The sequence below is a fragment of the Panicum virgatum genome, chromosome 3N (assembly GCF_016808335.1).
Source record: "Panicum virgatum strain AP13 chromosome 3N, P.virgatum_v5, whole genome shotgun sequence".
Classification (NCBI taxonomy): domain Eukaryota; kingdom Viridiplantae; phylum Streptophyta; class Magnoliopsida; order Poales; family Poaceae; genus Panicum; species Panicum virgatum.
This window is the reverse complement of record NC_053147.1, coordinates 4,205,672-4,274,856: the sequence shown is the minus strand read 5'-3', so window position 1 is coordinate 4,274,856 and position 69,185 is coordinate 4,205,672. Positions and strand designations below refer to the sequence as shown.

At 43.6% G+C, this 69,185-nt stretch overlaps 7 protein-coding genes across 11 annotated transcripts; 2 read left to right on the top strand and 5 right to left on the bottom strand.

Moving 5' to 3' along the window:
* Positions 1-23,384: 23,384 nt before the first annotated feature.
* Positions 23,385-25,665, bottom strand: LOC120666680 (G-type lectin S-receptor-like serine/threonine-protein kinase At2g19130). Its single transcript, XM_039946584.1, has one exon. It carries the CDS (start codon positions 25,553-25,555, stop codon positions 23,936-23,938), a length of 1,620 nt encoding a protein of 539 aa, XP_039802518.1. The 5' UTR covers positions 25,556-25,665; the 3' UTR covers positions 23,385-23,935.
* Positions 25,666-28,387: 2,722 nt separating this feature from the next.
* On the top strand, positions 28,388-31,196 carry LOC120666677 (adenine DNA glycosylase-like). Its single transcript, XM_039946581.1, has 7 exons — positions 28,388-28,775; positions 28,922-28,981; positions 29,399-29,515; positions 29,610-29,707; positions 30,117-30,667; positions 30,748-30,851; positions 30,926-31,196. Exons 1-7 carry the CDS (start codon positions 28,413-28,415, stop codon positions 31,022-31,024), a joined length of 1,392 nt encoding a protein of 463 aa, XP_039802515.1. The 5' UTR covers positions 28,388-28,412; the 3' UTR covers positions 31,025-31,196.
* Positions 31,197-32,891: 1,695 nt separating this feature from the next.
* On the bottom strand, positions 32,892-37,299 carry LOC120666678 (2-dehydro-3-deoxyphosphooctonate aldolase). Of its 2 annotated transcripts, XM_039946582.1 has the most exons (14): positions 37,182-37,299; positions 36,977-37,034; positions 36,529-36,626; positions 36,342-36,438; positions 35,834-35,899; positions 35,578-35,637; positions 35,385-35,459; positions 34,640-34,724; positions 34,385-34,443; positions 33,858-33,902; positions 33,506-33,604; positions 33,329-33,376; positions 33,180-33,227; positions 32,892-33,096 (listed from the first exon to the last, which is right to left on the bottom strand). In XM_039946582.1, the coding sequence occupies exons 2-14, from the start codon at positions 37,013-37,015 to the stop codon at positions 33,040-33,042; spliced, it is 876 nt and encodes a 291-aa protein (XP_039802516.1). In that variant the 5' UTR covers positions 37,016-37,034; positions 37,182-37,299; the 3' UTR covers positions 32,892-33,039. The 2 variants fall into 2 exon arrangements, with proteins under 2 accessions (XP_039802516.1, XP_039802517.1); XM_039946583.1 differs by having other exon boundaries at positions 32,903-33,096; positions 36,977-37,187.
* A 2,710-nt stretch (positions 37,300-40,009) lies between these two features.
* Positions 40,010-41,233, top strand: LOC120666676 (protein AUXIN-REGULATED GENE INVOLVED IN ORGAN SIZE-like). Its single transcript, XM_039946580.1, has 2 exons — positions 40,010-40,483; positions 40,606-41,233. Exon 2 carries the CDS (start codon positions 40,753-40,755, stop codon positions 41,110-41,112), a length of 360 nt encoding a protein of 119 aa, XP_039802514.1. The 5' UTR covers positions 40,010-40,483; positions 40,606-40,752; the 3' UTR covers positions 41,113-41,233.
* Positions 41,234-44,268: 3,035 nt separating this feature from the next.
* LOC120666675 (leucine-rich repeat receptor protein kinase HPCA1-like) lies at positions 44,269-49,534 on the bottom strand. Of its 2 annotated transcripts, none has more exons than XM_039946578.1 (18): positions 49,209-49,534; positions 49,006-49,126; positions 48,817-48,888; positions 48,553-48,627; positions 48,381-48,452; positions 48,094-48,255; positions 47,940-48,014; positions 47,781-47,852; positions 47,630-47,704; positions 47,443-47,511; positions 47,287-47,361; positions 47,132-47,203; positions 46,736-46,873; positions 46,166-46,656; positions 45,891-46,055; positions 45,633-45,790; positions 45,089-45,544; positions 44,269-44,984 (listed from the first exon to the last, which is right to left on the bottom strand). In XM_039946578.1, exons 1-18 carry the CDS (start codon positions 49,291-49,293, stop codon positions 44,523-44,525), a joined length of 2,895 nt encoding a protein of 964 aa, XP_039802512.1. In that variant the 5' UTR covers positions 49,294-49,534; the 3' UTR covers positions 44,269-44,522. The 2 variants fall into 2 exon arrangements, with proteins under 2 accessions (XP_039802512.1, XP_039802513.1); XM_039946579.1 differs by having other exon boundaries at positions 45,651-45,790; positions 49,209-49,531.
* Positions 49,535-53,868: 4,334 nt separating this feature from the next.
* Positions 53,869-57,498, bottom strand: LOC120666674 (glutathione S-transferase). Of its 2 annotated transcripts, XR_005671842.1 has the most exons (10): positions 57,196-57,498; positions 56,688-56,732; positions 56,277-56,362; positions 56,085-56,156; positions 55,309-55,362; positions 55,156-55,231; positions 54,868-54,929; positions 54,529-54,588; positions 54,166-54,417; positions 53,869-54,037 (listed from the first exon to the last, which is right to left on the bottom strand). XR_005671842.1 is itself a non-coding variant. In XM_039946577.1 (9 exons), exons 1-9 carry the CDS (start codon positions 57,275-57,277, stop codon positions 54,316-54,318), a joined length of 639 nt encoding a protein of 212 aa, XP_039802511.1. In that variant the 5' UTR covers positions 57,278-57,498; the 3' UTR covers positions 53,869-54,315. The 2 variants fall into 2 exon arrangements, 1 of the variants encoding a protein (XP_039802511.1); XM_039946577.1 differs by having other exon boundaries at positions 53,869-54,417.
* Positions 57,499-58,078: 580 nt separating this feature from the next.
* Positions 58,079-61,393, bottom strand: LOC120666673 (glutathione S-transferase-like). 2 transcript variants are annotated; one of them, XM_039946575.1, is made up of 10 exons: positions 61,270-61,393; positions 61,086-61,201; positions 60,712-60,753; positions 60,281-60,366; positions 60,132-60,203; positions 59,816-59,869; positions 59,637-59,712; positions 59,381-59,442; positions 58,756-58,815; positions 58,079-58,467 (listed from the first exon to the last, which is right to left on the bottom strand). In XM_039946575.1, exons 2-10 carry the CDS (start codon positions 61,165-61,167, stop codon positions 58,360-58,362), a joined length of 642 nt encoding a protein of 213 aa, XP_039802509.1. In that variant the 5' UTR covers positions 61,168-61,201; positions 61,270-61,393; the 3' UTR covers positions 58,079-58,359. The 2 variants fall into 2 exon arrangements, with proteins under 2 accessions (XP_039802509.1, XP_039802510.1); XM_039946576.1 differs by lacking the exon at positions 59,816-59,869 and having other exon boundaries at positions 61,086-61,348.
* Between the last annotated feature and the right edge of the window lie 7,792 nt (positions 61,394-69,185).

Sequence of the window (69,185 nt, the reverse complement as noted above, 5' to 3'; positions counted from 1 at the left end):
GGAAGATTGGTTGAAAAAGATCTTCTGGAACATCCTTACTCAGAATTTATTATCTAATTGCTTTGCACGATGCTAGTTACAAAACATGCCCATTTATGCCGATGCAATCAAGGAATAATGACAAAATGTTCCAACTCATGGTGCACATGCTCGATAACCACGATAATGATGCGCTCTTAAGATGTATGATTGCAATACTGGTGCAATACAATGATGGAAAGTTCTATGCGAATGAAATGATGCACGTGACATGGTGCATTTGTCATGATGCCGACTCAATAATGCATACACCATGATGCAAAGACGATGATGCTCTTGTTTTATGCATGTATGAGGTGCTTAAAAAAAACTATGATGCATACACACATGAGCTTATGATGCACATGCAAAATGCACCCCATAACCGTTATTTCGGAACTAATCCTCGTTACCCTTACACTCTTGAGTGAGGTCCGAATAGTTAGGACACTAGTAAGATTGCATAAAAAGGGATTGCAGTGAGTTATGTCACATATACCTTGGCACCAGCGCGCTCCTAGTGGCTCAATCATGTGGTTGTAGCACACATGAGGCCCTAGATTCCGTCACGGCATCAGGGTCATGCAACTAAACATCACCACAAGAGAAATCAAGAGTAGCAATCCAACAGGCCAAAAGAGGCAAGATAGGTTAGAGGGAACCCAAGACAACCCATGATGTTACACTCGAACGCATCCCGTTAGTCAGTCTATAGATTCCTGATGACGATGCAACACTATGCACTGACCAATGACAGGAAATGACGTGATGCATGATTGTTGCAATGACTCTACTCAAAGGTTATTATTATCATAAATCTTTTTAATTTCTCCAAAAATTAACTGAGCAAGAACGAAGGTACAAGTCTTCAGAGGTCAGAACCAAAATAGCCAGCAATATAGGGTACAACATCAAGACAGAATAGAATGTTCATTGAACGATGGATTCAAGGGTTTTTCTGACAAACATCAAGGCTTAGCTACCACAGGAAAAAGCACAATGCTTCTGCCAAAACAGATTCAAGGCAAGGATCAAGGGTTTGATTGGAATTACAAGCTAAGATCAACGATAAGGTTCAGACACGATCCAACCCACTCGAGTTACAAAAGATTTTCTCAACCAAGGTTAGGCTAGCAGATTATATTGGCCCCACTACTACAACACAAAACCTAGGCAGACATTTAGGTAAAAACAACACATTTTAGTAAAACCAAGTAACAAGCAAGGTGATCAAACCAACCAAAGATGAGATGATGCATGCATGTTCTATTCGTTCCTCGCCCAAACAATTGCCAATACTAGGCATACGGGAACAACCGGTGGCACAATACGTACTCTCCCTATATATACTAGTCGTTCTTACGTTCAAAGCTTACGTAACGTGGTTAGCGTACCTGCAGACAAACACAAATATAAAAAGAGATATACAAAACCATTTCTGGACCCTTCGTGCCAGCACACACGAACGGCCCCCATGTGTCCTACGCCACACGGGTAACGCATATGCAGTTTCCCACATATTCACACATACATTACCATCCACTATAGAGATGGCACCCAGACGTTCGACGCTGAATGGGCAGCGCTTCATACGTTACCGGGGCAACGTATTCACTTCCCATACAAATCGCCTTACGGAACACCCAAGGGTACACGTGTCCCAAGGTACACGGTTATGACCAACTGCATAACGAGTCTTCATCTCGTAACATTGCCTTACGAGATGGCCGTGATTACAATCACACGGTGGGAAATCCGCACTCCATATCAGGCGGCAGATAGCGACAGGCTCATTTGAATTGAACCTTATCACCTCCTCGTATGCTCATCATACGGGACCCGCGCACGTATGAAACACGTGGGCTATTCTAAGGACTATCAGAACACTCACCTTGCTTACCTCAGCGTAGGTGCGTCGTTACAGAATAACAGTTGTGCACAAAAGTAAGGTTTAACAGAAAGTAAAGAGCTGGAAGTGCTGGAATAAAATAGATACTTAGATGCCACCGTAGCTAATAAAACCTAGATAGGGCATACGAGCTATCTATCGTATTCCTTAGCGCAACTAGCGTCAAACTTTCGAAACCGAACATTTTACAAGCCAAAAAGTTAGTTTTAAAGTTAATTAAGCATAAAAGTAATCATCCCCAGTGTGTTTCGGCTCTGATACCAGCTGTGACCGTATCCAAAATTTCATCTGTTAAATAGACATTTAACATAACCACACTAGCACACATGGTGTCTGAACAAGTGAGGATAAAAGGTGTAGGCTCTGATACCAGCTGTGACAGAACCGCCCAAATTAAACCGGCTTAAGTGCGCTAACTATCATCTTAATAGTTAATCAAGTTACTGTGCACTTAAAACGGTGTAATCCGGACGTCTGTTGGTTTAAGGATCGAAAAACACTGGAAGTCTCGCACGAAGACGAGCACAGATGATTACAAGCAGACAAAAGTTCTCAAGGTTAATTTACAAAGCGGAGTTATACAAATAAGTTTACGTAAAATATCAGAGTTCAAAATGCAGCGAAAACTAAATAGAAGTTGAGTTTAGAAAAACAACGATTACTACGATGACGTGAGGGCGTCACATCGAGCCCACCGATGTGAATCCTGGTTAGTTCCAGCCAGCAGCGGTTACCTGAAAACAGGGTGACAACAAACCCTGAGTATACTAATACTCAGCAAGGCTTACCCGACTATGGGTATACTTAGCCCATTAACTAGACATGAAAGGCTTTTTGGCTCTGGAGTTATTTTGCTGAAAAGCAGCTAATACTGAATCCTTACTTTCAATATTTTAGCGCCAATTGAGTTGCCCGCTATAACTTAGGTTTGCCTAGTACTCTAGAGCATACATGGTTGATCACATTATCTTTTCAGAGCACCACAGCCATAACTCATATTCTCAACTTTTCATTCCCAATTCCATCATTTACTACGATGTGACAGAGAGATCAAGGTTCTCATATCCGCGAGTCACGGCGAATCGATTCGATTTAACCTTGCAAGGTGGACCTAACCAACACGGCACGTATATGCCCCGTCGGGCTATACACACCAACCCTTCACATATGCACACCGAATAGGCGAACTGCCCTGCGACCCGGGACTGCTAGCCCCACCGATACCAACGAAGGGTCAGCCATGAGTTTGTATACTAGCTCCACTGGTGAAGACAGTATCAAGTCCGCCTACCGGTGCACATATGGTACTGAGCTTACCGGTTTCGACTACCTCCTACTCCCGGTATGCGGTTAGTACTGTTCAATCCTCGATCAATAGTGCCAACAACGGTACGGTCCTCAATCGACACAGGCGGAGGCTTACTTTCCAAAACTTCCATATCCATAACCAATCCATCTCCGCCCAGTCTCCATTTCTCTTTCCTCATTGATTCATTCTTAAGCCACGTTGCCATAAGTAACAGAAACCTATAGCTCGCGAGTGACAGCAATCACTCGACTTCTACCGGATCCTAGTTAAGCATGGCAATACTAACGACACATGTATACTAGTAGAGTGACTGAGGAAACCTAGGGATCGTGCATCTAGGGTTCCAATCAACTCCTAGAAACTTAAATGCACAATAAATATATAACAAATATTGAATACTGAAATTAAGGGTTATGCACCGGGGCTTGCCTGGGATTAACACTGAATTAGTTAGTGTTGGTTAGATGATATTCGCTTGGCGGACACTTTCCTTTGGGTAATGCACATCGGGTCCATCCATCCATCTTCTGGGTGCGTCCACCGTTACACCACCTTCTGGCTCGACTGCTGCTTCGGCTTGCGGTTCCCCTGCTTGCGGCTCCGAGATCGTATCAGCAACCAACTCGTAGATAGCTTCGCTCGCAGTGCCTACACGTATGAAAGATGCTATGCTAGAGTCAGAATCACAACAATGCATGTATGCTTATGATGCGACGCATTTCAATACAAAGCAATTGAAAGAACCGACAGAGCTGACATGCATCGACTGAGTAGCCACTACACGAAAGTAACAACTGAACCATTTGAGTGCTTAGGTGCGGTTCCAAAGTTCAACTCGTTTTAGCCTGAAGTGTTTTCCTTCAAAACAAAAGTTACTAAACTCGCTTTGAAGGATTAAACACAACCCTAGAACAACATGGATCAAAATATCTAGGGGCTTGTTTTGTTGCCAAAAACACATGCATGCATGAAAGAATTAAATACAACAAAAAAAACAAAAGAAAAGATTAACTAGGAGCCAAGTAAAAGCAAGGACTTGACTTGCAGATGATCTAGCAGCAAGAATTTACCCAAAATAACATGATTTTGATAAAGCATGCCATACAAATTTTCCCAACATTCATTGCTGCTAACAAAGCATTGAAATAACCCTAGCAAGGTAAATAGAACATAAATAGATATACACAAAAGGGCATAACACCAGCACATGAAATTTTTATAGCGGATTACACATGCAAGGATTAAGCCACTGCGAATTTTTCATAATTTTTAGAGCAACAGAACAATGGTAAAAAAATAAACTATCATAACGCAAACTGAATTTTCATCAGGGGTAAAACTGACATTTCACAAGTACAAGTATTTTTCCTCTGAAGATCTTGATTTTATAAACCTAACAAAGTTGGTTTGGCATTTTTCGCATTTTTCTGTGAATTTCTATGCAATTACGAAATTTTCAGCCAAAACAATCAAAAAGAACAAAACTAGATTTTACGTTTGGGTCCCTGGAACTTTTGCAATCAAGCAATCGGGTCCCTGGCCGGATTGAAACAGGGGAGGGGGTCGGGCGGCGCTGGCCGGCCAACTCCGGCGGCATGGCTCGCCGGCGACGAGGGCTAGGTTAGGGGAAAGATGGAGGAGGTCGACAGCTACCTGTGGGTGGTCTCGGGGCGCTCGGGGAGGGCCGGACGGGGTTTGCCGGTGACGGACAGGGGGCGGCGGCGGCGGTTTGCGCCGGCGGCGGCGCTCTGGTGAGCCGGGGAGGGGGCGGCCGGGCTTGAGAGCATCACCGGCGCGTGGGGAAGCCCGTGAGCGGGTCAGCTGGGCCAGGGAGCGGGCGGAGAGTGGAGCTCCACGGCGAGCAAGGCCGGCGGCGCTAATGGCGCGCGGCGGCGGTGGTCCGGCAAGGGAAGGGCGGCGTGGCTGGGCTCGGAAGCATCATGGGAACGAGGGGGTTCCGTTCCCGGGGTCGGTTGAGGCGGATGTAGGCCGGAGAGTGGCGCTCCGCGTGAGGCAAGGGTGCGGTGGCGGTGCAGCGGCCATGGCGGGGCGGTGACGAGCTCGGCTCGTGGTGGTCAGGCGCGGTCGCGGCGCTGGGACGCGGGGCGAGGGAGAACGCGCGCACGTAGAGGCGAACGAACGAGCGAGCGAGCCAGAGGCCACGCGGATAAGGGCGAGGACGCGCGGCGTGAGCGTGAGCGAGTGGTGCCGTGGACGACTTGAACACGGGAGCGTCTCGGTGCTTCCAGAGTGAACGAGTAGATGACAAGCGGGCCCAGCGGTCAAGGAAGCACAATGAACACGTTTAGATGATTTTGATCCGAATTTGATGATCCGAAACTCGAAAACTTATATTGGAACTTTAAATTTGGCCAAAATAAAAGTTATAGGGGAAGAGAAAATCTACAACTTTTGTTTTGGGCAAAACTTGATTTAAGACTTAGATTAGGGAGAAAAACATGATCAAAGTTCGGTTAGGGTTGAGTTCTAACAACCGCCATTAACAAGCTAATGACAAGTTTAGACTCGCGATTAGCGAGTTAAACATGAACTTAACACCGAGGTGTTACATCTTCAAAGGACCTGCGGCTCGCGGGTGCGGGTTGATCGGTCCTACTGCTGCCACGCGCTGTACCAGAGCAAAGCGCTCCTCCAGGTCATCCTTCCACGAAGCCGTCACCACACGCGGACCTACGGCATCACCGACGATAGGGAGACCCAGTAGGTAGGCCACGTCCTGCAGCGTCGGAGTCATCTCCCCACATGGGAGGTGGAACGTGTGAGCCTACGGCCTCCATCTATCCACTAGCGCCGTCAGGAGGGATCGGTCGAGCTTCACAATCCCACCCTCCACAAGACGGCCCAGAGTCAATAGGCCGCACTCACGTAACCTGAAACAATAGAACAAACGAAGAAAAGTGAGTACAAATATTAAAAATATTATAAAATAAATAATGGAACTAACATATAAAATTTAAATACATACCTTTCGACCCAATCTAGGTGTATAGAGATGACCTCTCCTGGTGGACGCGGTCGTAGCACTCCAAGGGCTCGGCGCTGAACTGCTGCGGCGAAAGACCAGTGGCTCGCGTCTATAACAGGGTCTAGCAACGAGCTCATACCTGCATTAAAACATTCAAATATGGTTGCACGATTAGTACAAAGGTAAACATACGTATAGAAACACATTCAACAATATAACACCTTATATGTTTTGGATGGTGCCACCAAACAACAGCACCGAGTCGACAGAATGAACTTACAATGACTTAAATCACGACACTGAGTGCCTTCCACGAGTCAACAGAATGAACTTACAATGACTTAAATCATGTTATAAAGGGCAGCCTTGCCCTGTCGCCCGGTGGGGGGGCGACAGCCACCCCCCATCGCCCGTTGGGGGGGCGACCGGCCCCCCTGCACCACATCCCCCGCCAGGGACCTATTCAAAGAAAAAAATTACAGAAAGGTCCCTGTCGCCCCACCCCCATGGGCGACAGGGGTCCATTTTTGAAATTTCTTAAAACCGCCATATATTTTTGAAATTTTGTATTTTTTAAATATAGAAAAGAAAAAAAGGCCGTGATTTCTATGGTTGAACTGCTGATATGCCGAAGCCCAAAAATTTTGTTGTTGAAGCCCATAAACATGTATATGCCGAAGCCCAAATATTGATGATGGTAACAATGTGGCACCACCGCTGCCGAAGCCTACGTGCTGCTTCTGATATTAGAACCAAAACCGAAGATCGCCTGAGTAATGTTGTAGGGGTGGACCTCGCCGTCCAATGTGTGGACCGAAATCCAATAATATGATAACCTGGGCTCAATTGCCTGCTGATGAGGTAGATGCTCATGGGCCCAAGAGAATGGCCTGGACCGAAGACCAAAAATAACCCGTGATTTTCAGGAGATATGACCAATAATAAATTTTCTTGTTTGATTGCAATACGAAGACCATCTCTGCTTGGCTTCTTCGATGAATGACATAAACCCATCGGCGCTCATTCCTTGCTTGCGAAGGGGTGCTTCCATGCTTTGCCTGACTCATCGCCGAGGCTGTGCCGCGGGCTGATGCGGGCCGCGCCCGTTGGGCCGAGGGAGATGACGCGCGGAGATGGGCTGGAGGAGCAGTGGCGCGCGTGGCCCAATGATGGCGCTCCTCGCCGTGGACTGACGACGTGACGTGCGTCGCTTCGCGCGACATTCGTGCCACGGCCCGAAGGGGAGACGGTGCCTTCGCCACGGGCCGAAGAGTCGACGTCTGCGTCGCGGGACCAACCGACTGCGCCGCCGGCCGAAGAGACGACGCCAGCGATGTTCGCCGCCAAACCTATATATCTTTCGGAAGATTTTTTCTTCCCCACCTTCCAGTGTTTGAGATTCGTGCAAATAAATAACAACCATTGGATCCACACATCCCAAACCCTATCTTCCTCACACATCCAACCTCCCTCTCTCTATCCCGCGCTGCCGCTCATGCCTGTCGCCGCCTGCGCACCGACCACCGCCCGCCGCCACTCCTCGCCTGCTGCTTCGGCGTGCCCCGCCCCGCCGCCGCTGCGCTTGCCTCTAGCGCGCCGCGACCGCCGCTGCTGCGCGCATCCTCGTCCTGCCTGCTGCGGGAGCACCGCCACCGGCTGGACGCCGGAGCTGCGTCGCGCGCCGGCGACGTGCTCCTGTGCTGGCCCGCCAGAGCTCCGGCGCCGCCGCTCGTTGCCGGCGCCGGAGAAGAAGGTGGGAAAAATTTGAGTTCAACATTTTGTAAACACTGATTCAACATTTTCAAAATACTCGTTCAACATTTTTAAAATGCTAGTTCAACATTTTCAAAATGCTAATTCAACATCAACTAAGTCTTAATGAGCTTTATAAATAATTTGCTTAACCATCTTCCACAAGATATATAGGAGCCATATGTTCGCTGCTTCCGAAACCCGTGGCGCCGAAGCTCCGCGCCGGGTGGGCCGATGCCCGTGCAACCGAAGCCTGCGCTCCCTGAGTGAAGCTTGCCGAAGCCTGGGTGAAGCATGCAGCCCAAGGAACAAGAGTAATAAAATACAAAGTAAAGGTGAAAGCATGCGCTTCGGCATGAAATATTTGGGTCCCGAAGCCAGGCAAAAGCTCGGCTTGATGCTCTGTCTTGGGCCAAAGGCGTGGTAGGTTATGAGACTGATTGCCGAAGCCAATAAACATTGTTCCTCAATCCCCGAGGGCCTTTGTCGGCCATGCCGAAGAGGAGGGTGATGGGTGACTGGCAGAAGATGGCAGCAGCGTGTCTAGCACCGGGGTGGTGACTGACTGATGGTGAGCCGAAGGTGCACACCGCACTGACTGGAATTCGGCCGTGCCGAGGTGCACATGAACACCCGCACCGAAGCCCCCATTATGGGCCAAACAATGGCTCCAAAGTCAACATGAGGGACCGTATTAATTAATTTGCCCTCGGTAAACTTGCTTCGGATGAGCCTGCCAGCCCAGGTCACCGAAGGTCCACCTTTGCCTGTGTGCTTGTCGAAGGAGTAAAGGACCTGCTGGCAAAAATCTGAATCGAAGGGCTAAATTTCTGCATGCAAGCGACCGTGACTATCGAATAGGGAATAAAATCAACGGGCATGCAACAAAGAAGAGCAACAGCTGTGTTGGTTACTGAGCATACCACCGAAGGGGGAGGTCTAGGGATCGAATCCCCTTTCCGCCCGTGGCCTTGTATTTTTGCTAATTTGGCTCCCAGGCTGGAGATGGCCATGGGCCGAGGCCGCGGGTGCGTGGCGCTGCTGGGCTGCCTTCGCAACGCGCCAAAGATGCCGGGGCGCGACACTGGCGCGATGATGGGCCGAAGGTGGACCCTCCTTTGGACTGGGCCGAAGCCGGTGGCGCGCGCTGGGCTGCGCGTGGCCGTCTCTGTGCTCGGGCCGGTGTCTTCGCTGCGGGACCGAAGCTGGGCCCTTTTTTATATTTTTTAAAAATAAAAATTTCAAAAATATATGTCTGTTTTGAAATATTTCAAAAATACCCCCCGGTCGCCCCCCCATAGGGCGACAGGGCTTAAGTGTAATTTTTTTTCTTCAAATTTGCAACGAGGTCCCTGGAAGAAAAAAGGGCCTGTCGCCCCCCCCCCAACGGGCGACAGGGGCTTGTCGCCCACCCTTGGGGCGACAGGGGCCTGTCGCCCGTTGGGGGGGCGACAGGGTCCCCTCCCCCTATATAAGCCCTGGCCGCCATATGCCGCCATTCCCTTTGTCATTTGAGCCAAAAAATTCAGGAAAAAGAGAGGGGTGAGGAGAAGAAAAGCGGTGAAGCTCTGCCGAATTGCGTACTTGTGATCTACCGGTAACTTCCGTATGAATCCATTGATATTGTATAACAATTTAATTTAATTAGCGGATTAGCTGAATTAGATTTGGTGCTTTAGAACACTCATTTAGTATTACAATTTCAGTACTATTACAGACTTGTTTTTAAATTAATTATGAATTAAAATAGAATTATGAAAGTACCTTATTGATATTGCAGCTTAAGGCAATGGCTGCCTTCAATTGTGGAGGATTTTCATGGACCGAAGAAAAATCTAGTATAATATTTGATATCATGACTCATCTTGTTATTAGTAAGAAGTTGGATCCGTTAGCGGATGGTACGATAGAGATGGTGTTGTCCAAAGTAGTAGAGTTTAAAGATTTCACATTATTTCGAGGTATTACGACGCAAGATGTAAAGGGATACCTGCTAGAACGTCGGAAGATATACATGAGAGTATGCGAATTAGCGAATCATCCTAATATCATTGGATTCTTACAAAGTTCTTGTAAGATATGGATGCGGCCAGAGGTGTATGAGATGCACATTAAGGTAACTCTCATTCAGTTGTAATCCCGTCCGTCATTTCGAATCCATATTTATGAAACAATAACATTATTTTTTAATTATATGCTAGGATTAACCCGAGGATACGGAGTTGATTAACAAAACGATACCAAATTTCAGTAAATTGGTATGTATCTTCGGTGGTGGACTTATGCCGCAAACTAGACGAAGGAGGCGGATAAGATCTTCTGGTGATAGTACTTGGCCTGCGCAAGAACAGATGCCCGGAGGTTCGTCAAGTCATACTGCACCACCTGCAGCACAAACTTGTGTTAACTGGGATGACGACATGGATGACTTCATGCCCCCCAAACCATGGCCTCCAACACATGATGTTCCTCCCCCTGTACATGAACCTAGAATCAGAAAGGAGACAAAGGGAAAGGCAAGAGGTTTGTCAAGTCATGTTGCACCACCTGCAGCACAAACTTGTGTTAACTGAGATGACGACATGGATGACTTCATGCCCCCCAAACCATGGCCTCCAACACATGATGTTCCTCCCCCCATTACATGAACGTAGATCCAGAAAAGAGAGAAAGGGAAAGCCAAGAGGTTCATCGAGCCATACTACACCACCTGCAGCACCACCATCTGTCAACTGGGATGACGACCTAGATGATTTCATGCCATGATCTATAACATATGATGTTCATCGGTTTAAGATGTATTCGCATTTAGTATTGTTAATGTTGTATTATGCTTGTATGTATGTCTTGTACCTAACTTGCATTCACTGGACATGTACATAATGTCGAGTTTGAATCGTACTTAGTCGTAATGGAGCATCGAAGTATAAACATGTCACTAGAATACTAAAAAGCAAAAAATAGAAACTACAGTTATGAATTATTTCAATTAATTATAGAAAATAATAGATAGAAAAATCTAAAGCAAAAAATTGTGTTAAAAATACCATATTATATATCCATTGTGTACTTCTACTAATGTGAAGTCCAACAAAATTAGATTTTCCATTTTATGGTTTTTTTATGATTTACAATGATTTTTCGATGATTCATTCGAAATAAATAAAAAAGAAAAAATGACAAAACCACCATCCAAAACCACTTGAGGGGGTTATTTGTCCGGTTTTGAAAAGGTTGGGGTGTAGAATATCTGGTTTTATAGGTTGGGGTATTAATTAGTCAACTGCCGATAGGTGAGGGGGTTATTTAGACTTTTTCCGATAAAAATTTATAATATAACCTTTTAGCATAAGTCATGATGACCACTATCATCGTGCAAAATTGAACTTAAGATTCCATTTGTGCAAGGAAAAATTAAAAAAAAAAGACGAAACTTGTTAAGGGACAAAATGGACCAATTGATATAACTGTCTGAGTAAGTTGAGTCAAAAATTATTTTACCAAGTTATGCGAACTTTGAGCATACTTGTGCAAAATAACGTGGACTTTTTCCCTTGATGTAATAACATGATTGTATTGTGATTTGTCTTAAACTAGTTTATCTTATTTAAACATTGTTGACACCCAAAATTGGCACAGTTAAGGTTTGTTGGATAATCTGGGCACATCGGTCAGACATGTCATCTAAACTGGTCAGACCGGTCAAGTCAACTTTGTCAAATTGATAATTGGACTTTACCATTGCATAGATCTCATCGAGACGATCGAAATAAAAATATATAGAACGTCTAATTTGGACTCCGGATGAGGAAGTTATGCCTCCGGGAAGACCTGCAGCACGGTCAGACCGATCAGACGGGTCCAGGGGCGGACAAACCGGTTCGGAGACCGGACAGACCGGTCCGAAAAGCCCAATCCGAGTTAGAAATTGTATTTTGACACGGGATTTATAAGGGTTTCGACTCCTAATGGGTATAGACCACCCACCCTATAAATATAAAGGGTTACGGCCGATTGATACACATCCAATTGAACAAATCAACTTTTACCTCTATACAAACCCTAATTCTCTTCCAACCTCGACATGTTATTCGTCTACTGATCTCGATGACCAGAGATGGCGTTCTAAGGCTTGATGGTCAACCTAGGGCATGTCTGGCGACGTTCACGCCCTGACGGGGTCCCTCCCGGGCGAGATCTTCGGCGGCCTTTGCTAGTTTGCTTGTAAACTAGTCGTTCTTTGTTACGTAAGCGCATTGGTTATCTCTTTGCTGGTTTGCTTGTAAACCTTGTTGTTCTTCACCACGTAAGTGTGATAGTTATCCCTCGAGACGACCGATTTCGGCGAAATCCTAGAAATCGGTCCGACTGGTATGTTCAACCGGTCTAACCGGTCTGCGCAGCCTCGCTGCCCTTCGGTCCGTTTGTGACTCGCACGCTCGAGTGCTCTCGTGTGTTGGCCGAAACTTGCGTCAACACAATTTTGGCGACTCTGCTGGGGAAGAAAGATCTGATTCCTCAAATCATTCTATCAAACCCTAGCCTTTTACCTAATTGATCTATAATTTTGGTTCGCCATTATTCTTGCATCTGGACATTTAGACCGATCTCATCCACATACTCGTGGTATTGCATCAGGCTGCTCAAGCCGATTGCATTCTATTTTGCTTGCTGTTCCACATCAAAGATCAAAAGAGAAGCAAAGGGTTAGTCATTGATTGCTTGGATTATCAAGGATATCTGGATTTGTTGATCACAAGACCAGAAGCATCAAGACTTACTAAGAAGCATACATGGCAGGTTATTCTTATGCTCCACAGCAATATCACTACACCACGCCTAAGGTACAGCATGCAAGCACATCACATGCTAGTACCACAAATTCTCGTGTTGATGTTGCTAGAAATAATAACAGTGTGCATATTGCATCGGCTAGTAATTATTCAGATGGTTTTAATTATGCTGGTTATAATCTGAAAATTACATGCAACAGCCCATGACAAATAATATGCATACTTTGAATTTTCATACTACTAGCAACATACAATATACACCTTTTCATACATCGGTAGCGGAACAAGTTCATATGCCGATGAGAAATTATCAAGGCCAAACTAATGTGGTGAGTTCGGCCAATTTTTATGAGGCACAATATGCTAATAATTTTAGTACAATTCAGCAAGGTGTTTCATATATTAATTCATCGGCAGCAAATTCACAATATTTGCCTCCATTCAGAGTATGCCGATGAATGAAAAAATTTGCCAAACTGATTTTAGCTATCCGGCCAATTATTCTCAAACTTCATATGCTGCACAACATGTTATTAGAGTGGATGTTGCATCTACAATTTCAGCACCACCTGCAGCAAATATTGTGCCTTCAAATTTGGTCCACACTTGGAACGAATCGGAACAGAGATTTCATGATCACTTTTATAGTGGAGGTAACGAAGCTACCTTGACAGATTAACATCGATTAAGTAAGGTAGAGATGAGTCTATCAATGATTACTTTAGAAGATTTAAAGATGTTAAAAACTGATGTTTTAATTTGTCAATTTCTGAAAAAGACTTGGCAAGTTTGGCTCTAGGCGGTTTATGTTCTCATTTTAAAGAAAAGCTCGAAGGTTATGATGATCCTTACATTAGTCAACTTTATATTAGAGCTTTAATTCAAGAGAACAAATTTAAGAAAGCCAAAAAAATGTTGTAAAGCTCATCAGTCTAGTACACATGTTGATTGTGAATCCAGCACATTAGACGATGAGAAAAAAGGAAATAATTCAGATATCGATAATAATTTAGTTATGTTGGGAACCGAATCAAATAAAGATTGTTCCGAATTTACTGTATCACAAGAAACAAGTCTAGCTATACAAAATCGTGGCAAATTCAGTAAAATAGCTATACTTACTTTTTCTAAAGCCGAATGTGTTGTGCATTTTAATAGTGATTATCGCATTATTGAGCAACATATTCTGGCTGAGAAAAGTTTGAGCAGTGAAGAAACTTGCATTGTAAAGGGGCATAGCAATGGAAGCAACAAGGGGTCATTGGTATGTCAGCAGAAGGGGATTTCCTGCAACTCTTGAAAGAACGGTCTGACCGGATCTATAAACCGGTCTGACCGGTCCATGAAGGATGTGACTGTGGACTGCTATCAAGAGGAGAAGCGTGATATTATCCACATCAAAGTTTCACGCCTCTCCAACATATTTGATAAGGTATGCTGCACAAGTAAATTATTTAATTCCCAATTAGATCATGTGGTTTCATTTGATGCATCTAATAGCAAAATCATTGTGAGTAACCCTAGAAAATCGATTGAGGAGGGTAATTTACTTGCTAGCAGTAGAGTAATTTCAGATAGTATCGGCCAATGCATTATGAAAATTAGAAAGGCCGATAATAGTAATATCTTGGCATTTAAAATCGCTCCATCATCATTGCCAAAATTTTTCTCCAAGTGGTTTACTTGTGATCATTCTGGAATTAAAAGTAAGAAACCAAAACCGAAAAGCATTGTGAAATCCGATGATGATGTTGTGATAAGCTCTAAAGCATCGGATATGAGAGGCATAAAGAAAGGTATAGCCGAATGAATCAATGAGAAATCTAAATCGTTCGTTTGCTCAACCTTAAAACCTTCTCCACAAAAGCATCGGTTAGAGAAAATAAAATACACTTTTGATTTGGCTTTGTGTGATGAGTTATTTGATATCTTGTTTGAACAAAATTTTATTAAACCTTTTGATCACAAAGTATTGCTGTCATCTCTTGATGCAAAGGAACAAGAATATTGCAAGTTGCATAATTCATTTGGTCACGGTACTCAGAATTGCAATATGTTTCGCCAAATTATACAATCGTCCATTAACTCCGGACGATTGAGATTTGCTCATGCACAGGAAAATGACCAATTGAAATCAATTGGTTCAATTGGTCTTGGTGATAAGAAGTTACAAAATTGGCCAACATCAGCCAATTCATGTAACAATGAAAATTTTGGTGACGAAGAGGATTCTAACTCCTTGAACAATGAGAAAGACATCGTCCATGAATTGCAAGTTGAGGATACTCTCGAGGACGATGACCTTAGTGAAGTTTCAGGAGGCACTGGGGGGCAAGTAGGTTCTTCACAATTAGAAAAGGAACCAGTTACTCCTACTGTGCTGGAAACACAGGTCAGACCGGTTTGCTCAACCGATCAAACCGGTACCGAACAGGTTATACCGGTTGCCCAAACCGGTCAGACCGGTTCTGATCATGGACGCCCAAAAAAACTAAAATCAGAGCGTTCTAAGACCAATGGGGGTAAAGACCATTGTAAGCACAAGGGCAAGAAGCCAAAACTTAGTTTGGTGAACTTCTCGGTAAATATCTAAAAGAGAATGAGGCCAATCGTGTTAATCAGTCAAATAATGTTAAATCATCAAGGGTGCCTCCTAAATATAATTCTGGGAGTTGGAATCGGCAAGAGGAAAAGTTTCATTCAGCAACATCATATTCTCCATTGAGACCATCAATGCCAATCCCATATACTCCACATTCCACTAGTTTTCATCGCTATTCATCATGGGGATGGGATGATTCATGGGCATATACTCCTTCATATTTTAGACCATATCATGTAGAGTATGCAGCTCCAAGAGAATCAGTGCATGCAGGACAGCCACATGTTGATATTGACCATTTCAAGCCAAAGGATCGGTCTAGAGTTCAAAACAAGAAAAAGGTTGTCAAGCAGATTTATGTGGTTAAAAGGGATGGCCGCAAAAATGCAAGTTCAGATCTGAATAAAATTGATAAAAAGCTGATTGATGTGTTGAGGACTTCGACTATTGATGGCAAAGGGAAGAAAAAATTGAGCTTTGATCCTCCGAGTGTCAAATCCGAACAAAATAAGTTGAAAGGGCTAAAAATCAAGAAGAAAGTACTGCTGTCCAAAACTAAAGTACAACCGAGATGCTTACTCGGTTCATCAAATTGGCAAAAGAACGAGCTCCAGAAACTTAGTGCTCAAGAGTTGAAAGAAAGGAACATGGCATGGGTTCCTAAGTGGAGCATTCAAACTCAAGACAAGGATGATGGTCAAGCAAAAGGTGCAATGCAATTGAAGAAGAAGAGGAGGTACAACAGACGATCTCCGAATCTAAGGTTTGCATCAAATCATCAAAATTATTGGTCACTACATCATCCATTAGCCATGCAAATGCCACATATACCTATGCCTTGGAATTCATCTTTATATGCTTTTGGTTATCCCTCATATTCTTATTTTGATCCTCGAATGCCATATGGGTCTTCATATCATAGAGGGTTATCACATAATTGTTATGCATATTGATTAATTTCAAAAGCCGAAATATTTAGTTCCTCGAGATGGTTTTAATTCTTGAATTCATATATCTCTCTACACTTTATTTCGGCTGTACATATTTATTATGGATGAATTCACTACGGACGATAATTTATATCGTCTTTGGCAATATATACGGCCGATGAATGTCTTTGATCATCGTCCTAAAGCATTAAGTTTCCCGATCAGAGATTACTTAGATGCTTTGATGGTCGGGGGGCAAGATGTTTATAAGTTGTGTATTTTTCCCTATGGATTTTATACTTTGCTGAATCGGCTTGAAAGAATTCTCAAGGCATTAATTCTGTTTTATTTCATCAAGTGATGCTATATGAGAAGTAGGGCCAATTTAAATACTTTTAACCAATAATTAGGCCGAATACAAAATTTTGTGTTCGAGCTAGAAATCTTGAAATCCATAGGTATGAAATATCCAAAAATATTTGGTAGTTCAATATTAATAGGTGCAGCAAGTACCAAAGTTAAAGTAATCCTTATTTGGATCACTAAATGCTTATTATGAGAATATCTTATTTTGATGAATTCATCATTTATCATACATCTGAACATGTCAATAATGGATCTGATATTTTGACAAATCAAACATCTAGCTATATAATTAGAAAAGGTCAAGTTCATATCAAAAGGCCGATGTTTCTGGACAGACCGGTCCAATCGGCTCAGGATACCGGTTTGACCGGATTCCAAGACCGGTCTGACCGCTCGTAAGACCGGTCTGACCCTTTTTCCTGTAGAAAACAATAAATCGGCTATGGTGGCCTAAAATTATGATGCAGCCGAGTTAAGCCATTAAGTTGCTGAAGCAAGCCGAACAAGTTTCTTTTATTTTGGCTAGAGATTTTTGATTCATGGATGTAAGATTGGTGGATACTATCTTTAGTCCTTATATGATCCCAATCTTAATTCTGGAAAACATTGAAAGGATCAAATTACTATTGATCATAATTTTGTCAATTTGTGCATCCATGGTCATTTGAGGATGTGAGAATGATTTTGAACGATATTTCAAATACTTATAGCCGAGGTGATGTGTACTCAGGCTCGTCGTCTCACTGAAGATACAGGAACATTGGCAGAAAAATGAAACTATTGTTGAGCAATATCAAGATATATGGTTGATAGAATTCCTTCATCATTGACGACAAGATGTGATTGGCGCACCGGTGCTTCTCATTGTTTCAGCGTAGTTTTGGCTTGGAGAAATGTTTCTTGGTATGCAAGTTTTACCAAGAAACAGGCGGCATATGTTGACACCCAAAATTGGCACAGTTAAGGTTTGTTGGATAATCTGGGCAGACCGGTCGGACCTGTCATCTAAACCGGTCAGAACAGTCAAGTCAACTTTATCAAATTGACAATTGGACTTTATCATTGCATAGATCTCGTCGAGACGATCGAAATGCATATATAGAACGTCTAATTTGAACTCCGGATGAGGAAGTTATGCCTCCCGGAAGACCTGCGACCGGTCAGACCGGTCGAGGGGCGGTCAGACCGGTTAGGAGACTGGTCAGACCGGTCCGAAAAGTTCAATCCAAGTTAGAAGTTGTATTTTGACACACGATTTGTAAGGGTTTCGACTCCTAATGGGTATAGACCATCCCACCCTATAAATATAAAGGGTTACGGCCGATTGATACACATCCAATCGAACAAATCAACTTTTAGCTCTGTACAAACCCTAATTCTCTTCCAACCTCGACATGTTGTTCGTCTACTAATCTCCACGACCAAAGATGGCATCCTAAGGCTTGCTGGTCAACCTAGGGCACGTCCAGCGACGTTCACACCCTGACGGGTCCCTCCCGGGCGAGATCTTCGGTGGCCTTTGCTAGTTTGCTTGTAAACTAGTCGTTCTTCGTCACGTAAGCGTGTTGGTTATCTCTTTGCTAGTTTGTTTGTAAACCTTGCCGTTTTTCACCACGTAAGTGTGATAGTTATCCCTCGAGACGACCGATTTCGGCAAAACCCTAGAAACCGGTCCGACAACCGGTCTAACCGGTCTGTGCGGTCTCGCTGCCTTTCAGTCCGTTTGCGACTCGCACGCTCGAGTGCTCTCGTGTGTTGGCTGAAACTTACATCAACAAACATATAGACGTTGTAAAAACTGACATTCTAGTAAGCTTTTTCTTTGTCACATTTTATCCAAATTTCAACTGTCTTTCAAACACTTCTGTCCATGCGCTTGCTCTGTGCTTTGCTGTGTGCTTTCAAAGACAACCCAAATCCCTCACACTTCACAGGCTCCGTTTGGTTTCAGTAGCACTATTCGCGCTAAAAAAATACTAAATGAAGTTTATTTGCAAAATCTTTTCACAGATGTGTATAAGTTTTCGCGACGAATCTAATGATGGTAATTAATTGATGATTGGCTACAGTAATGCTACAGTAACCAATCTCTAATCGATTTGCCTCATTAGATTAGTCTCGCGAAATAGCACAAGAGTTGTAAAATTAGTTTTGTAAACTGTCTTTATTTATTTGGCAACGTATGCTATGGAAACCAGCCTACTGTGAAAACTCGTGCAAACCACGATAAAACAGTCGTCTAAATTCACCGAAAAAATCACACAAGCAGATGATATGATGATACACAATCTTGTAAAATATCTTGTTCAAACTCGACTTTGTTTGCAAGATATAAAAATAACAAATTTCAAGCCAGAAAGCTGTTATATGATTTGTTAGAAATTTGTTATTTTTATATCTCACAAACGAAGTCGAGTTTGGACAAGATATTTTACAAAGTTGTGTATCATCATATCATCTGCATGTGTGATTTTTTTGGTGAATTTAGACGACTGTTTTATCGTGGTTTGCACGAGTTTTCACAGCAGACTGGTTTCTATAGCATACGTTGCCTATTTGGTAATCGAGTTCTTGATTCGTGTCTGTGGTTTGATGCTTGCCGCAGGAGGTGAACGAGATGCGGGCGGGGCTCGGCTACTACCGGAGGGCTCGATTTCTGCTGGAGGTGAGTTGTGCTCGTTATGGATGGATGGGCGAAGGATAGGGGCGTGTCTATCGGAAGGTTGGCGCTTGCTTGGCAACCTTAGCTGCTGTGCGCGTTCCCTGTTCGATGTTTTGCCTCACGGAGTCTGGGAGATTAGTTCAGAGTTCCATTTTCCTTGAAATGAATGAAGGAAATATGTCCGTTCATGATTTGCTTTGCATTTCAACTAATTGTGAGATATCAATATGTCTGTTCATCTGCTGATCTGACATTTTGGGTTTGTTGGAAAAAAAAACTCGTAATATCAGATAATAAGAATGATAAATTACGTATGATTGTGAATTGTATTCCACCAATCCTCTCGGTCAGTTTATATAGAGTGCAAAGACTTGAGGGCAAGACCCCTTTGTAGACACATAAGGCAATCTCCAATGGACATATCTAATCTAAATTATCAAATATACTCAAATATTTGGTCCTGCCACTATGCTCATGTGTACATAGGTTGGAACATGATTTTTTTTGGGGGGCTGGGGGGCGGTTGGAACATGAATTGATATATTTTAAAGAGAAACTGACGTTGCATAACCTTTGAGTAGTATGTGACCATTTTGTGTTTTTTGTTATGGACACTAAAGCTGTTTGGAGCACTGCAGAACTGCATATATGTAATTTTACTATCATATTTTCTGAAATATATAAATTTAGAAATAGGGGTTACAGTATCTTAAAAGTAACACAACAAAAAAATGATTATAATTTTACCAATAACAGATTTCTTGTATACAAGCTCTATTTGTGGTGGACACTTAACAGATAGCTCAGACCTCTTTGTATTTAGTTCGAGTCCCTAGTCTTTGTATTTTAGAATGTGCATATTACACACAAAAAAAACATCATACAACTTTATTCAGAATACAAGGCAAGCACATAAACAGTACTTTCATGGATATTACAATCGATTTATATATTCGGCTTACTAAAAAAGGCTTAGCAGCAAGTGGAGTAACGAGAGCTTCCAGCAACAGTTTGAAGCAGCCTTGGCATTGGGGGTATGTTAATTTCAAGTAGACCCTCAAGGATCTGAACCACCTTATTCATTGTTGGCCGGTCAAACTCATCATCTTGAATGCACCAACATGCAATTTTGCAAACTATTTCAGCTTCTTTCAAATTCGCATCGCCACATAATCTGGTGTCAAGTAAACTCCTAACATCTCCATGAAGAATCTCCCGTGTGTGACGGAACCGCCAAATTAAAACTCTAATTAAGCGTAATGGCCGTCATTTGAACACATCAGACGCATTAGCTTAATGACTTAATTTGGCGATCCTTTCTCAACCCACGGCCCGATCGAAACCACACCGGTAGTCCCCCGCCCACACTACTCAATAACATTTTGCCTTAAGTCGAAGTTTTACTTTTAAGTCGTAAAAACCCTAAAACTAGTCATGCTCGTATCATCCCGATGTGTTTCGGCTCTGATACCAGCTGTGACGGAACCGCCAAATTAAAACTCTAATTAAGCGTAATGGCCGTCATTTGAACACATCAGGCGCATTAGCTTAATGGCTTAATTTGGCGATCCTTTCTCAACCCACGGCCCGATCGAAACTACACCGGTAGTCCCCCGCGAAGGAGGGCGCAGATGGTACAAGCACAACTTGATACTTAAAAATACAAACACTATAGGAGGACGAAACCTTAGGTTTTACAACCCGAGTTCAAATATACACATAATTTACAAAAGTTGCATAATTTACAAATTTTACATCCGATGTACTGAAATTCAAATAGACTAGATCCTACAACTACACTAGCCTTCAAAAGCCCTGACTAACCATGACCGGTCAGACCGGCCAGCGCAAAAACAGAAAGGATGATCACTCTGCCCACGAGTGTACAACCCGACAAGGTCCTAGCCTAAGGGTCTCGCTTCTCGACCTGCCACCCCTCTGCATCCCGGCGGATGAACTTGACACAACAGGGGGCAGAAGTCGACGTCCAGGTGTTCTGTAATAATAAATGTGGCAACAACCCTGAGTATTCTAATACTCAGCAAGGCTTACCCGACCAGTGGGTATAACTTAGCCACATATCTAGACATGCAAGGCTTTTGGCTGGTGGTTATTTTTGCAGAAAGAGCGACTAAAGTAGTTTCCTTACTTTCATTATTTTAGCACCAGGTTCTATATAAATGAACTCTCATCTAATATTTGCATAGACCCTCTATAGCAATCATAGTGGCGCAAGCAAACATAATTCAATGTGCTCAACATTTTATATAATTATACATAACTCACATTCTAACATTTTGCTACGATGCAGCAAAGAGATCAAGGCCCTCATGACCGCGAGACACGGCGAATCGATCCGATTTAACCTTGCAAGGTGGACCTAACCAACACGGCACGCAAAAGCCCAGTCGGACTCCACGCACCAACCATTCCCCTCCCCGCCTCGAACTACAGGAACCAGCCCAACGACATAGGTCAGCCGAGCTCAATGTGAGACCACCAAAAGTAAACATACGCATCCCAATTCTCCGCGACTACTCGACTCGCCTCAGGAGTTGGGTGCAGGTTCCTGTACTTTCGAAGCAAAGCAGTACTCGGCTTACCAGTTTCGACTACCTCCTACTCCCAGTATGCGGTTAGTATAATTCAATCCCCGATCAGCACTGCCACAACGACCAGTCCTTAACCGACACGGGCGGGGCTAAGACACCCAGGAACCCTGTCCTGCTGCCAAACCTAATACCATCATCCCCGCCCAGTCTCCCATCTTCATATCCATTTCGATCCATTTCTCAAATACTGAAGTATAAAGATAATAATGCATCTCGCGAGTAACCGGCAATTACTCGTCTTCTAAAGTTTTCCTGTGTCTCGCGAGTGACACGAAGTCACCCGACTTCTACCGGACTTATTTAGCCTAGCACCGCTATCGACCTAGACATACTAGTAAAAACTCAAGGAAACCTAGGGATCATGCAGCTAGGGTTCCAATCAATTCCTAATACGTAATGTGCAAGTAATAAATAAGACATATACATAGTGAATCATAATTTGAAATAATAGGACATGCACTGGGGCTTGCCTTGTGTCTGCTGCTCAACACTGGGGTGAGATGGGCCTTGGGCCGACTCCCCACGATCCTCCTGCTGCAGGGCTTGCCCCTGCGGCTCCTGTGGCTCCGCAACCACCTCGTACACGACTCCCTCAACGGCGGCGTCTACACGTATGCACATGATATGAGAATGTATGCAATATAATTTGAAACTTTTAAATAAACCTTAACCGATCACCAATACTGCTACCCGAACAACCCAACGTTCAAAATCCTGCAAAACCCGGAATATCCGGATTAATATCCGGAGCATCCGGATTCCCAAATCCGGAGTATCCGGGATAATACCCGGAGTATCCGGGTTTGGCACAACTTTCGCCCCCAAAACTGAAACTTTGATTGAGGCAAAATCAACCCACAAAATTTGAAACCCTTCTAGACCCTAGTAGAGTGATTCATAAGAAGATGATTGACCCAAAGGAAATCGCTTAACACATCCTAAAACGATCAAACCACTTAGCCCTAGCTTGGGTACCTTGAGGAAGCTTCCCTTGCAAGAAAAGCTCGAAAATGAAATCACCCCAAGGTGGAATACCTGGAGAAGATGATTCCCCACGCCGATTTGAGCTTCTTTGGCCTTGGAAATGGATTGGAGGGAAGGATTTGGAGTTTAGGGCTAAGGAGAGGGGAAGAGCTCGTGGAGAGAGTGAGGAGGAGTGAAAAACGGAGTAATAACGTTTGGGAACAGTCACCAAACCCAAAACACATGATATACCACTCCAGGTCCGGAGTATCCGGGTTAATCCGGAGTTTCCGGTTCAATACCCGGAGTATCCGGATATTTCCGGAAGTTCCGGGTCCAAATTCCGGAGGTTCCGGTTTTCCCCAGACTCCAGAAAAGGAAACTGAGTTTGAGCAGAGTTTCGACTTGATTTGCGACGGATAAACTCAGGTCACTAATTAATCAGTTAAGCCCAGTCTTTAACACTCGGGTGTTACACCGTGCAACATGTACAGGGTAATAAACATCGTGATTGGTACCACAAGAACATGAAATACATGAGTTCCTCTTTCCGGATACAATTTCCAGTAAGACCATCCCATAGGCATAAACATCTACTTTTGGTGTAATGGCCACTCCACTAATCCACTCTGATGCAAGGTATCCTATAGTTCCTCTTATAGTAGTTATGACTCGGCTAAAATCTCTTCCAAATAACTTGGCCATCCCAATGCAATTTTCGGGACAAATGATTCACTTAGAAGAATGTTTTCTGGCTTAATGTCACAGTGTATGATGCAATCTCGACATTTCTCATGCAAGTAGGCCAATCCTCTAGCAACACCAAGAGCAATCTGATACCTGGTAGTCCATCTCAATACTGTAGTGTGGCTCTGGAAAAGATGGATATCAAGAGAGCCATTTGGCATGTGCTCATAAACTAGTAATCTTTTAGCATCTTCACAACAAAAACCAATTGATTTGACTAAGTTGATTTGCTGGATAATTCCGATCGTGCTCACTTCAGCTCTGAACTGTTTCTCCCCTTGATGAGCTCAATCAAGCCTCTTCACTGCAATGGCAGTTGAACCATCTAGAAACCCCTTGAATACTGAACCGAAACCACCTCCACCAAGCTTCTCTGAGAAATTCTTGGTTGCACGTTGCAAATCAATGTATCTGAATGCGACGATTCCATTGGAATACTGAGCACTATTAGGTATGTGGCTAGAGTTCTTTATTTTGTTTCTCCAAATCACTAATAGCAGGATGGATGCAAACAAGCCTAATGCTGCAACAATTGTTCCAGTTGCAACTACAATTAGAAGCCAGCTTCTCTGTTTTTCCAAACTTTGCATATCTTTACTGGCAAGGCGAATGTAAATAGTTTCTCCATTGGAGTTTGGAGCTTCACTACTACACTGCCGTTTCCTTAGGTTGAGCAATTCAGTATGCCAGATGGAGCATCTACTGCTGCTGAAGGAATATGCAGTGCAAGAGCAATTATCCAGGCAAGCTTGAGCAAAATCGGAGGCACTTTTAGCGGCTTCTAATTTTTGGGCAGTCTGGGGCAAACTAACACAAGTCATGGAGTAGAATTTATCCGTGGAACTTGAGGAGCTTCCATTTGTAATACAATCTATTGGAGTATTTCTCAAGCATCCACCAGTTCGATCGTCTAGCATCCAATCTTCAGGGGATCGTATGTTGAACCCCTGCATACAAGTGCAATGTGGAAGTGCTTCATCATTGCAGATAGTAAAAGGTCCACATGCTGCATACACGTCACACTGAGCTTTGGGTTGGGCGTAGATGGGTACCCAATCTTGTGAGCCTTCAAGCCATATGAATGTCTTATATTGACCAGAGACGTCTAAGTAATGATGGGTGACAGCAGTTTCCTCTCCTGCTGTTCCAGACATGTAGTACTTCTCCTTTGCATTGTCAACAAATGAGTTATTAGCATTGTTCTCTGACATTTCTGGTATAGATGAAAAGTATTTGCCATTCCAAACACCTCTGGTCCAATATGGTTCAAAGGAGTCCAATGGGGTAAGGATGAACTGGTTAACACCGCTGGGGTCTAGCTCCTCACAGTAAAAACCAGTAGCTGGGCTGATTGAGTTTTTTCTAGAAATAAGACGACGATTCTGACCTGTGATCTTGTCCCACCCAAGCTTCGATCCGGGGAAATATGTATCTGTTGGGTAGTCAAAACTTTGCCACAAAATGTCCGACGAGTTCGAGGCATTCCTTAGGATGAAGTTCCCAATATTCAGGAGAAGAGCAGTGCTATTGTTTCTTGTTATTTTAGTTTGGGTGGACCAGATAATGCAGTCAGTAGAGCGGTGTGTGATTACAAGGTTGTCATCATGGGAGATAATAAGCTGCAACGAGGTGGGGTTTTCGATCGGGTCATCCCTATTTGCTACCCATGCTTGAGTAAACTTGGGGACTCTGTTGAACCATATGCCAAGGTACCAATTGCTATCCACTTCGAAGAATCCAAGTGCGTACCTTCTGTTTTTGGAGACAAGCTTGTCACCAATGGTGAGTGCTTGGCCAGCTGAGATAGTATCCCTCGTAGCAGAAATTGTAGGGATGGTTAGGGAGAGCAGTAGTGCTATGAAGATGTGTAGGTAGGGCATGGTGGTGCACAACGGGCGCTCTTGCATTCTTGCTTGAAAAGACGGGGAAGAAGAGGCAGGGTATGTACTTGCTGCTAAGTGCAACTAACTTTGATGAGGCCACAAAGAAATGGTTAAGGCAATCACTCCCGTCTGCATCGGGGCGCAAGCATATCAACTTACCAAGAGAACCACAGACCAGTCTGCAGAAAGCACATCAGACGACGGCGATGCAAGATATTTGTGTTGAACTGAGCAATAGCATCTATAGCACGGCAATAAAAAGTTCAAGATTTTCTGTTCATTTCTAAGCATTCCTTTGGCTCAAATGGGTGAGGGTGTCATTTTGTAAAATAGAATGACGAACTAATAATAAACGGTGCATATCTTCGTCATTAAGTGATTAGTGATATACGGAGTTTTTGAGTGTATCTGAATGAGGTAGACCCTCGAACGATCTAATATGTTGGTTGAAAGTTATTTGCACCTTTACATTCTTAAAAATATTTTTACCACTGTGAAACATTAATCACAACATGGCCCAGAGCCATAGTGTACTACATAGTAATAGTATACACTACCTCTATTCATAAATATATGATACTATTAACTTTTTTTTCAATCATTTCACTATTCGTCTTTTCTAAAAAAAATCCATGGAAAGAAATAATTATATAAATTGAATCTACAATACGTTTGATAGACATAGTGGTACTTATTTCTTTATTTAACTAATTTATTAAACAAATATTGTTGATCAACAGTGTCATCATATATTTAAGAATGGAGGCAGGAGGAGGTAAATAATGGGGGGAAAAAATCCGACGGTCATACTTGTCAATGGAGTTTTTATTTCTAATAGCATGACAATGGCACAGAGCCAGTGGCCACAGACGTCATAAAAGAGGCCGGACTATCATTCACCGTTTGTTCCCACTTTTCTCTTGACAACTAACCTCGGTTAAGAGACAAGACCAGCTGGGCCAGCCATTTGTCTTCCCTACCAGGACCGTTAGGTCATCCTGGACAGAGATTTGCCGTGCTGACTGAGTGACTAGCTGACTTGACTCTCACGATCACTCTGCCTCTAGCGTGTTCTTTTTTTTTTTTTGAAATGAAATCCTCTGGCGTCTTCTTTAGGGCAACCTTGAACGACATGTGGCAATCCAATTAAATTGGGCCCGTAACCCGTTCATACCAAATCCAAGTATCTTATCCTATTTTTCTTGTTCTCCATGCTAAGCATAAGCTAGCACAGAAACTAATACACTGTTAGTTCTAACTAAAGCATTATGATATCAACTTAACAACGGCTGTGCGATGATAGAAGCTACAGTTATTATTATCACAGTTAGTTTTAAAGCATTGGATATCACAGTTGGTTCTTATAGTTATATGGCAATTTTCAATAACAACATGGTATAAAGCATGGGATTAGCATTAGTAGTTCATTTTATTTAGAAGACAGCATGGGATTAGCATTAGTAGTTCATTTTATTTAGAAGACTTCTACACGGAGGGAGCTCTCCCGATAAGCATGGTTCTTCATGGAAGTCTTCATCATTGCACCCTGGCATATCTGGAAGCAAAGGAATGGCTTGGTATTTGAAAGATATGCCCAGCAAGTGTTATAAGTTGGAAAAAGAATTTTAAGGCCAAATGCGTGGTTCAAGCTCACAGAATGAAAGACTCTATGAAAACAACCTTCCTAACTTGGTTTTCTAATCAGCCTAACAGATTAGTTATTACCTCTTCTTTGATATAGATAGTCTTTTTTCCTTTAGTCATGCTTACAGTTGGTGTATAGTTTTTTTTCTCTGGTAGTTTAGTTCTCACTGTCTTTGTAAGTAACTCTCTAACCCGTCTTTTAATAATAAAAAATTCTACAGCGGGGTCTCCCTCCCTATTTTCGGTTCAAAAATAAAAGCATAGGGCGAGAGCCCCCCTCCCATGTCTTATCCATCCATCCACCTCCCCATTATCCTAAAAAAAATGATAGATCTTCTTCCTCCCGCCCTGTTCTTCTGCCGCCTGCCGTCTGCCGTCGACTCCTTCCGTCCTCCCACCCCGCACCGAACCTCCCTCTCGCCGGCGTCACCTCCAACGTCAGTGAGCACCGCCTCTCTCTCCCCCTTCCACTTCCCCTCCGGCCAAATTTGATTGGTTGCCCCTGCCCCGCCGTCAGCTCCCACCTTGTCGGTGTCCCCTCCGATGCCAGCAAGGATCGCCCTCTTCTCCCCTTTCCCCTCCCCTCCCCCACCTAGCCACCTAGTTCGCCTCTACCCAATAGCCCCCCCCCCCCCCCCCCCGCCGGCACCGCCCAACTAGCCTCCCCCACCATCCGCCCCCGCGGCACCATCACTGCCAGCATCACCGCCCACAAACCACCACACCATCAGTCCAGCAGCCTCTCTAGTCATTCTTCTAAATCCGCCAACCATGAAAATCCCCAAACCCAAAACCTAACCTGGAAACCCTAAATCCCTAAAGCGAATCCTTCTCCGCCCTACCGGCCTCCACCACCACCCGCGGCCAGTGACGATCTTGCCGCCGACCGCTCTGCCCACCTCCTGCCCGATTGTCGCTGGAGAAGGTAGGAACCTAGAGTTACTTTTCTCTCTTTTGTTACCTCCTTGTATGTATGTGTTTATAAAAGTAACAAAGGGGCTCTCCAGATAGCACTAAATTGAGAGATCGTTGTGTAGTTTTTTCGTTTATTTAAACATTATGGGGAGATTTTTTTGAAATTTTAATAAGTTTTTTCTTTGTGTCACGTTTTTCCACTGTTTTTCAAACATTTTTGTCCGGTTACAACTCTACTTCGTCGCTTGTCTGCTTGGTCTGTCGTCCCCTCTCCACGGCCACGGGCCACAGTGGCGGCAAAGCCCTAAAATTTCAAAATTCAATGGCCAAGAACCCCAAGGCGGCAGACAGCCGCCGCGGCCGGCCTCCCACCCGAAGGTCTCAACCGCGCCGCGCCAAGGCGGCGCCGGTGGCCTCCTCATCCGCTGGCGACATCGAGGACATGGCTCCCGCAGTGCCCGGGGCCTCGGCGGTGCTGCGCGCGCAGCTGCTCCGGTGGTACGACGCGCATCGACGCGAGCTTCCATGGCGACGCGCTAGCGGAGGCGAAGAGGAGAGGGCGTACGCGGTGTGGGTATCGGAGGTGATGCTGCAGCAGACGCGGGTGCCCGTCGTGGTCGGCTACTACGAGCGGTGGATGGCGCGGTGGCCCACCGTGCGGAGCCTCGCCGCCGCCACGCAGGAGGTGAGCAATTCTTGATACATTTGGCAAGGGAGGGAAAAAAGGCTGTAGATTTGTGGGGAAGATTCGATCTTTGACCCCAAAATGTTGTGGGGGGTAGATGGTAATCGAGTTCTTGATTCGTGGCTGTGGTTTGATGCTTGCCGCAGGAGGTGAACGAGATGTGGGCGGGGCTCGGCTACTACCGGAGGGCTCGATTTCTGCTGGAGGTGAGTTGTGCTCGTAATGGATGGATGGGGAAGGAACAGGGGCGTGCCTATCGGAAGGTTGACGCTTTCTTGGCAGCTGCTGTGCCCGTTCCCTGTTCGATGTTTTGCCTCACAGTGTCTGGAAGATTAGTTCAGAGTTCCATTTTCCTTGAAATGAATGAAAGGAAGGTCGTGATTTGCTTTGCATGACAACTAATTGTGATATATCGATATGTTTGTCCATCTGGTGATCTGACATTTTGGGCAGTTTGTCAGGAATTTAGTCTTGCATGTCCCTTCTGTTTTTTTTTTCGGTAGTTTTTTCAGCCTGTAGGGTTACCCTATTTTAGCAGTCTTGTGGTCTTTAGTACTATGAATCAAGGATGAAGGACTTATGTCTGTGGTTTGTGGCGGTTGTTCTTTATGTTGGGGAAACAGGGAGCAAAACAGATTGTCGAAAAGGGGGAGTTTCCTCGCACGGCGTCAGCCCTTCGTGACGTTCGTGGAATCGGGGATTACACGGCTGGAGCCATCGCTTCCATAGCCTTCAATGAGGTTGTTCACAGTTCAGCAACTTGTGAAATGAGTGTGTGCGTGTGCATTCTCAATTCCTTTTTCGAATGATTTGTGGCATTTTCTGTTGTTACAGGTTGTCCCTGTTGTGGATGGAAATGTGGTACGAGTGATCAGCAGGCTTTATGCCATTACCGACAACCCAAAAGAATCCTCAACAGTGAAGAGATTCTGGTTAGCATGACTGTCCTCTCCTTGTTGACAACTTAAAGAACTTGAGTTCATCTTGTTTGTTTTTTTGTCAATGGTAGAATGCTTATTGCAATGCTGAAATTTTTCCAGTTAGGTATTGCCATTTATTGTAGTTTGGCATGCTTTCTCTTTTTTGCACTGAACAATGAGCCTTAGTAATACATTGCATTGTGCTGTATAGTTGAAATGAAAATGTATATATTTGATCAACTTACAGTTTTGACTTGCATTTTCCAATCCACTCCTAGACTTAGTGCAAGCTTTACCCATAGTTGGACAGATAATTATACAACGATCCATATTTCTCCCGTAATTATATTGTTGCTGAGAATCCATTTTTGAATTGGGAAGCTTTACACTGATCTCAGAACTTACATTCTTTTCATCATAGGGAACTTGCAGGTCAGCTGGTTGATCCTTCAAGACCAGGAGACTTTAACCAAGCAATGATGGAATTAGGAGCAACATTATGCAGCAAGTCAAAGCCTGGTTGCTCTGGGTGCCCAGTCTCAAGTCACTGCCAAGCGCTTGCACTTTCACTGGAAAATCCATCAGTCCAAGTTACAGACTTCCCACGAGTGGTTCCAAAGGCCAAACCTCGGAGTGACTTTGCTGCTGTTTGTGTCGTTCAGATCGCACAAGGCTTGGAGGAAGAGGTGACAGATGCAAAGGGCAATGACAATCTCTTTTTGCTGATCAAGAGACCGGAGGAGGGCCTGCTTGCAGGGCTCTGGGAGTTCCCACTGCTCCTTGTGGACGAAGCGAAGACTGATTTGCTGAACAGGAGGAAAGCGATGGACAAGTATTTGAATAAGTTGCTTAGCATCAACGTGAGACAGAAATCTGATGTGATCCTTCGTGAGGATGTTGGTGAGCATGTCCATATTTTCTCCCATATTCGCCTGACAATGTATGTGGAGCTGATGATTATTAATCTCAAAGGTAGAGTATGGACAAATATTTTCTCCCATATTCGCCTTGTCTTACTTTCTGGTCTTGCTTGCTAACTAACTACATTCTAGATGGTGTGGATCGACAATGCCAAAAGGAAGATGATAGTACAAAGTTGAAATTCATCAACGAGTCCTCAATGGAGTCCATGGGATTAACGTCTGGTATTCGCAAGGTAATTGTAACTAAAGTTTTTACAATATGAAATCGCACTAGATCCAATCAAAATTAATGTGAGCATCACATCAGGTGTACAACATGGTCAAGGCTTTCAAGGAGAAAAGCCTCTACGTATCTGAGAAAGGTCAAGTACCCACGAGGAAAAGGAGTAGACGGTTAAAGCAGTAACTTAGGTGTGGAGTAGAGACGGCTAGTGCATTAGAAAATGTGATTTTTAATGCCTACTTTGGTACATGCATCTGAAGTGCTGAACTCCAAAACTGCTCATCAGTGTAAGCTTGCTGGGAAAAGGAAAGCTGGTAGTTCGTTGTGCAATTTTCCTGCCATTACCTACCTTAAACTTATCCATTGTGTTTTATGCACCCTCAGAGAGAGAGAGAGACAGAGAGAGAGTCAATATGTCATCTGGGTTAACCGAAGCAGAAAGCTGGTAATCAGCAGGCAATCACATTTATTTTGCGTGATATTGTTTGTCCAATAACATGGTATAACCAATGAAACAGCACAAAGTGAAAGTGATCGGGTGCTCTAGCCTAAGAGGGGGAGGGGGTGAATTAGGCTCTAATAAAAACTTAGACCTATGGCTCTAACTAGTTTGCACAAAACTTAAACTAAAACATGCTATCTAGATGTGCAACTAGGTTGTTCTAGTGTGAAACCCCTATCCCAAAAGAGTTTAGCAACCTATAGCCTTTCTTAACAAGAAACTATTCTATGAAAGTAAAGGCACACAAATTGCTAGTATGAAATGCGGAAGCTTAAAGAGCGGGATAGGAGATAGCAAACTCTTGACGCGTGTGTTTATCCCATGATTCGGTTAGCCACAAAGGCACACCTACATCCACGTTGTTGTAGCACTCACTAAGAGTATTGCTACTCGGCCACCAAGTCTCTTCCGTGAACACAATCACGGTCACCTTGGCCCCGGGTTCCACTAAGGAGCTTCTCCACAAAGGATGGGGGTCTCCACGTCCCCCGCACAAAGATGTCGTCGCCGCTCCACACCAAGTCGGAGGGTCGATGACGTTGCCGGCGAGCTTCAAGCTCCAAGGTGCCGGCGCACCAAGCTCTTGTTTTGGTTCACTAATGAACCACAGCACAAAGGCTCTAAGCCTTGCAAACTCACTCACTAAGAGCTAATCCTTTACACAACACTCTCAAAGTGTGCTAAGGGCTAAGAATATGATCTTGATGCTTTTGTATGGCTTGGAGATGTTCTTGGGTGTGTGTGGGATGTCCAGTAACTCCAGCAAACTTCAAATGGCCGGGGTGAGGCATATATATAGACCACCAAGTCTTGTAGCCGTTGCTCCAACGGTTAGCTGAAAATCTGCATACCACCGGTTGAACCGATGCCTCTGACAGGGGTAGCGTCGGTTCATCCGGTCACTCACAATCCGAAGTAGCCGTTGAACTTCTGACAGCTGACAAAGTGACCACCCGTTGAACCGATGCTTTGTACCGATGCATCACCGGTTCATCCGATGCTTAAGGATCTTTTCCTGGGCACTGACGTCATTGCACCGATGGTATACTCCGATGCTCCGTCGGTTGAACCGGTGCTGAAGAAACTTCTCCTGGGCACTTGACACCGTCTCTGGAACATAGGACGCCCAATGCACCGATGCCCCTCTTTGACCCGTCGGTTCAACCGGTGCCTATAGGCTGACTTGGCTTCGACTTCCTTCTGTACCAAAGTACCATGGCGTCGGTTCTTCCGACTACCATCGGATGCTCTGATGCCCATGGCGTCGGTTCTTCCGGTGCTACTGATCGAAGAGCTTTCAGGGCGCTGCCCTGAGACCCGCGAGGGGTGGCTCCCCCTCGACCCCCGTCCGCTAACCGGGTAGCGGAACCCCCGTAGGGGCGGCCCTTCGGGCCTTGTTACGCCTATCTTCTCTTTCTCTTTATCATCACTTGAACCTAAAAGCCTGAGAATGATCATCTTAACAATCATATTAGTCCAAGTGTTGCGTTGTCATTCGATCACCAAAATCACTCGAAATGACATAAATGGTGCCATGTTCGTTACACAAAGCAACCACAGGATTCAATTCAGTAGTTCAGATATAACAGTCGTCTACGGCAGCTATGCCCAAAACAATAACAAGTACAGCAATGAGAAATATGCCCTGTTGAAACCAGTGGACAGTGTCATTGTGCTCTCAATCTACCAAACCAGATCATTCCTGGAACGGTGTGAGATCAATCTTGAACGGCTTCTTTCCCTTGGTAACTCGCTTCACACCAAGAGAGGAGGAAAAACAAAAGGTAAGATTACTGAGAGATTTGGTTTGAATATACTGAAGGATGTTAAACTTACAGCGATTGCTAACAATTCCTCCAATAGCTCCTCCAAATTGCGCAATGGCTAAGAAAAGGAGAAGAAAACAATAACATGCTGTTATATGATAAACATTTTGAGTGCTGGTATGTAAATTGAAAAAAATTGCATGACAAACTGGATTATACCCATTGGGTTGGGCCATCACATGGCGCATTCAAGGGATCATCATGTACCTGTGGGATTATGCAATAAAATAGATTTAATTTAGATAATTTCATTTATTGTTGAGCATAACAGCAGATTGTGTTCAAAGTAACAATATAGTTTGCTCCATTTCTATATATTAATTTCTGTTTTATTACCTCCATGAAAATACCATCAACACCAACAGCAACAGAAGTCCTTGCGATGCACGGTATTAGTTCTCGGAAGCCCCCGCTTGCCACACCTCCACCATCAAGCTTACAAAATAGAACACAACATTCCCCAATTTAATAGAATAGTGAAACTATAAGAAGATCCAAATGCCAGGATTTCATATAAAACTACAGGCTCATATGATTATGTTTATTGGATATAGAGATGGTCAAGGCTGGAATAACATTGTACTCTAAAAGCTACAAGATGACTTGCATGCACATCAGATAGGTTGCCTGAACCAAGGTTGTGTAAACCAACAGGGGAGCACCGCAAATGGTAAGGTCGTGAAGATACCTTTCTTCCAGCTGGTTGTTGTAAAGCATGTGTTATATCAGCTACCTGAAATGCATACCAGTCCATCAATGGTTTATAATATACACCATAGTTGCTGCTAGCTAGTACATTGTGCAATATTGAAAGGTTTGACAACAAAAGGAAAATATGAACTACAAAAGCACAAAACCACAAATCGGTCATGGATAATAATAAAAACAAACTTTTCCCAAAGCATCACAGAGATATAAGATTATTTCTGGTGAAAAATGGGAAAGCTCAGTCTTAGGTTTTGACAACAGAGTGGCCGAATTCTAAAGCAATTAAACTGACACTAAATAGTCATCATTTTCAATATCATGTTGCATCTATCTAATATCAAAATAATACGTTAATATTTTATATCTGTTGGCCCACAATAAAAAGACCTGTTGAATGCCACCAATATAGATAAGCTAGATGGAAATGTCCAACAAGAAACAAGCTGGAAGAGTCTAAAGAGGGGTGGATTATGCAGTTATGAACAAGAGTAAGGTTCCAATACTTACAACTGGGCAGTTAGCTTCCCTCAGCCACTCAAAATTCCTTGGGTCAACAATTAGATCATCTGTGTGTTCATTGAGAAAAATATCAGTATTCATGTTACAAGCCTACAACATGTCTGTGTCCACAAAGTGTAGCATGCAATAGTATGTCTATATGTTTCCTTAATGTCCTTGAGCTATATCCATGATTGTTTGCTTTCTCTTTTGATGTTTAAGTGCACAATAAACAGAAAAGTAAGAGTCAACAGATGCCTTAACTGTAGCCAAACATGGTACCACGCTCACAGACCATCACATTAGGATTTCCAGCAAGTCTTATTTTCTCCGCAGAGTTGACCATAACCTGCAAATGTACAGGTTCAATTAGACAAGAATATGCATCAAGAAAAGTAGCATAAGTAAATCTGGTGAAATAGTTTGCTTTAAGCCTTAACCAGGAGGTAGTTCATAAGAACTTCCTCAAGTGATTGCAAAATAGTTGTAGTATATGAAGACAAGTAGAAAGCAAATGTTCGAATTATTGTTTTTGCATAAAAAATATTGGAAAAGATATGTGCTCAAATAATTTTGGTTGGGATGGCAAAAGTCATATTAAAAGAAACATTATCTGAAGAAACATATGGTAGCCTCCACAAAAAGATAAATGGGCAAATGGTAACAGACTGAAAAGGAACTGAGTCTGCTTGATCACCTTTTTCTTAGATTTCATTTTAGTTGCTGAAGTAATGAGAAAATTCAGTCAGATTAAGCCAAGATTTCATTAGTCTCGAGTAAATGAAAGCGTCCAGGTAAGAGCAAATAGCTTTCGCTTTCTTTCAACATTGTATCTCATTCATAACCAACATAGAGCTAGGGCACTATGGAATGTTTGTGAATTTGTGCAACATAAAATAGCACAAAAACTATTTTAGGCTAATAATTCAATCAGTAAACTTGCAGTTAGGAGTAGCTAACAATACTCGCATTCAAATTTCAATTATAATACCAGCTAGCTACAACTTACAGAGGGTGCACAGAATTGTCCTTTCTTGATATTGATAATTTTTCCAGTCTTAGCAGCAGCCACGAGAAGATCAGTCTGTTATCACAGTAATATATTTGTATTAGGCATGAAGAAGGTGGTATAAGTATTCAGAGTCATGCTTAAAAATGTTTACTGTAGTTTTCTGTAGAAAATTCCTTTGTTCGAATTGTACCTGGCGACAGAGGAAAGCTGGAATTTGTATAATGTCAGCAACTTTTCCAACAGCTTCACACTGAGCTTGGAATGGAAAAAAAGGTTCACACATGTCTTAATGTTACTGAAATGCAAAGACCAAGTAGCACAAAGGAAAATTTTCGTACACAAAAACAACTCACAGTACCAAAAGAAAAAATCATTGAACATGCAAAGATCTGCTACAGAATTTAGCCAAATAGGGCAGCAACACAGCAGAATCTGTGAATGGGTACCTGGTGGCTTTCATGCACGTCAGTGACAACTGGAAGGTCATATGTTGCTTTCACCTTTTCAAGGATCTGATAAAGACAAATTTGAACAAGAATATAATATCAAAAAAGTATTTCATGTGGAAAGGTACATACAAATCACAAAGACAGACATAAAACCTGACATTAGAAAGGTTAGTAAATGTGATTGCCTCGTGAAGAAATTGAAGGTATGGCTAACTTTAACTATTTCTCCTGGAAACTTAGCATAGGACAAAATAAAAGTGACACAACGTAATTTCAACAGGAACTCATAATTGACAGTCACTTCTATAAATCTAGGTAATCACTGAAACCAAAAGTATGCCCAACACAATTATCATCTGATATTGCAGAGAACCAAACTAACATAACATAAAAAAAAACTATGACTGGACATGAATTAGCAAATATTAACTGCCTGCGCATTTTACTGAACACAACACTATTGAAATTAGGAATTTTCTATTTTCAAGGATAAAACTCGCTGCACCTTCAGGCCTTCTTCCAGACCAGGGCCACGGAAAGATTTTGATGATGTACGATTTGCTTTATCGAAGCTAGATTTGAACACAAGTGGGATCCCAAGCCTGTTATGGACAACAAACAGGAAACAGCAACAGCTCAATTTAAATTTAGCCCCCTTATTAAAAAAAAACTATGATGAATAAGTTGCTCACTTGGTTGTGATGCCTTTAATGTGTTTGGCCATCTTCAGGACATGCTCCTCCGATTCAATCACATTGGGCCCAGCTAGCAAGAAGAATGGTTTGGCAGCCTGTTGCAAGACTCAACCAGTTTTAGTCTGTGTCATTTGTATAAGATGGCAAAACAAAGATAACAACACAGGCACAAGGCCACTCTTAAGTCGGTATTCATTTTTAGCATACTACATTGGGTGGGTGCTATCAGCTCCAAGAGTATCAACTTTAACCACAACAAAAGGACAGTGATGAGGATCCAACGAAACCAACCGAAACTCATGCCAGCAAAGCAACAAGCGTTGCTACCACACATTCGCAGTGGAACTGAGGTAGGGACAAAAACAATTTGAACTCCCAAGAGCACGCAGTGTGATCGACGAAATGCCGCAACCAAGTTGAAATACAAGGCAGTCGCAATGCGCACCTTGAGGCTGTCGAAAAGCGCGACTGGAGGGCCTTCCATCCTCCTCCTCCCTGCTCCCCTGCGCGGGGGACAACCCAAAGTCCAAAAAACTAACTCGTGAAAGAAATGCGGCAGAATCACGAGAGATGGAGGACGAAAAAAAAGGCGAACTTCCCCAAAGGGGAGAACTTGGGGAGGGAGGGGGACGAGGAAGAAGAGCACGAACCCGAGAGAAGAGAGATCGGAGGAGGGATCGAGACGCGAGTTGGGAGCGGAGAGAGGCGCGGGGGGCAGGAGCGAGTGGCGCCGGAGCGGAGGACGACAGCGACGGGGGGGTGGGGGGGAAGAGGGAACCCGACGCTCTGACACGGGCCCAGTGTCGTGGTCGTGGGCCAGTCCGCTGCCTGCCTCGTGGCCCTCGTGCGTCGGGCGGCCCACGAGAGCCCACCTGCTCTATTTTGTTGTGTTGCCATCAGCCCATGTGCTAACACCTCAGTAGCAGAGCAAGGAGCGACAACAGGGGGCAGCAGCCCATGCACATGCACGGAAAGCAATCTATCTCAGCCACTGTTCAAGCAGTTCACTCCTCTCCAGAAATCTCAGCCATCCGTTTCCGTTCTGCATATATAAATAAATCTTAAAATGGAATTTTCGTAGCTAACTAAATTCCCGAAGATGTCGCTTTAAAAAAAAATTCCCGAAGATGTACCGTTCATAAAATAAGCTTTCGGAAAGATGTAGTCGCGGCCCAGCTCGGCCCAACAGAACGGGGGAGCAGAGCGTAGCAGCCCACCATAGAGCGGAGCGTAGCAGCCCACGAGTGACTGCTAGCTGATGAACCCAGCTCTCTATGGGCTGCATTTCGCTCACAAAAAAAGCTCTATGGGCTGCACGGACACAGGCCGAATAACCATGATCCCATCGCCTGACTGCTGACGTCAATTTTATCCCATTTAGCTGTACGGCCTTTGACCTGCGGGTAGCTTAGATACAGGCAATCTAGCAGGCCGGCTTAGATACAGGGAATCTAGCAAGGCGTTGACGAGATTAATTTATGAAACATAAGCAGAGGTATACTGTCCTACGGAACAGTAGCACACGGTATAATCCAGCATATACAGCTCATCCTTGTGAAGATCAACGGCTAGAAAAAGGGACAGACTGTTGTCCATGTAACGACAAACCTTGCAAATGAAATTTGTTCAGACTACTGTTGTCCATGTGACCGTGTTGAATTGAAGGATAACCGAATCATGGTGGAGCTGATCACTCATCTTATTCAAATAATTTATGCAAACATTGTCAAATTCAAATCCATAACTTTTATAAGGAAGCCAGATTTTCCACTAAGACGAGTGGTCAAACTTTAAATTAAAAAAATTAAATGAATTATAATTTTAAACGGATGAAGTAAATGTCTAAATCAGACCGTCACCTATGTCGTCTAAGGTTGAATTGGAAAAATATAGCTAGTAATGTTATAGTGCACATCTGAAGGGGTGGGGTGGGGGGACTAATTGCTTGACGCATTTAACCTTTTCATTCAATGCACTCTAAAAAGGTAACCAGATGCATGCACACGAGATCAAAACATGTGCATCGAATTTGTTTCATCCTAGACAATGCAGCACAACAAGTGCGTTGAACTTGTGAAAACATAGGTAGGAAACAAAGAATCTAACAAGAAAATTCGATGAACTTGTGCTTTTCGAGAAAAGTATTTGCTTCACATTTCTTCTTCATTAGCCCAAGTCTTCCTGTGTCTACAGTTAACTTCAACGTCCGTTTCTTCAATTTTATAAACTATTTTGTTTCAAGTCAAAAGTTTTGAAATTTGGGGTTTCATTTACTATGAGTCTTGTTTTATAAAATTAGTTGTGAAAGTAACGTTCACTGAAGTTAAACGACGAGTTTACACATAGAAAAGGTCAACCATAATCACATATACAGTCACTTGAAGCCAAACAGTGCGTTGTAAATACAGAGGTTTAACCTCCACGTAGTGCTGGTCCTGTGCGAGAGTGACGAGCTATTGACCATGTGGACCAGCAGCGGGCCCACTTTGTCAGCCGGCCCACTGAACAAAACCCATGGACAACAATGCAATGAAGGTGTGCCATGGGGGGAGGAACCTTCAGCACCTAGCGATCCTGCATCCTGCCTCCCTCCCCTTTTCGTTTTCCAAAAGTGCATTGGAAGAATATCTCCAATCTTGGACACTCAAACGGATGGAAAGAATTTTCAGCATTGCTAGAATCCAGTGTGATGATCGGCCTACCTATCTTTCTTTGCTAGAATTCTTGGTGAGCTCCGCCTGTGTTGCAAACCTGGAAGAAAATTATATTCCAACTTGACCCATTTTGTTAGGTGGGCTCACTTTTATGTTTTTTGTATTACTAAATACTGCGTAGGTGTAGAATTTTTATTTTACACCAAGTTCATCTTTTTAAATAATAAAGGACAAAAATATCATGACATTTTTCTTATAAAGAACCACCATGTTCGAATTGCCCTGTCCCTGTGGCATTTTACTTTATCCTAGGTTTGTTTCCTCCTACCACATTGTAGCAAGTCTCGTTGGATTTCTAAAGATTTTAGTATCAGATTAATTGCAGATATGTCCTCGCAAAAAAAGGAAAAGATTAATTGTACATATCGAACTGATGCTCTAAGTTATCACACTATGGAGGGTGATTATATTTAAGATGGTAGGCAATAAGTTGTGTTCGGTTGGGTGTGGCTGATGGCTGGTGCTGATTTGTTATGAGAGAACAGTACTGCTGACTGGCTAGTAGTTGGTGATTGGTGCCGATTTAGTATGAGAACAGTACTGCTGGCTGGTTGGCTGACAAGATAAACGAACACAACGAATATAATAACCACAGTAAAGCCACACAATCCTGCATAAGGACAATCATGGAGGTCACTTAAGCTCTTGACATCTGGTGGTTAAGGACGAGCATCATGGAAGTTTTTAGACCATGGGCGGGCAAACCAAACCGAGATGTGGCTTTACAAGCTACAAGAGTAGGAAGGAAAGGCCGCAGCTGGCCCCCAGCCAGCCCCCCCACCGTGGCTTCCACTTGGTCCTTTCCTTCCTCTGGTGGATGCAGAGATGCAGCTCACCTGGCCTCCAAGGTTTTCAAAACCGGCGTCCCGAGTCCACAGATAGAAACGGCGGCCTCACCTCCCTGCCTCCTCCCCGATCGATTCCCGCGCCCCCACATCGCCGAAAAGCTTCTCGCTCATCCAGTCATCCAAGACACCGCCGGTGTGCAGGTCGCCATTTGTTAGTTGTTCTTGCACAACTCTCTCTCTGTCTCTCTGCTGCCGTCCTTCATGGTCAAATATATCCGTCCCCTCCGTCCTCGTCTGGCGCCTTTTGGAAATTCCCTCGGGCTGCCGTCCTCCGCTTGCGTTCTTGCCCGTCCAGGGCGGTGGTATTAATCCGCAGATCCAGTGGTTGATCGCTTGGGAAATCAAGAAAGGGGAGAAGGCGGCGGCAGCAGAACAGGCTCAACAACAGAGGTACAGATTTACGGATTTACCTTTCCTTCATGTGTAATCTTTGCTACCAGTTGAACACATCCAAAGACCTCATTGTGTTGAGTAGTTCTTGATTTATTCTTTTTTTTTTGCATGTTGAGCAGATATTGTTGCTGCAAATTTCAGAGCATTGGCATCTGGCAACCTTCAGAAAACCAAGCTCAGATTATTATTTTTTTTGAAACTAAAACCAAGCTCAGATTTTTATCAGTCCTGACAACGAACTCGTCTGCTCATTGAGCGCGCATTACATGCTAGTTGCGGCGTCGCTCATGGAGACGGAGACGACGGACCCTATCGCCAGAGGCCAGCAGCAGGGCGGGAGGCCCGCCGTCGGCGTCTGCAGGCAGCAGAGCGCCGCATCGGCAGCCAAGCAGGGGCAGCGCCAGAACGTGCCGAAGCCGGCGGCGGCGGGCGCGCTCAGCGCGGAGGCGTTGCTGGTGCTGGCGTGCGTGGCCGTGTCGCTCATCGTGCTGCCGCTGGTTCTGCCGCCGCTGCCGCCCCCGCCGCCGCTGCTGCTGCTGGTGCCCGTGTGCCTGCTCCTGCTCCTCGCCGCGCTGGCTACCTTCGTGCCGTCGGATGTCAGGACCATGGCATCCTCCTACTTGTAGTTGTATACTTGTATTGTAAAAAAAAACTGTAATTCTTTCCGTTCCGGCCTTTTTTTGTCTTTCTGCGTATGCCATAAAATGAGTTACGTAAATGAAAATTTTGTTTTCTTTTTTCTGAAAACTGGAATAAGCTAAGGTCACGCACAAAATACCTTATTGGCAGCAAAAAAACGGATGCAGATTCGGTGACATTCTCGGTGACATTGAGTCATATGTGATTCGGTGACATTCTCGGTGACATTGAGTCATATGAGTCCTACACATTAGTGACTCGATGTCACCGAGAATGTCACCGAATCTCAATCCGCAAAAAACTCTCTTTTCTTTGTTCTTTATCATTCCTCTCTGGACCGTTTCAAACTTGGCAGTTTGTCCTGATAGCTTTGGTAACTGAAGTATTTTCTATCAAATTCTATGTAAGCCCATGTCTTCCAAATAATGTAATTGGAATGGATGCATGACCGCATGCTACAAACATTTTAAAGATCACCTTTGTAAACCTGAAAGAAGCAGGGAGATCCATTTTTTGGTAACCAAAAGCCAAAAGCACAAAAACAATGTAAATTCATGTTGAGAGAACAATTCAAAAAACTCGTTGAAAACCAAGTGCATTGGTTTTAATAGTCTTTTCCACTCACCATCTCCTCCCAAGAAACTCATGGACGAGATTGGCAACAAGTCTCCTTGGCCAAGCCCGCGGGTAATCCCCCCCTCCTCGTGTCGCTCCCCCTAGCGACTTGGGGGGCGACCTACGCCGCCGCCACCACTCCCTCCCCAGGGCCGCCTCCGGTGGCCGCCGCCGCCGGCGGCGACCGTCTGGGCGGCGGCGGCGGCCCGCAGCTGAGCCGAAGCTGGCCCAACCCGCCGCTTCCCCTTCCTTCCTCCTCTCGTTTCCCCCCTGCCTCCCTTCTCCGGCCCCAGTCCTGACCGCCGCTCGCCGCCGGCCGGTAGGGCCAGATCCGGCCTCCCCCTCGTCGGATCTGGTGTCTCCCGGGTTGGATCCGTCCGTCGCGGGCCTTTCCCAGCGCTGAGCCGCCTCGGCCCACGCGGGGGCGTAGCTCGGCTGGCAGCTGTCCGGGCGGCTTGCGGTGCTCAGCCGCCGCCACCGCTGTGGCCCTCGTGCCTCGGCCATCCCCGGCATGCGCCGATGGGGGGTGCTGCGTCGCCTCCTCTCGCCAAGGCGGCTGCTCGCGGTGCTCGGCCACCATTGCGGTCGTCCTTGGCGGGCACTGGCAGGGGCGCTGCGTCACTCCCCCTTGCTCCGGTGCTCGGCCGCTGCCGTGGCCCTCGCGCCCGTCCTCGCAGATACGAGAGGGGTTGCTCTGCTGCTGTTGGGCTGCCGGGGTCCGCCGTCGCCGCCTGCTCCCCCCGGAGCCTAGGTGGCCGGAGGGCTGTGGCTGCCTCTTGGTGCTTCGCCTGGGCGTGGTGCCGTGTGTCCTCGCCGCTCTCGGTGGCCGTGTGGCCGTGGCTGCCGCTGCCGGGCCCTTGGTGTGGCCCGGGGTCATGACCGCGCCGCCGCTGGCTCTGTTGGCCGTCGGCTCTAGGTTGGAAAGAGGCGGTGGCGAAAGCCTTGGATCCGCTTGCGGACCTTCTTGAAGGCGTCATTCTTCCGCCCTTTTCCTCCCTCTCCAGCGAGCCTTCTGGGTGAAAACCTAGACCATGTTGGTCGGACAACGACGGCGCCTGTGGCGTCGTTTCCTTCCTAGAAGCGTTGTTTTGGAAGCTTTGCTGGTGGCAGTCATCTGCTCTCCTCGGAGAGTTCCTGCTTCTATGCCTGCCTTCACTTCATTTCATCTGCATCGTCCGGATCGCATTTGGTCATCGGATTCTCTTCGCTGGCGGATGCTTTGCCGCCGTTCCTATCTGGCGGATGCTTTGCCGCTGTCGTCGCTCCGGGCGGATGCTTTGCCGCCGTGGTTGATTGTTCGGGTGGATGCTTTGCCACCTTTGTTAGGTCGTCGGCCTGTGCTGTCTGGACGTTGTTGTGTGTGCTTGTAGGTTTAGTTGTAGGGTTGTGGGTTGGGGTGTGGGTTGTGCTCCTTGTCGTCTCCGTGTTGCTTTGCTGCTGTTCGTGTTGTCATTTTGTTTCTTAGTTTGTGTGTGCGTTTTTTCAGTGTTTCTCTATTTTAGTCCTTTGTGCTCTTGTGTTGGTCAAGCTCTGCTTGGCCGCATCAAGATTATGTATGTAACTGCTTTCTTCTTAATGAAAAACGTGCTCAGATACGGTCGCGAAAAAAGTCTCCTTGGCCAAACTTCACTACCGGCTGTCTAGTTATACCAAGTGGAAGCGAAAGGATAGATTCTCAAATGCCCGATTTGATTGATAAGTGGCGTAGATCGGCCCGATGCATTCTGCATCAGTTTCAGATAAATGTAAGCTGTCAGTTTCTTATTGGGTAGAAACTAGAAAAAGGGTGCTCAGATTAAGAGAGGTTGCTACGAATTCTTACATATATGTTCCAAAGATTTCAAATTCAAATACATGTATATAGATACAGTTTTGCATAGGGATATGCTCCCTCTCCCTATGAAAAACTGAAAGGTGACTTCAGTGTTTGTTTTCCTGAAAGCAACTTCAGCTTGGATCAACTTGTGACCCTTTTTCTCTTTTGAAAGGATCACCTAGGTCAGCTTGATTATTTATGTAATATCATTACTGTAACATACTATCCCTGCTTCTCCTTCCTTAAATGACAAGGCAGTGCTCCTGCTAGTTTTTCAAAAAAAAAAAGGATCACCTAGGTCACGTCAGACATGTTCAGGTTATAATTAATACAGAAAAGCAACACAAATTCATTGGAAGTTCGCGATCTTGTTGTAATTCTTTGTTCTTTTGGGATATGCATTGGCGATTCTGCTCATCAGCAATAGATAAATAGGTACATGCAACAAGGCACGGCGTTGATCAAATCAGACAACATCCAAACCATGGACGGCAGTGCGGTTCTTCAGACTTGGTATAATTCAGAAGGCTTATCAGGCATGACAGTTTGCAGAACTTGCAGTTTCTCAGGAGACAGATCACAACAATCAAACAAGGACAAGATCATTTCTCCCCACAATTATTGGTAGAACAGCGTGTGATAATCGGCACATCTCATCAGAAGAAAATGTTCAAACCTAAAATCGTTCATAGGCAATCAAACAAGGACAAGATCATTTCTGTACGTATTTGCTAGCTTCTGTTCATTTCTTTCTGTATATATAACAAACCTGAAATTGCTACAAGTTAACACTGTCCGATCCTAAGAAAACAACAATCAGTTCTTGATCCAAAGGCACACGAATTTTAACCAAATTTTACACAGCGTTGTAGTACTAACTAATAAGTACCCTGTACATCATTTCAGCAGCTATGCGTGTTGATGCATCCAAATTTGAAATTCCCATGTATTCTCTCTCGGCGCGCTTCACTTGGGCTCCACCCTCGTCGACGGCATCCCGCCGCCGCTGTAGTCGAAGGGGCTGTCGCCGCCGTAGGGGTGGCGCGGCGTCCGGCTGGCGTAGCTCATGGACTCGGACGCCGAATCGGGCCCCGGGCCGCCGGCCATCTTGACCATCCGCTCGATCTCGCCGACCACCTCGCCCATGGACGGCCGGTCGGCGCCGGCCTCCTCGACGCAGCGCAGCGCCAGGTCGACGTACTGCTCGAGGCCGGCGAGCGCGGCTCCCAGCGCCGGGTCCAGCAGCTCGTGCAGGCCGTACAGGTCCTTGCTCCGGTCCACCGCCGCCTTGACCTCCCGGACGATGTACCGGCCGCGCTCCAGCGGCTTCCTCGCCGTCGCCACCTCCAGCATCAGCACGCCGAAGCTGTACACGTCGCTCTTCCCCGTCAGCTGCTGCGTCATGTAGTACTCAGGATCCAGGTAACCCTGCATTATTAACAATAATAATTATTAGTTACTAATTAGCAGTGATAGAGAATTACTACTATACTACTAGTAGAAGAGACAAAACACTTAGTTTAAGTAATGACCATTGTGCCCTTGACTTGGGTGGTGACCTGGCCCCTGCCGTCCTCGCCGAGGGGCTTGGAGAGGCCGAAGTCGGAGACCTTGGCGTTGAGGCGCTCGTCGAGGAGGACGTTGCTGGACTTGATGTCGCGGTGCACGATGGGAGGGTCGGCGAGCTCGTGCAGGTAGGCGACGCCCTTGGCGGCGCCGAGCACCACCCGGAGCCGCCGCCGCCAGTCCAGCCGCACGCCGGACTTGCCCGTGAGGCTCTCCTTGAGCGTGCCGTTGGGGACGTACTCGTAGACGAGGATCTGCTCGTCCTGGTCCAGGCAGAAGCCCACCAGGCTGACCACGTTCCTGTGGTGCACGCGGGAGAGGAGCTCGATCTCCGTCCTGAACTCCAGGCTCCCCTGCAGGGAACCCTGCTGGGACCTCTTCACCGCCACCAGCTGCCCGCTCGGCAGCGTCCCTCTGTAGACCTGCATGCACCCAAGTTCAGGAGTCAGCAGAACTTCAGGAGTCTGTACACCTGCCCGATCAACACACAGAGGAGTATGTTTTGATCACTTGGATTGGATCGACCACCTTCCCGTATCCGCCGTTCCCGATGTCGTTCGCCTCCGAGAAGTTGTTGGTGATCTTCCTCAGCTCGTCGAAGCTGAACGTGCGCGCGCCGCGGAGCTGGGGGGCAGTGCTGGCACTGGTGCTCTTCATGTCCCAGGAGACTGCACAGAGCTGCCACGGTCAGCAACCACCATACAACAGACAAACTGTTCTGAAACTCTGAACGAGATCAAAGACCAGTTGGGGGCATTCAGTACTGACCAAAAGACTGGCTCCTGTCTTCAGTCCTCTTGGGTGTCCTCTTCCTTCTGGAGATGAAGATAGCAATGGCAATGACTGCTACAGCAAGAACCGCACCACCAGCTGACGCTCCAACTATAAGCGGTAAGCGGTTCGTCTTCTTCGATTGCGATGGTACTGCCAGGTCTAGACACGTGAAAAAGTGTTGAGCTTCTGGGTGTAACAACCAAATTATACCAGGAGGTGCTAGTGCTACACTATCTGAATTCTGAAGTGCGTCTTCTGAATGAACTTACCATTGGTAAAACTGTACTGCTGGCCAATGAAATAGTACGGGCCGAACGTGCTGGGCGGTTTGTACGTCTGGTTGCTCAGCATAAACCCAACGTCAGAAATGTCCTGCTCGCTGAACTGAACCTTGCCACTAGGGAACAGCTCAAGGCTCATCTGCAGGTTGTTGTTCGAGTCGAAGAAAGGGTCATGGATGGCGATCGAGCCCACCGGGACGTTTAGTTTCTGGAACTTGGTTTCCATGTCCTGCTCCAGCGTGACAAAGGTCGTGGGGCTGGTCAAGTCAGAGAACGACGGCGATCTGAAGAACAGGGTGCCTCTGTATGGCACGGCACAGATGCAGCTTGGGCTCAGGAGCTGGTTTGAGAGGCATGGGGTTGGCAACGCCGAACAGTTCCTGGCAGTAGAGTACGGCGGCGCCGTCGGATTGGATTGTCCTGGTGCCACGCAGTACTTGTCATTGCTACCCGGCACGCAGATCGGATTTCCGACAAGTCTGTGGTGAGGTCAACAGTGAACAAGATCAGAGTACACACTATAGGCTGTAACTGTAAGACAGAGGAATGTGTTCTCACATAAGTGTGTTGCTGTACTGTGATCCCCCAACAGTGATCGATGAGATCTGGTTGTCCCGAAGATCGATTAGTTGGAGCTGAGTACTGAAATCCGACCCAATAGTTAGCGTGCCGTTGAAACGGTTGCCCCGGAGCCTCCTGCGGTTATCAGGAAATGTCATTGAACTGAACATGAATTGTTTGAGCATATCTTTTTGTACATTATTGTCTTGGTGAGCTATTGACTAGTTATTGACTTCACTGTGTTGTAAATTTTAAACCTATCTAATTGTATCTGTTAAGGATTGATTTTCAATCTCTCCGATATGATCCTATCAGTCTCAATGCATATAAATCACAGTATTTTTCGCCTCTCCACATTCTTCCAGACTTGGTGGTACTGATACAATCACTTACAATGTCTGAACAGCAGGAAGGCTGAAGAGAGCTTGTGGTAGCTGGCCGCCAATTTTCAGATTTTCAAGGAATCTGCATTCAATGGAAGTTCAGAAAAAAAAAGTGTGCTGCAAATGAAATAGCATTAGACGTAGGAGGAGAGCAGAAAGGGTTACAATGAGGTCAAAGACGGCAAAGTAGTGAACCAGGAAGGAACATCAGATGCATTGAAGCTGTTGTTGCTCATATCCCTTCAACAAGGTTCCAAAACATTCAGAAGTTGGATACCCATGTCTTCAATTCAGAAAGGAAAATGTGGGCTTATCACTTACACAAAGCTGAGTGCACTCATTCCTGTAAGATCTGGTAGTGGACCAGTCAACTGGCTGTTTTCCAGGTGGCTAATGTGAAAAAACAAAAAGGAATAATACATTAATACTGTAGTAAGCTTCCTAGTATTGTAGAACTGATACTGACAAAGAGCGTACACACAAAGTTACAAGTACATAACACACTCACAGTTCTGCAAGCTTGGTGAGGTTGTTGATGTTACTAGGAACTTGCCCATTCAGCTGGGGGTTGTTGTCGAAACGCCTGTGCCGATATAACTTCACGATCAGAAGCAGTACATACTGAACTTTACTATATATAGATGATGTACTGTACTTACAGAACTTCTAGTGTGCTAAGAAGTCCTAATGTTGGGGGAATGCTTCCAGAGAAGTTGTTGTTGTCAAGAAGCCTTGAAACATGAAACAAACCAACCATTGTCTGAGCTTCACAATGAAATTAAGTTGTGAGTTTAGTTGAGAATTTAGATTATTCTTACACATGTATCAACTTCATATATGAGGAGAAAATCTGGCTCGGTATGGGGCCTGACAGCTGGTTGATACCGAAGTGGCTGCGACAAAACGGTCATCAAACTACAACTTTTAAAAAATCTCCAGATATTAAAAATATAATTTGGGTAATGCACTTACAAGTGTTTTGTATTTGTTAGATTATCCAACCCAAGATTTGTCCCATCGAATATGGGAAGTTCTCCAGTGAGCTTATTGTCAGCCAGATCAAACCAGTATAGCTTTGAGAGGTTACCTAGTGTTGCCGGGATGGAGCCAGAGAACTTATTGGAGTTCAGTGATCTGTGCAGGCATAGAGTTCAATGAATACTACTTTCTGTTTATCATAATAGCGGTGAACAATCATGTTCCACTGAGGCACTGAAGCCAAGCGAAAGGATGGACAGGATGAGTTGTGAGCTCCTTACAGGAATATAAGGTTTGACAACTGTCCTAATTCTTTTGGTATTTCACCAGAGAAAGTGCAACCAACAAGAATTCTGCAGAGAAATGAGAGGTAGAATGAATCCAAGATGAATCTATGCACAGCAATTCTGAAGGTAGTGAGCCAACTGAACTCATTCAATTTTGACTACCCACAAGTTTTGGAGGTTGCTCAAGGATCCAATGATTGCAGGTAGAGGACCACCCAAGTCCTTGTTGTAGGATAAGTCCCTGAATCAAACAGGAACAGTTACTTCATTTGCTTGCATACCATACCAAATTCACGTTATATGCATCATTAGGCATGATTAAAAAAACTTTAACTAAACTTTGGTGAAATCAGAAATTAAGTTTTTTAAATAAAACTAAAATGACGTTTAAAATTCAAAAATCGATTTTCTGATTGAGTAAATCACGTACAAGTATACGAGTTCCGACAAAGACTGGATGTCCCCTGAAAGAGTCCCTGACAGTCCAAAACTTGATAGTCGTCTGCAAAACATCCAGCCAAGAAGAAGAACAACATATGAGCGCTTGCTATTCATCTAGCTAGGCTAACTAGAAGAAACAGAAACCATGAGCTTATTTTTCTGCGATGCTGATACTAACACAGAGGTGACTCGGTTCCCTGTGCAAATTATCCCGACCCACTTGTCTCTGCACGGGTCATTGCCATTCCAGTTTGATGGCTTATTTTTCCAGTTATCAGCAATTGCGGTGAGGGCAGAAGCTGCACAGGTGGACAAGAAGAGCAATAGAATGAGCAAGTTAGCATTGAAATCACAAACACAGGAGGAAGAACAGAAACATACAGTCTCGCGGATCCGTATCGGCCAAGATTGCAGAAGTCTGCACAAGAACACTGATCAAGAAGACAAGCCATGGAGAAAACCCCATGCTTGGACAGTTTCTTGAGATGGCCCTGGAATGCTCTTAGTCGCTCATCTTCTGCAAGGTGGGAAACTCTGGTTGTATTGCAGTAGGTCATATTGGTTGGCATGTAGTGTAGGAAGGAACTCATCATGTTCATTCGGAACGGGTCAAGATGTTGGTAGACATTCATACTTCATCTTATATGAATTAAAATGAACCTGTAACCTCAGCTCATCCAATAAGTGACCAGCATAACTTGGATTAAATTTAAGAGAGAAGAAAATTGGGGAAGACCAGTTGGAGTCAATGGCGTGCCACTTGCATTAGGAAAATGACAGGATTTGCGCTATTATAGCCATTAATGTAGTGGTTGGGTGCCCGGTCGTGATTGCTCAGTGCTGCAAGATTAGTCTTATCAGCAAGGGCGTGCAAGAGCATGTTTATCTTCTTTTTTTTTGGCGAAGAACAATTCAACTGTTGTCTCTGTAACATGAGCTCAATCGATCATAGAACAGCTCATACATCAACCGCCTGATGTGTTCCAGAAAATAGTTGCAACTCCTAGTTGGTTGATACATAGAACTATAGAAGGGCTTCGCTAAAATTAATTAATGCTGACAGCGGAACGGAACATAAGTCGGCTAGGCCCTAGCTGCATCATTTGATCCGCTCAATCATGAACCAATTAGTTCCTGGAAGCACTTCAGCATGGCTGTAGGCTTTAGCAATGCAACTTGAACTGCTTGAGAGCTAGAGTTATTTGGCATGATCGCAAGCATCAATTTCTGAACAGATAGTTATGATTTAGGAACCATTTTTCCCCATCAAACAGAAGAGCTTTGTTACAATGATTGTAAAGTACCAATGTGTACTTTCAGGTACTTTTGCCTTGAAAATTTTACTAGTCGTTGATCAATGGAAGATATTTATAAAAAATTTACTATTACTAATTGGAGGCTCCTTTCAAGACTCCACATAAAGCCACCTAGGATACTAGGTGAACACTCTACAAAAATAGAGAAATTTTAGAAATTCTCACAAAAATCAAAAACATCCGGCCATCAATCCAACAACTTTAATTATAATAGCCATTGGATCTGTTATCTTTCCTAACAAATTACCCACCTTTGCCATTATGAAAATAGACTAAAATACCCCCTAAACATATATCTAAATTACCCACTTCTGCCATTATAAAAAAATCTAAAGTAACCCCCTAATTTTCATGTAAATTACGCACCTATGCCATTATAAAAATAATACAAACAACCTCCTAAATTTGCATATAAATTGTTCAATTATGTCATTATTAAAAGTTTAACCTCTAGATCTGAATTAAAATATATAGTTATAATAAAATATTAAAGTTGACCAATATAAATTCTAAATTACTATTTCTATCATTATCTATTATCTTATTATTTGGCTAACAAATGGAGCCTCCACGTTCGCTCTCAAGGCCTAGAAATTCCCACGTTAATTGAAAAAAATAGAAAAATAAAAATTACCCACTACTGCCATTATGATAAAATTAGTCTAAAATACCCCTGTGCCTATTAAAAATCACCCACCAATATCATTATTAAAATTAAATATAAAATATCATTTAGCTATGTATCAGTTACAAACATATACTATTAATTAATTAATAAAAACTAAAGCTAACAACAATCAATCAAAATAAAACAAAAATAAAAATAACTGTATGCATAATATTATTAAAGCTCAACAAATCAAATTGTTATTATAGGTAGATCATATTTGAATTGTGTTAACCAAAATAAGACATAATTTATGATAATAATGTATGGTTAAAAAATAGTATAATTTTTAAGTAAGGATACAACGACATGCAATTTTTTGAATTTTCAATACTAGCCGCGCAAATGCATGGGCTATACGCCTAGTTAATATATTATTTACTATCCACGGTATGTTTCACCATATATTCATGTACGATGGAAGAGATAGAAATACCAATTCACAAACAAATGGTTCAATTAAATAATATCAAACAAACATGGATGTGTGATGCAAAATGGAATCTATTGCAACTAGATAATGATAAATATGTATTTTAGAGCATGTGTAAATATTTAATTGTGTTAGAATATTTAATAGATGAAAGAGGACGTGAGATAGATAATAATAATTATTAGCTATAAGCCTTATTTTTTTAATTAGTTCTAATTAGTCCGTGCGGGAGCACATGTTGATAGACTAGTTCAATTAAATTAGTATTCGGTCTAACTTTTTGGTACTTGGTCCTACTTGTACCACTAGATACTTTAGTCTAGATACTTCTAGGTATTTTCTATTTTGACCATCGTACGATTCTGTCAGATGAACAATTCTTATTTTTCAATCATTATAAAAATTCTCCAATCAGAAACTTGAACATCGTGACAATCCATTGCATATTAATGTGTGTATTATCAGCTTTTTTTTTGTTAGACTCAGTCTATGGCAAGTTTGCCATGTCCCCACGTTCAAATTTCTTCCATGTTGTCCAATGAAACACAACCTCATTCCATCAAGTGCGTGTCAGTGTGTGTGCACCTTTTTTTCTCGAACACGCAAGAGAACTGTGTGTGATTGTGTTAATAGAAAGAAAAGGTGCTTGTGCGCCGTGTCACCTTGTACTTAAAAAAGATGCTATTAATTTCATATTCCTGTTCTCACGTCAGAATGATAAATGACCGCTTAAACATATATATTAGCATTTTTTTACATGATCAACTGAAGTCAATACGCAGAATTTGCATCCTCCACAAGTCACTTGACATAAGAAACTGCTCCTATATTGACACTTGTGCCTCAAGCTTTAGGCCAGGTCTTATCCGAAGGAGGTGGGTTCATGTCTTACCCACCTCCAAGAATTGGTCAAAGGCAGTGAAGTGAGATATGCCATGTCACAATCCAGATTAAATGTCTTTTATGACGTTATTGCCTTTTGGGTAGTGGTCCAGTTGATAGTTTTTAACGTGTACTACGTACCAAGTTTCGTATTTTTTAGTGTTAATGTGCCAATTCTTTTGAGGGGAAGTAAATGAGATCATTTCATTGCAAGTCAGAGTACTTATTTCAAAGTCCAAAGCTTATATTTTATTCCGAGGGCTGATTTTTGTTAGTAGTACTCCGAGAACTTTTCTAATTGCAATGTCTTTTATCTCCTTCTGCGATAGTACGGAAATTTTGGTGGTGAAGTCATCTTAGCATTCTTATCAATATGGATGTGCCGAAGTAAAGATGATACGTAATAATGTCACTATTAACAATGACAGGATTGGACGTGGTCCTAAGTAAAGCCTAACCAAAGATGTGGATTTGGCATGCACTTGAACGCTTTTTAGGACCAATGGTGGTCACCTGATGATAAGTAATTGACAACGTTGTGTTGGTTTGGTACTTTGATGTATCTCTTGATTCGTGATGTGCAGGTGTAGAATGCGATATGATGGTCGACGCCACGTGGTGAAGGGCGAGCTCCAGCTTGGGCGTGATGGACCATGCAGTGATAATGGGCAAGCAAGAGACTTGACGCCGATGCATCATGCGGTGGTGAAGGACAAGTGAAGGTTTGGCGTCGAGAGACCCGAGGATTTTGGGGAGTCATTAGGTGACCTATATGGTGCACGAGCAGAGTAAGAGTACATGGAGAGCACGAGTGTCAGTCAAGTTAAGAAGGAAGGCGATGATAAACTCGAGTAGACTGCCTGTACGACAGGAGCACGAAAGACTTGAAGATGTCAAAATTTGGTGAAGGGCGGACATCGAGAGTGGTGTGTTTATCCGTTTGAACCTCAAAATCGTAGTGGGCGAATCACGCCCTCATCTTCTGGCGTGACCTGTCGCCCATTCCTTTGACCACTAATTAGTGGTATTAAATAAAGTCTAATTATAAAACAATCTCTACAATTATGGTACTGTAGTATGTGATATAGCTAAGGCTTTTGACTGCATGGGTAGAGGATAATCAGGGGCGGTTACTGTAGCATCACTGTAGCCAATTATGGTGGAACTTGGCTTATTAGATTCGTCTCGAAAAGTTATACCCATTTATGAAAAGTTTTTGCAAATAAATTTCGTTTAATATTCCATACATACATTTTGTCTTTTTGTGAAAATCGTCTTTTTGTGAAAAAAGATTTGAGGGGACTAACCAAACACGGCAATGTATAGGATACCCAGGCGGGGCACACGCGGCAGGCAGGCGCTTGGCCCCGCTGCTGCCAGGAGGGGCGCACGTCCCCGGCGGCCACCATGCCTGCACCGACCAGCAGCCCCTGGGCTCGCAGCCGAAAGGCAAGCTGACCAGCAGCGGATCTCCACCAGGCCGGCCAGCTGCACGTGGCCCAACAAGGAGCTACAGCAGCTAGACCAACTCGATCGGTTTGCATTTTCTCTTTGCTCAAGCTGTTTATTTTCAGATCACTTTCCTAGCTAGTTTATTAGTACTTGCTCTTGCTATTGCTCGTTAACCTTTGCATGCTTAGTCAAGTACTTGTTCTTGCTAATCTCTATTAGACCTTTTGCTTGGTTGACTTTTATGTAGTGATTAAGCATTCAGAATTTGCAGCATTAAGGCTTCATCCAAACTATACACAGGAAACAGTGAATTGCTTAAACATATGCCGGAGTCTTCATGATTGGGTAAGCTAACATCCAACCCAATGTTGAAGCAGTCACCATCCTTCCAAATTATTATTGTTTGAACAAACTCTTCCAACTTATTATTAAAAAAATGAGACGGGAAGAGGTAGACCGCCTCCTTGCATTGCACTTGGAAGGAGGCAGGGCTCGAACCCGGATTTCACCATCCTTCCAAATTATTATTGTTTGAACAAACTCTTCCAACTTATTATTAAAAAAATGAGACGGGAAGAGGTAGACCGCCTCCTTGCATTGCACTTGGAAGGAGGCAGGGCTCGAACCCGGATTTGCTGGCTGAGAGCGAGCTCCAAAAGCCAGCAGCCCGCGAGAGCTTCTCTTCCAACTTATTATTGAAAAGCATGGATTTTGATGTAGCATGGTAATCTTGATTCTTTACAATGACGGTGCATCTGGCTGATTTTTCGGAAGCGCAGCTTGAAATGCGGGGATTTCCATGTATGCATCATGAAGTCTTGCCAAAATCGGGTACTTTGACTGCAGGAAAGCAAGCACGTATTGAGACTACTTTCTGAATAAGCAGCACGACAGTGCTTCTTTTATTAGTATTTAATATGTTTACAGGGACCGCAGATGAATGTTGGGTACCATATCAATTTGGAAGCGATTTATGCCGGCATGGATCTGTGGCTCTAGAAACACATCACCCTGTTGATACATGCAAAATATGTTTCAGAAGATTAGTTCAAATCGCATTGCAGAGGCAACAAAAATAAGAAATTGCTTCACATGTAAATGCAAGTGAGATGACAGGATCAGGAAAGTTCGAGGGAGCACGAGTGAGTCGATCAAGAAGTTTTAAATGTAGCTTGGAGAAAATTTCTATGTATGATCAAGGCGATGATTCAGCTTTGAGGATCATTTCAATGTGATTGGATAAGGGAAAGAAGCATGCATAATATATAAATTTGGGGTGGCCAAACAAACCAATTGGATATCATCTCCAGTAGCATATTTACTCTCGCATCCATCCAAAAGCTTTTCAATCGCTGACACAGAGAGTTGAATCAAGATGGTATCACAGTAAGTAATATTACTAGGAAAAAAACACTTTGTATATTTTGGTACTGAAGGTGCATGTATTTAGTGATATTAGGAACTTTCATCCCAATTACAATAAGTAGCATCATCGCTGAATTTGAAAACTTGAAACTTGTGATTACAAACAAAGACCATTATTCTACTTTGCAATAAAAAAGTGGCAGGAAATAAGACCTCTGAATCCCTTGTCAGTATAACGCTGAACAATTTGAAGGCCCTCATCAGGGCTCATGCTTCCCTCATGCAAACCCTGAAAAGTTGTTCTGTAAATAATGTTGAACATACCCACAGTATCATGAATGGTAGCTAGCAGCTGGTAATACCCACAATAACGGCATAGCCTTGAAGAGGTTGAATGCTTGAACAAACTATGCTAGCAATCTGCAACAAGAGATGGACTTGTTGAAAAGTAGGTGCTAAGTGACAATAGGAATGGTTGATCTCTTCAAATAGCAACGTGACCAATTTGTCAGGTATATCCGCCTAAACTGCCGTTTAGTCTGTTTAAACAATGTTTAAACGGTAAACAGAGGTCACCCGTGCTCTTTAGGCCCTAAACGGTGAATTAAACATTTGGACCGTTTAAACCCATTTAAATCATTAAAATTCGTCTAAACAGAGTCGAGTTAATTATGATTAAATGAGCTAAATGATCATTTAATTCATAATTTAGTCAATAAGAGGATTACAACTACCACAATCAATACCAAACCAAGTAACACCGTAAGTATATGAAATGTTGTGGGATTTAGATTTCTTCCAAAAAGATTATTTGGCAGAATAGTTACTTTTTACATGTGCAAATATATAGACTTTCTACCATATTTGACATGTACATACATAAATATGCATATTTTTACGTTACTATGCCAAACCGTTTAGAACGTTTAACTTTATTTAAACACCGTTTAAACGGCCTAAACACTAAACAAAGGGCGACTGACTGTTTACCGTTTACGTCTAGGAGTATATGTGCCAAATACCATACCGAAAAATTAAACACATGATACCATTTAATTCCCCACATACAAATTGTCATTCAGATTTTTTTTATTTTAGTTCTGTGAACGAGGTACAAAGAGGTTTGATCTGGAAGAAATGACCTGAAGATTAAGAGCTTTCCTCTTCAGATCTTTAGGCAGGAGAGAATGTGCAGGATATTTGTCTTCCAAATACTGTTCAACCCAATAACAAGACACTTGTTAGTGATTAGTAATGGATGCAATGGCATGCCAAAAGAACATATTTACTTGACGGCACAATTAAAATCTGCTGAAGCAACATTTGCAACTCACCAATGAGATGGCAAGAGAGTCGGAAACGACTATGTCCCCATCTACTAGTGCAGGAATATATTTTATTGGGTTGATTTTTTCATAATCTACAAAAGTAAAGACATAGCGATGCAATTGCCATCAAATCTTGAATTTTCCACAAAATAAAACACATGCAAGAACATGTGTGAATATAATAACTGAAGGTACTAGGAAAATCCATGATAGCAGAAGAATTCATAGTTGAACATAAGAAAAGTAGCACAAAACAATTATCTGCAAGGAAATCCACTAGTACACGATTGAGCACTAACTTCAACATATAACTCTACTTCTATCACCCTCTGATCCTTTTTCTGTTCTCATTTCTTGCTAATGCATGAATGAGATGGAAACAGCAATGCAAGAAATGTGTCAAGGTGTAGCCCTTACCTGGGTCTGTCCTGGGATTTACTGACTTGTACTCATAGTCCACACCTTCATATTAAAGAAAAATGACCAAATTAGTCAATAGTCATCATCAAATGGACCTCAAATTGTGAATAGTGGGAGCACCTGAGCAACTAAAAAATGCAGTAAACCCGTCTGATCCTGTCACTAAACAGTACTGCCCAAGGATATCATCACAAAAAATCACTGGGCGTGCCAAATTTATTCAACTATTCGCAATTTTTGAAATTCATCTAGATCAAGAAACACATGACTGCTAGCATCTGCAGTCACCCCTATCTGAAAAAAGTTCAGAATTTGACCGAACAAAGGTAACTCTGAACCTGCTTATTGCAAAGCTTGGGATTACAACTTGTACTGAAGGATAAGAGTAGTTTGACATAGATTCCCTTGTTGCGCCTATGCTATCTGAATTATTATTGCATAAGATGCTCGGCTAGGCCTAAGAACCAACCAGACTCCAAAGTATGAAGAGGTAGTAGTAATTTACCTTTGAGGTTGAGAGCGATGCGGACACGGTGGGAGCAGGAGCTGATCCAGGCGTTGTACAGGATGGGCCTCGCTGTCGCCATGGACGCTGCTTTGTCGTCCTCCTCAAAACAGATGACGATGAGATACAGTAGTAGGTGAACCCAAAAATTGGCTGGACTCTGAGGAGCAGGTGAGCCCCAAATCTCCAGTCTACTCCTACCTCCCTTGTGACTTGTGAGCAGAGTGGATAGAGCAGAGCCGAATTCAACAGGGAAGAAAGAAAGGTCCTAGTTTGCCAAGTCCGAGTGTCTGGCAGGTGGGGCCGTGGGGGCCACCCTCCCCTTGTGGCCACAAGCCATCCAGGAAATCGGGTTTGCAGAGGAAGATATCTTTTTTTTTCATTTGTGCATGCGTCATTGCGCACGTATGTGTGCATCATCGGCGAACAATTTGTCTTCACAGGAATGTCTTCCTCCGGCGAGCACGCAGTTCGCGGTGACTTCCCTTCAAAGTCGAAAACAAATTATTAACTTGCAGATAAATTTGAGCGCAGTGCGGACACAGTAGGACTGTAGGAGCATGAGCTGATATCCAGGCATTGTATTGTACAGCACGGGGTTCGCCGCGGTCGCCATGGCGGCGAGCTGCCTCCGACCTCCGTGTCCTCCCCGATCAGCAGCAACGAGCCACAGGCGGATGACAGTCATGATGAGATGGACACCGTGCGTACCACCAGGAGGCCGAGAATGCTTCGTGCTCGGCCATCAGGCAGCCTCGCTCGACCTGGAGAGACGACGACCTGGCCTCCACCCACCTCTGGTCCTTCTCTCCTAGTCCTAGGACCCCCCCTGCCCAACTCAACAGCAGGCAGTGATCACGCATGGCAACGGGCACGAGCAATCTTTAGTTTTCAGAAGGCTTGCTTGTTCACAACACACTTCATTTATGCAGATGGTCATGTTATACATTCTCCAAGTCAAGACACATGCTGCGTACATGCAAAAACTCAACTGCGACATGATCATTATTCTCACTGATGAGAGGCTAAATTTTGAACTGTGAACACTTATTCTTTTATGCGCTGCACAGGAGCACCAGGCCGCTCTTGCACAATCCATGGTTACTGGGAGAACCAGCAACTCTGTTATTTCCCACATTACAGCACGCGTCTTGGCGTAAGTTTTCATATCCAGGGTGATGGTGCATCTGGCTGCTTCTCAGGAACAGCGACTTGAACTGCGGGAATTTCCATGTAGGCTTTGTAGAATCTCTCCAAAAGAGGATAGTTCGACTGCAAAAAAAATAAAAGTATCGTCATTCCCTAGTTTAAGGAATTTGGTATACAGAAATTACTCTGATCGGAAATATATTTCGATGTACCCTTTCACTGTTTCTAAGTGTATATAGTTCTACAACTTATATGCAAATTTGCCCTATCTGTTTGTTCCAGTCTACCCTTCCTTAATCCTATCTATAACTTACTCAAGATGGACATTCCACATTATTCCCTTTTTGTGATTGAGGGGAGTATTATTTTACATGCATCTAGGAATAACAGATGACAAGACAGGTTGTGTACCATATCAATTTGGAACCTCGTCACGCCTGCATGGATCTGTGGCGCAAGAAACACATCCGCCTGCCCATGAGCACAAAACACACATCATATTACTCAGCGAACATGCAATATGCAGTGAAGTATTTGGGTACCAAAGTTCAAATTAAATTGACCATAGTATAGAAATGCATGTATGAAACCTATAAACAAAAAGCAGAATCAGTGCAGCAGGAGATTGTTACAGACAAGTAAGATAAGCAACTTCAAAACATCTACTGTGGAGGAAACTACAGTGAACATGGTTATCCTTGCATTGATTGTCGTTAGCTAAATATGGTTAGTTTCAGTGCATGCACGGCAAGGCTATCGGATTTTATTCATCTGAGGACTCAGGGTACAATATAAAGGGACCTTATCTAGGCAATCTCAACCACCGTGACTTATAGAAACAGAATCACGTGGGAGATGCCGATCTGACCTTATGCGTGAAACAGAAAGGCACAAGGTAGGCGATAGCCTTGCCGTGCATGCACTGAAACTAACCATATTTAGCTAACAATTGTCATACTACACCTTTGTTGTAGAGTAATTTGTACAGTCCATGCAGTTAATTGTCAAGAAAAAAAATAGAATTTCATGTACCAACCAATTGGATTTCATCTCCAGTAGCGTATTTACTGTCACAACCTTCCAGAAGTTTCTCGATTGCTGATCAGATCCAGATGAAAAGTCAGAGTAGGCCAACACAAAATGCATAAACAATAAGGGAACAAGAGTAATATGGTGCATAAGTCATATTTATTATGTGTTACAAGGAGATACCATTTATTATGTTGCACGTGAAAAGAAACAATACATGGTGACAGAAAAATCATTGAATAACAGAGTGTAATGAACTAGACCTCCAAATCCCTTGTCAATGTAATGCCGAACTATCTGAAGACTCTCGTTGGAGCCTAACTTGCCATCAACCAGGCCCTGACATGGGAGTGGCACAAAATAAAATCTCATAAATCATTGCATCATAATGAAAAGGAAACACAATATTTCATCAACACTTGCTAGTTCTGGAAGAACCCACAACTACAGCATAACATTGAAGAGGTTGAATGCTTGAACACACTATATTTGCAATCTGCAGAAGAAGTAAAAAACATTCATCATCCACATGGATTGGCAATTTACAATGTTACAGAGAGATGTGTAAATTCCAATGATCTTAGAACACTGTTGATCCTATGCTCCTTTATGTGCTATTTAGTAGCAAGTGTTATGTGCAAATACATATTGATAAAAACTTATTCAATACTTGAACCCCTTGCAGTCTGTAGTTTTGAAACCATAAGAATACTTAGCTTCATACCATGAAACTTCCAACTCTTGGGTAAGACTTGTACCTGCAGATTAAGAGCTTTCTTTTTGAGATCTTGAGGCAAAAGAGGGTGTTGAGGATACTTGTCTTCAAGATACTAAACAAAAAGCAAGAAGTTTGTCAATACTGTTTAGGTGTCTATATATAAAAAATTTTTACAGAAGAGCATCTCACCAATATGATTGCGAGGGAGTCAGAAACAACAAAATCCTCATCTACAAATGCTGGGACGTACTTGATTGGATTGATATTTTCATAGTCTACAATATTATCACAAGGAAGAAAAATCATTCAAACTATACTAGCCAGTGTTATGTGCAAACATTGCCTAAACCCAATATTTTGGGAAACTAGTGACCAACTATTAAATGGTGCAAGTAAATTCACTCATAATTTTGGGAGGTGACCCAACTTGACACTAGAACCACTAGGCTGACTTTATGTTTGATTCTTTTTTTAGAAGACTCACTATATGTTAACTTGTTACTAGTTAACTAACCAAGTCCATCAATTGTGACCATAATCACCATTTATTTTCCTTCATATGTCACACCTTTCAGGCAATAAGATGATGCATGTAATACAACAGATATGTTAATGCTAACCTGGATCAGTCCGCGTCACAGCCCTGTACTCATAATCCACACCTTTATTACAGAGAAATTGGCACAATTAGTCAACAGAAAAGGTAATAATTAAATACAGTAACAAGTATCTGGCATGTCTGTCCAGAGATTCTGAAAACCCCCGGTCTAAAATCAGTTCCTCTGAACCACACAGACTCTTAGCCTACCTAAATAATGGGTGGCCTAATTAATATCTAACCACCCAATGCAATTCCCCCGATATTTGTTGGTAGTGACTGAATCAAGAAAAGGACACGTTGTCCCCATATCTCAGGAACGAGACCCTATTCTAGGCACGGATTTTCCATCATCTTTGGAGCAAGAAACTAGAACCGGCAGCTTGAATCAGTTACCTTTGAGGTTGAGGGCGATCCGGACCCGGAAGGAGCAGGAGCTGATCCACGCGCTGTACAGGATGGGCTTCGCCGCCGCCATGGCCGCCAGCCGCCTCTCGGCTCTTGCTCAGACACTACGGTAGCACCAGGATGCGGAGTGAGGCCAGTAATGGACGAAGACGAACTGACGAAGAATGCTTGCCTTGGATTTAGCTGCTGTGTGAAGTCCACCCGGGTGGGAAAAGGACAACTAGCTGGCCGTGGCCGGCCGGCCCGCTGGCAATAGGATGCAGTGGTTGTTGACTTGTTTTTTTTACACAAGAATTCATCGATGTGAGTACTCTGTGGAAATTTTACAGAAAGATCACTAAGAGTGTGTTTAGTTGGGGGAAAATTTAGGTTTTTGGTACTATAGTATATTTCATTGTTATTTGACAAATAATATTCAATTATAGACTAATTAGGTTTAAAAGATTCAGCTCATGCTAATCAGTTAGACTTTTGTAAGAAAAATGGCCTCATTAAGCCATTGTTTTGTGATTTTGGTGATTGAGTAACAACGCAATCAATGAGACTAATGAGTGTGTCAAGTGAACATTAATAGATCCTAGGGATGAAGCAAAAAGGCCAAGCAAAACAAAACACGAAGAAAGAACTCAAACAAAGAATAAACTAGACGAGTTCAGCAAAAAACAGTGGCACCGGATGCACCGGTCTAACCGGTTGCCATCGGATACACCGGTGTAATGGGCCAAGCAATGTCCAGCCAAAGGGGAGAAGTTCGAGTAGCACCAGTTACACCGGTGGTACTATCTTGAGGCGTCGGTACATGCACATTGTCATGCATCAGAGAGCATGTCAAGACGAAGTTCTTCAGCACCGGTTGAACCGGTGGTGCACCGAAGGAAGCACCGGTGCAATGCCGTGATAGTTGCAAGGGAGATTAGTTGCACCGGTTGCACTAGTGACCAGACACCGGTCTAACCGGTGACACCACGTCAGCTGTCAGAGTTCCCAACGAATACCATCAGGCACAGAGTGACCGGATGCACCAGTGCTATACCTTCGGATACACCGGTGCATGCGCAGAAAGTTGAGTAACGGCTCTAAATGGCTACTTCGACTTGGAGGTCTATATATATGCCATCCCCCGGTCATTTGAAGATTGCTGGAGTTCAAGAAAGTCACAAACACACCCAAGAACATCTCCAAGCCATCCAAGAGCTTAGTGTTCATATTCTTAGCCTTTAGCACACTTTGAGAGTATTGTGTAAAGAATAGCTCTTTAGTGAGTGAGATTACAAAGCCTTGTGCCTTTGTGCTGTGGTTCTTGAGTGAATCAAAAGAAGATTTCGGTGCGCCGGCACCTTGGAGCATTGAAGGCTCGCCAGCACGTCATCGACCCTCCGACTTGGTGTGGAGCGATGACGACAACCTTTGTGCGGGGGACATGGAGACACCCATCCTTTGTGGAGAAGCTCCTTAGTGGAACCCAGGATCAAGGTGACCGTGGTTGAGTCCGCGGAAGAGACTTGATGTCCGAGAAGCGATACTCTTAGTGAGAGTGCTTCAACAACGTGGATGTAGGTGTGCCTTTGTGGCTAACCGAACCACGGAATAAACACCCGCGTCGAGAGTTTGATTTCTCCTATCCCGCTCTTTAAGCTTCCGCATTTCATACTAACAATTTGTGTGCCTTTATTTTCATAGAGTAGTTTCTTGATAGGAAAGGCTATAGGTTGCTAAACTTGTTTGGGATATGGGTTTCACACTAAAACAACCATAGTTGCACATCTAGGTAGCATGTTTTAGTTTAATATAGTGCAAATAGTTGGAGTCATAGATCTAAGTTTTTAGTTTGCCTAATTCACTCCCTCCCCCTCTTAGGCTAGAGCGCGGTCCGATCGCTTTCAATTGGTATCGGAGCCGGGACTCACATCTCTCACAAAGGAAGCCAATTCTATTGGCAATTTGTGTTTACCGGCTCACTTGATCGGTTAGGTTTCACCGCCTAGTGAGTTATCTCTTTGGGGAAGGGATGGATTCTTTAGAACCTCCTCCACGTTTCGATGGCATGGGCTTTTAATGATGGAAGATCTTAATGTAATCTCACCTCCAAGCAAAGGGCCTAAATATTTGGAGTGTAACTAGTAAGGGAATGAAGAGCAATAGTCAACAAGAGAAGCAATATGATGCTATAGCCAAATGTGCTATTCTAAACTCTCTTGGTGATAATGTGTTCAACCGTGTGTTTGTTTGTAAAAATGCTAAGAAATTGTGAAAAACTATTAGTGAGAACCATGAAGGAACTAAAGATGTTGCAAATAAAAAATATCATGTTCTCATTGATAAACTTAATAGTTTCAAGCAACTTGATCATGAAAATACCGAAACTTAATATTCTTGTGAATGAGATTAATTCTTTAGATGTGAAGAAAATTGATGATTTAGAGATCATTCGCAAGATCCTTCATTCACTTCGAAGGCCGGAGTATGATTTGGTGATCACATTTCTTTATGAGAAAGAGATCAATACCTTGACACCAAATCAAGTCTCATACAAGGTGATCACCCATGAGCTATGCCATGACATCAAGCCAAGAGCACCACCTTCTTTACCAACACATAGCACACTTGCATGCAAACAAGTTAAAAAGTTGAAGAAGATGGCCATCAAGGGTAGCTCAAGTGAAGAGGAAGAAGAGGAGGCATGCCAAAACTCCTTAAATGATGAAAAAGAGCCAATGGACCCCAACCTCTACATGCAAGTCAAGAAGATGAATAAATGTTTGCAAGAAATCAACTCAATGGGGTATATGGTCTTCCTCAAAGATGGACCTCATCACCAACAAATGAAGGTTGAGAGGAGATTCAAAAAAAAGAAAGAAAAGAAGGAGAAAAAACCTCAACATGAGTCATTTGCCATTTTTGGTGAATGGGTTAGTGGTGGTGAAGAATCAAGCGCAAGCTCAAGTGATGAATCAAGCAAGAAATTCATCACCCGCACTAACATGGGATCATCATCCAACACTTGCCTTATGGCCAATGGTATGGATAGCGATGTAAGTGATGATGACTCCGATTTTCCTTCATATGAAGAACTTCTTGAACTAGCTCATCAGCACCAAAAAATAATTAAGAAGCAATTAAATGAAATTGAAAATCTTAATGCTCTTAATGATCTTAATGCTATTTTCGCTACAAATTATGAAAATTTGTTATGCAAATTCAAATTGCTTAGCGAAGAGCATGAAGAGCTCAAGTTGAAAATTGAGAGCATTAACGACACTAATAATGCTTCAACTTCTTGCTTTGATAAACCTAACCCTTGCAATGAGAAATGCTTTGAGGATGTTGTTGTAGAATCATGTGGTGATCTCATTGCCAAGGAGAATGATGAGTTCAAGCAAGAAGTACAAAGGCTCATGAAGGACTTGGATAGATTGAAGGGCGAAGGCATAGAGAGCAATGTCCAACCTTCTCAAAATAACCGTGAAAACATGGTGAAGAAGCTTAAGAAGGGGTCCACCGTGACTTGCTCAAAGTGCCATCATAAAAGCCACAAGTCCAACAAGTGTTCTCAACCAAGGAAGAAGCTTTCGGATGAGAAAAACAAAAAGAAACTCACAATCAAGAGTTCTCTCATCTAAACCAAGCCCAACCGGAGGAACAAGAGTCATAGTACCTCCTATGTGATCAAGAAGAAAACAAATGGCAAGGTGATTGCTCATAAGGTTGGGAAGCAAGAAAGGAGTTGGAATCACTCCATTTGGGTGCCCAAGGATATCATCACCAATATGAAGGGGCCTCAAATGGTGTGGGTCCCAAATAAGACTTGAAGCCCAAGATCGGCTCCGGGGGATTTGGAGGCTTGGCTACCTAGAAGATGAAATTTTCAAGCTAAAGAAGCCAAGCTCGTATCTTGAACATTTGTTGCCCAAGTCCCCCATTAGATAATGGTAGCTAAATTTTAATTCAAGCATCATGTAGCTTCATTGCCTTCACTAGGTTGTTTGCATTGCATCACCTAGTGTTAAATATGGTGGGTTGCTTGTGTCATGACTCTAACCCATAAACAAACTACATGGTTTGATAAGTGTGTAGAAAGCTACACGTGGTTACCTCTTCATGGTACATGGGCTTCATGAGCTATGTATTTCATTTTTTGTACCATGAACACAAGCTATAGGGTAAACTTCTTATTATTGTAAAAAACAATGTGCATACACTTGGTTGGTGATTCAAACACTAAATGCACACTTTTAGGGGGAGTTCATCCTATGATTTGTGATTTTGAGACTAACATGTTTTCAAACTTATCCTTTGTAGTCTCATATTGAGCCATGACCTATTGAACTAAACTTCCATATCTAAGTTCATAGATCATGTGCTCATACATGTGTTCACCTTGGTGTACCAAGTGTTTTTGATCTCAAAGACTTTCAATTGGTATTCAACTTCAATTGATATCATTTGACACAAGTCAGATTCAAATTGGTACATGCATGGTAACTATATTCCTCCGGAGGTATGCATGGTCTATAACCCTTTCAATTGGTATTTTTATCATTTTTTTGTTATTTTAATGCTACCTCCGTGCTAGTTTCATGATTTCGTGATCCACCTTAATAATCACTTAATTGATATCTTCATTGATATCATATAATTTGGATCATGATTCATGGAACTAACTCCCTAGGCTACTAACTTTTACCTTTGAGCTATTTTGGTTTGCCAAGCCTTTTTAAGTGATTTGATTCCAAAAGGGGAGAAGTTTGGATCAAAGCAAGATGAAAATGAGTATCTTCCAAAGGAGGAGCAACTTTGATTCCAAAGGGGGAGAAAAAAAGAAGAAAATAGGAAGAAACAAAAGGGGATAATGGATTTAGGGGGAGGCCAAGTCATTATTGGATGATGGTAAGCAACCAAGCAAGTGTAAGTGTTTTTCAATTAGTATCAATTTGTCAATTTTTGCAAAATTTATGCTTGCTTTGATTGTGTTGTCATCAATCACCAAAAATGGAGAGATTGTAAAGAAAATGGTCCCATTAAGCCATTGTTTTGTGATTTTAGTGATTGAGTAACAACGCAATCAAAGGGACTAATGAGTGTGTCAAGTGAACATTAATAGATCCCAGAGATGAAGCAAAAAGGCCAAGCAAAGCAAAACACAAAGAAATAACTCAAAGAAAGAATGAATTGGATGAGTTCAGCAGAAAACAGTGGCACCAGATGCACCGGTGACACTGCACCGGTCTAACCGGTTGCCATCGGATACAACGGTGCTATACCGCCGGTGTAATGGGCCAAGCAATGCCCAGCCAAAGGGAGAAGTTCGAGTAGCACCGGTTACACCGGTGGTACTATCTTGAGGCGTCAGTGCATGCACATTTTCATGCATTAGAGAGCATGTCAAGTGCCCAAGACGAAGTTCTTCAGCACCAATTGAACCGGTGGTGCACCAGAGGAAGCACCGGTGCAATGTCGTGATAGTTGCAAGGGAGATTAGTTGCACCGATTGCACCAGTGACCAGGCACCGGTCTAACCGGTGACACCACGTCAGCTGTCAGAGTTCCCAACGGATACCCTCAGGCACAGAATGACCGGATGCACCGGTGCTATACCTTCGGATACACCGGTGCATGCGCAGAAAGTTGAGTAACGACTCTAAATGGCTACTTCAACTTGGAGACCTATATATATGCCATCCCCAGGCCATTTGAAGATTGCTGGAGTTCAAGAAAGTCACAAACACACCCAAAAACATCTCTAAACCATTCAAAAGCTTAGTGTTCATATCCTTAGCCCTTAGCACACTTTGAGAGTGTTGTGTAAAGAATAGCTCTTTAGTGAGTGAGATTGCAAGGCCTTGTGTCTTTGTGCTGTGGTTCTTGAGTGAACCAAAAGAAGATTTCGGTGCGCCGGCACCTTGGAACTTTGAAGGCTCGCCGGCACGTCATCGACCCTCCGACTTGTTGTGGAGCGGCGACGACAACCTTTGTGCGGGGGACGTGGAGACCCCCATCCTTTGTGGAGAATGCTTCTTAGTGAAATCCGAGATCAAGGTGACCATGGTTGAGTCCGCGGAAGAGATTTGATGTCCGAGAAGTGATACTCTTAGTGAGTGCTTCAACAACGTGGATGTAGGTGTGTCTTTGTGGCTAACCGAACCACGGGATAAACAACCGCATCAAGAGTTTGCTTTCTCCTATCCTGCTCTTTAAGCTTCCGCATTTCATACTAGCAATTTGTGTGACTTTACTTTCATAGAGTAGTTTCTTAATAGGAAAGGCTATAGGTTGCTAAACTCTTTTGGGATAGGGGTTTCACACTAGAACAACCATAGTTGCACATCTAGGTAGCATGTTTTAGTTTAATATGGTGCAAATAGTTGGAGTCATAGATCTAAGTTTTTAGTTTGCCTAATTCACCCTTTCCCCCTCTTAGGCTAGAGCGAGGCCCGATCGCTTTCAACTTTGTAATTAGTTAGGAGTATTTCTTTCAACTGCATTTAATACTCTATGCATGTGACCGAAGATTCGATAAGACAGGTATTGTGCAAAAAAATTTGGGAACTAAACAGAGCCTAAATATTCGAAAATGAGCATAAGTATTTTCTGTATTCAGAGCTAAAAAGAAAACTCTATTGCAATGACGGTAAAGTAGCATAGGATACTTTCAGATATTTTTTTCTTTAATTTTTTTCTGACCGTTGATGAAAAATTAAATTAAATTAGTATTCGGTTCCACTCTTTTTAGTACTTGGTTCTATATTTTTTACCACTAGTTATTTTAGTCTAGGTACTTCTAGACAGTGGCGAATCTAGCCCGTAAATATAGAGGGGGCTCATGTCCATTCTCTTATTCTTCCTTCCCTTCTCTTCTTTCTCTCCTCTTCCTTTTTATTCTTTCATCCCAAAAATAGAGATATCCATGAATCTTGGAGAGGTAGGGGGCTTCATCCCCCTAGCCCCACTATAGATCCGCCCCTGCTTTTAGATAACCGTATGATTCTATAAGATGGACTGCACTCTTTTTTCAATTATTATAAAAATTCTTTAAAAAAATTGTTCCTCATGTTGTGGTGCCTCACTTGTCAGTGTTATACATTTTACATTGCAGGCATCCATAATTGTTAAAATTTGATCATCCAAAATCTTCCTTAGACTTCATGTTTTCTTTTCCACTTTTCCCTCTCCATAGCAAGTTCCAGTCTTTTTCGTACAGCACAATCAGCGTATTCCCTCTGTTCAAATTATAAGTCATTCCAAGAATTTTGGAGAGTAAAAAATTTTCAAGTTTGATCAAATTTATATATCAAGATAATAACATTTATGATACCAAATAAATATCAATAAATTATTTGTTAGCTATATTTTCATAGTATCCCTATTTAATGTCATAAATCTTTGTGTTTCTCTTTATAGTTTTGGTCAAACTTTGAAATGGTTTGATTCTCCAAGATTCATGGAATGACTTATAATTTGGAACGAAGGGTGTACCAGGCAATTTCACACTGAAGAAGGCCAAATATCCAACACGGGCTGAATATGGACACATTTGGTAACTGGTCTCGTGGGCCCGAAAATGATATACGGCCCAAGCCCAAGACGCGTGGGAGCGCAGAGCACATGGCGGCGGCGGCGGCCGGCAGGCGGAAACCCTTTGCTTGCGGGCATGCAGCGGCGGGCAGGCAGGCGGCAAGTAGCTGTGAGCCGGTTAGGAGGAGGACCACACGGCACCGGGGCTGATGAATGGGTACTACAGGACTGGTTAGTTTCAAGTAGCATGCAAATTATTTGATCAAATGATAGAACTTAACATCAAGCCTGACGAATGTGTGAGACCATTGCTTAGTGCCCCCCCCCGCGTCGCTCTCCTGGCGACTCGGGGGGCAACCAGCGCCACCACCCTCTCCCCCGACAGCGGCGGCGGCAGCCCGCGGCCGAGCCAAAGCTAGCTCGGCTCGCCCCCTCCCCCTCCTTTTCTCCTTCCCTCGCTTCCCTTCCGTTAGCCCCCCCGTAACCTCCTGCACAATGACTTCCGCCGCCGGTCGCCGGCCGCCGGGGCCGGATCCGGGCTCGCCCTCGCTGGATCTAGGGTGGCCCGGGCCGGAT

Excerpts from the sequence above, each read along its gene's own strand:
- LOC120666680 (XM_039946584.1), bottom strand. The coding sequence starts at position 25,555 with ATGCAAGAGCGCCCGTTGTGCACCACCATGCCCTACCTACACATCTTC.
- LOC120666677 (XM_039946581.1), top strand. The coding sequence starts at position 28,413 with ATGGCCAAGAACCCCAAGGCGGCAGACAGCCGCCGCGGCCGGCCTCCC. Across the intron at positions 28,776-28,921 it reads TCGCCGCCGCCACGCAGGAG|GAGGTGAACGAGATGTGGGC; the intron begins GTGAGCAATTCT and ends TGCTTGCCGCAG. Across the intron at positions 29,708-30,116 it reads TCAACAGTGAAGAGATTCTG|GGAACTTGCAGGTCAGCTGG; the intron begins GTTAGCATGACT and ends TTTTCATCATAG.
- LOC120666678 (XM_039946582.1), bottom strand. The coding sequence starts at position 37,015 with ATGGAAGGCCCTCCAGTCGCGCTTTTCGACAGCCTCAAG. Across the intron at positions 35,460-35,577 it reads CAGCTTTCCTCTGTCGCCAG|ACTGATCTTCTCGTGGCTGC; the intron begins GTACAATTCGAA and ends CTGTGATAACAG. Across the intron at positions 33,097-33,179 it reads AGGAATTGTTAGCAATCGCT|CGAGTTACCAAGGGAAAGAA; the intron begins GTAAGTTTAACA and ends CTTGGTGTGAAG.
- LOC120666676 (XM_039946580.1), top strand. The coding sequence starts at position 40,753 with ATGCTAGTTGCGGCGTCGCTCATGGAGACGGAGACGACGGACCCTATC.
- LOC120666675 (XM_039946578.1), bottom strand. The coding sequence starts at position 49,293 with ATGGGGTTTTCTCCATGGCTTGTCTTCTTGATCAGTGTTCTTGTGCAG. Across the intron at positions 48,453-48,552 it reads TTGAGCAACCTCCAAAACTT|AATTCTTGTTGGTTGCACTT; the intron begins GTGGGTAGTCAA and ends ATTTCTCTGCAG. Across the intron at positions 48,256-48,380 it reads TTGTCAAACCTTATATTCCT|ATCACTGAACTCCAATAAGT; the intron begins GTAAGGAGCTCA and ends ATGCCTGCACAG.
- LOC120666674 (XM_039946577.1), bottom strand. The coding sequence starts at position 57,277 with ATGGCGACAGCGAGGCCCATCCTGTACAACGCCTGGATCAGCTCCTGC. Across the intron at positions 56,733-57,195 it reads CATCGCTCTCAACCTCAAAG|GTGTGGACTATGAGTACAAG; the intron begins GTAAATTACTAC and ends TTTAATATGAAG. Across the intron at positions 54,418-54,528 it reads ATCGCTTCCAAATTGATATG|TCAAAGTACCCGATTTTGGC; the intron begins GTACCCAACATT and ends GCTTTCCTGCAG.
- LOC120666673 (XM_039946575.1), bottom strand. The coding sequence starts at position 61,167 with ATGGCGGCGGCGAAGCCCATCCTGTACAGCGCGTGGATCAGCTCCTGC. Across the intron at positions 60,754-61,085 it reads GATCGCCCTCAACCTCAAAG|GTGTGGATTATGAGTACAGG; the intron begins GTAACTGATTCA and ends TCTGTAATAAAG. Across the intron at positions 58,816-59,380 it reads CTGGAGATGAAATCCAATTG|GCGGATGTGTTTCTTGCGCC; the intron begins GTTGGTACATGA and ends GCTCATGGGCAG.